At 38.6% G+C, this 72,089-nt stretch overlaps 1 protein-coding gene, 1 long non-coding RNA gene and 1 pseudogene across 2 annotated transcripts; 2 read left to right on the top strand and 1 right to left on the bottom strand.

Moving 5' to 3' along the window:
- The first annotated feature begins 26,777 nt into the window (after positions 1 to 26,777).
- LOC118014804 lies at positions 26,778 to 27,519 on the top strand (annotated as a pseudogene).
- Positions 27,520 to 60,753: 33,234 nt separating this feature from the next.
- LOC118014805 lies at positions 60,754 to 63,009 on the bottom strand. The gene is made up of 2 exons (XR_004680384.1): positions 62,899 to 63,009; positions 60,754 to 62,165 (listed from the first exon to the last, which is right to left on the bottom strand). It is a non-coding gene; the product is annotated as an uncharacterized LOC118014805 (long non-coding RNA).
- Positions 63,010 to 63,105: 96 nt separating this feature from the next.
- On the top strand, positions 63,106 to 66,936 carry SNAI2 (snail family transcriptional repressor 2). Its single transcript, XM_035011131.1, has 3 exons — positions 63,106 to 63,354; positions 64,188 to 64,733; positions 65,649 to 66,936. The coding sequence occupies exons 1-3, from the start codon at positions 63,276 to 63,278 to the stop codon at positions 65,828 to 65,830; spliced, it is 807 nt and encodes a 268-aa protein (XP_034867022.1). The 5' UTR covers positions 63,106 to 63,275; the 3' UTR covers positions 65,831 to 66,936.
- Positions 66,937 to 72,089: the final 5,153 nt, after the last annotated feature.

Below are 72,089 nucleotides of genomic sequence, written 5' to 3'. Positions count from 1 at the left end.
GCGGCACATAACTCAAACAAACCAACAAAATCCTGCAAAGGCTCTGAAAATTAAAGTACCAAATATAGGCTAAAAGCCATGTACTAAACCTAAACAATACAACTATCTGCTGAAATATAGATGCCTAATAGACAAAGTGTCCAGAATTCAATAAAAAGGCACAAGAGCCAAGAAAACCATAATTCAAAAGAGAAAATAATTAACTAACCCCAACACCAAGATGGATCAGATGTTGGACTTGTCTAACAAGGATTTTATAGCAGGTATCATAAAAATATCTCATTAATCAATTAAAATCTATTGAAACAAATAAAAATTTTAAAATCTCAGCAAAGAAATAGAAGCGAATGTAAAAACAAAAAACATGTACACCTGAGGGGCACCTGGGTGGCTCAGTTGGTTAAGTGTCTGACTATTGATTTCAGCTCAGATCATGATCTCAGGGTCGTGTGATCAAGCCCGATGTTGAACTCTGCACTCAGGGGGGAGTCTCCTTGAGATTCTCTCTCTCCCTCTCACTCTGCCCCTCCCCCTGCTCACATGCTTTCTCTCTCTAAAATAAATAAAACCTTAAAAAAATGTACACCTGAAACTAATATAACACTGGATTTTAACTATACTGGAATTAAAATTTTAAAAATTTTAATTAAAAAAATAGAAGCAATTAAAAAGTACCAAATGGAAATTATAGAATTGTAAAATAATAAAGAGAAATTTAAAAATCACAATTCTTCAGTGATAGAGTGGAGATGACAGAAGATACAATCAGTGACCTAAAGGACAAAATAATAGAAGTCACCTAATCTGAATAAGAGAAAAAAACAGACTGAAAAATAAAATGAAGAGAGCATAAGACACCTAGAGAAAAATCACAAAACATCCAACACTCATCATTAGAGTCCCCAAAGGACAGGAGAAAGATAATGAAGCTGAGAGAAAATATAAAGAAACAATGCCTAAACATGTACAAATTTGAGGAAAAAACTCAAACCTGATGATCCAAGAAGCTGAGCAAACCACAGATTGGATGAACCCCCTCCTCAAAACAAAAACAAAAACGAAAAACCAAACCACAACAAATAATAATTAAACTTCCAAAAACAGACGATAAGGAAAAAGTTACTGATAGCAGACAGAAAGAAATGACATATCATCTATAAGAAAATACCAATTTGAGTGAGGGTGAATATCTCATACAAAAGATGGGTGTAAGAAGTAAGTGCTGAAAGAAAATGGTCAACCTCAGAATCTACACCCAGTAAAACTATCCATCAGGAATGAAGTGGAATGAAAACAATCTCAGACAGAAAAAACTTAACTAGTTTGTCACTAATAGACTTAAAGATTGACCAAAGGAAGTTCAAGCCAATAGTAAATGATAAAATAAGTAATTTTATAGTAACAAGAGAATTAAGGACCAATAGAAAAAGCAGAAATACAGGCATATACAATAGACTATAATATTTCTCATGTGTTTCACAAAGATATTTTATGACTGCAACAAATTACAATACAACCTGATACTTGAGACACTCACATTTAAGTGAGTAAGTAAAAAGGACCTAAATGGAATGGAAGTGAGGTTTTCACAGTTCACATAAAATGATAAAATATTGGGGCGCCTGGGTGGCTCAGTTGGTTAAGCGACTGCTTTCGGCTCAGGTCGTGATCCTGGAGTCCCTGGATCGAGTCCCATGTCGGGCTCCCTGCTCAGCAGGGAGTCTGCTCCTCCCTCTGACCCTCCCCCCTCTCATGTGCTCTCTCTCATTCTCTCTCAAATAAATAAATAAAATCTTAAAAAAAAATGATAAAATATTGACTCCTGTAAGTCACACACACACACGTTTGTATAAAGAATATAATCCATAAAAGGAAACTTGATAAATGGACTTCACCAAAATGCAAAACTTTGTGTAAAAATCTGTCAAGAGGATGAAAAGTTTGAGTGAAAAAAGTCAAAGAGGTTATTTACTGTTTGATTCTGCTTACATACATGACAAAATTATAGAAATGGATGACAGATTAGTGGTTGTCGATGTTAGATGTAGTGGGAGGTAAAGAATCGGGTATGGTCATATAAGGGCAATATAAAGAATTCTGTGGTGTTGGAACCATCTAGTGCTTGACATTGGTGTTTGATATATGAACCCACAGGTTCATAATACTGTGTAAAACATAATACATACACATAAATAAATACAAGTAAAACTGGGGAAGTCTTAATAAGCTTAGTGTATTGTATCAATATTCCAAATGAGATGTTATATAACAGTTTTACAAAATGTTGCCATTGAGGAAACTGGACAAAGTGTATGAAAGATCACTCTATTATTTCATATAACTGCACATGAATCTACAATTGTTAAATTGAAATTGTCATTTAAATATACAATTTAAGGACTGTAATTGAGAAAGGAGTAAATGATTATAAGAGCAAAGAAGAGAGGTGCCTGGGTGGCTCAGTTGGTTAAGCGTCTGACTTTAGATTTCAGCTGAGGTCATGATCTCAGGGTGGTAAGATCAAGCCCTGAGTCAGGCTCTGAATTGAGTGTGGAGCCTGCTTAAGATTAGCTCTCTCTCTCTTCCTCTGCCCACCCCCACCCCCAAGCTTGCAGGTGAGTGCATGCTCTCTCTCTCTCTTTCTCAAAAAATAAAAAATAAAAAAGGAGCAAGGAAGAGAATATAAAATTGTGTCATCTTAATTTGTTTCATTAAATAGGGAAATGTACGACCTACAAATAAGGTAAAAATTCAGTAGAGAAAGTTGGAAAAAATCTGCACCACAAAAATCACATTCACCACCAAGAGTCTAGAAAGTGTTCACATGTTTTGCATTACTATTTCCCCTGTCAGAAGCTTGGCTGGGTCAATGAACTGTTCCATATTATACCTCAAAGGGGGGAATATATTATTTTAATTAATGTTTCTCAGTAGGATTTCTAGATAAAGACCTTCATTTCACTATTGGCCCCTTAGACCATGAAAGAACAGCTTCAAAAAAGAATACAAGTTTAAGTAGCTATGAAAGAGTGGCATGCTCCGTGATTTCTGTGTCTCCTATCCAGGCTTTAATGAGAACACACCAAACAACCTGGAATAAATTATACAGATTTGCAAGAGATTGAAGAGACCAAGTATTTCAATACTTGCATATTCTGATGAGGAATCTAATGCTGGAACAGTTAGGTGATTTGTCCAAAATGTTAGAAGGAAGAAATAAAGGGAAGCATATTTGATGATAAGTTCTATTCAAATTATATTCAAAAATTTTGTCATGAAAATGAACCACAGGTCCATGGGTAGCAGCACTACTGGGGACACAGATGTGAAAAGAGGTGTCATTCAGTGAATAAAAACAGATCAAGAGTTTTGCTGATTCTCATGCATATTATTTTTTCAATAGAAAGCTTTCTTTTCTTATTTGTACTTAACACAAGATTCTGCAAGTACATTTATATATTAATATTTGAAGATATTTTCTTGGTAAAGAGACACATATTTTTTCATTACACAAAGGACAATTATATTAAAATTCAGCTGGGAACTAGTAAATCCACATAGATTGTCTTTAGATGATGATATTAATTATTAGCATCCAGAATTTTTTTTAAAAAAGAGAAAAAGGATGGGGCATCTGGCTGGCTCAGTCAGAAGAGCATGCAACTCTTGACCTCGGGGGTGTGAATTCAAGCCCCATGTTGGGTGTAGAGATTACTAAAAAAAATAAAATAAAATAAGAGAAAAAAGAGAAGGAGGAGGGGCAGAAAGAAGAGAAAAAAGGCAATAAGATTGGAGGGAAGAAGGAGAAGAAATGCTCTTCACTTGAAGCAGTTTTAAATCATAAACTTTGTATGGTGTAGCATTAAATGTGGATAGAGATGATGCATTAACACTTACGTCCTTTCCAGTCTCCTTATGTGGGGAGTTCCGTAATCAAAAACTATTGTACTACTAATAGTTTTCCAACCATTCCTCTTGTTAGAAGATTGTTGGGTGTTTTTTTTTTTTTAATTAGCATTTTAAAATTGATTAGAAAACTATTAAAATCAATTCCACAAGATATATATTATTAGCTAGGCACTGTAGAAAAGCAGAAGTCTGTTAATAGACAGTTTAGAGATACATACTATTGGAAATTGAATACAAAGTTTGAGTTGGTTCCTGCCTGTTTTTTATACATGTGAGTACACTGAGGTTTAGTATAGTTACTAGAACATATGATAAGTAAACAAATATTGTGCAAAATAGAGTAAGATTATGACTTATAACACACACACACACACACACACTCCAGAGAAAGGAGCTAGCGGAGTTTGAATGACAGCTTAATCCATATGTTTAGGGAAAGAAGGGGAGGGCTATTCAGATGGGCAGTGAGGTATGATGGTAGTTAATAATAACTAACATTTATAGTCAGTGTATTTCCTACTAGGCACTGAGCTAATTGCCTTCTATAGATTATATCATAGAATATTAATAACCACCTAATCAATAAGTATTCTCATTATCCCCATTTTACAAATGAGAAACAGGTCTAGAAAAGTGAAGTAGCTCACCCAACATCACATAGCTAATATCAAGATTCAAACTCAGCCTAAATCTGAGTCTCTCTAAACCACTTTAATGTACTGGCTAAGAGTTCAGCAAAGTTTCACTTTAGGGAAAGGTATTCCAAGAATCAGCACTAACCTTAGAAAACATAAAAGTTTAAAAGCACTGGTCCCGTCAATGAAAGTAAATAGTTCAATTCTGATGAATTCTATGATATTCTTAAAGAGAGGGTGAAAGCATAGTTGTAAATTATGTAAGGAGCCTATGGTAAGGAATACACATGAGAAACTGTGTTTATGCTGGCAGGTGATAGGGAACAGAGAAAGGATTCTAATGTTACAGTACTATAACCTAAATAAAAAACAACTCATGTGACACCTGGATGGCTCAGTCAGTTAAGCTCTGACTTTGGCTCAGGTCATGATCTCAGGGTCCTGGGATCCAGCCCTGGGTGGGACTCCCTGCTCAGTGGGGAGTCTGCTTGTCCCTCCTCGTCTGCCCCTTCCCCCTTTTGAGCTCTCTCTCTCTCTCAAATAAATAAGCAAAATCTAAACAAACAAACAAACAAAAACCCTCACACGTAGGAGTGCAATCAAAATCTGGTTTTGTTTCTCACTGCTGCTGACTACTATTAACAAGATATAGTCCTTCCATATACATGCTTACTGCTACATTAAGGATGAAAAATTAATTCCTGAATGAATCAAGAGCAACAAGTAGATAACAGAGCTACATTTCCAGGTATTAGAACATCAAAAAGAGAAATTAAATCAATAATTCAAGATTCCTGGGTGAAATAAAAGCTGGGCTCCATAGAGAAACAGAAGTGAAGGGTGGAGGTAGCCGTGTTCCAAGGAAAGCAAAAATGAAACCGATACATGGAGAGTAAAACTAGGGATGGCAGATGGAGAGTATGTGGGGAGTGAAACCTATAGCCTATGAAGAGGAGTGGTGGGGGTGTATTTGTCTCCTAATTCATGCAACACCTCCTGGAAATGATAGTGAATAACAAAAATAGTCCCAAAATAACAAAGAGAAATGAACAGAAGAAGAAAAGTTTTAATCAGTAGATGGTAGTCTTGAACTAATTTAGGGACAAAGGAGAACATTGCCAGATGAACTGGAGCTTAGGGTGCCATAACACAGAAATGGCTGCCCTGGAGTGAAGGCGGAAGTTTGATTTGCCAGGAAGCCCTAGACAGATCAGAACACAGGCGTGAAAAGTAGATCTGAAAAAAAGAGGATTTATGTTTGTTTATGGAGTAGCCCAAACAGTCCCCACTAACAACCTTAGCCACTTCCCCCACCACTATGCAAAGAGCTCCTGGAAACTGCATTGCCACAAAATAAAGTGGACAACCGTTTCTTAAAGCATTAGCTAGGAATGGCTTTGTAGCCAAGTGAGGCTCTGGCATCTGAGAATAAAGCCCTCCCTCCACATAGTAGCAATTATGAGATCCCATCTAAATGGACAGCTTCTTACCTGTCTATCCCACCATGCCCAGGATGTCCATTCAGGAAACAGTTGTTTGGGACACTGGTGCATCTGTGCAGCACTGGAGGATACCTCTGCTCTTAGAACCAGCCAATGAGGCAGATACTGCCATTATCTTGACTTTGCAAATGTGCTATGTGTGTGCCCTCAGAGTCCACAGCTATTGAATGTAAATGTATCAGCAGCTGAGCTAAGCTACTCCATGGTATTACTGCCCCAGCATCCATTTAGTTTGGCCAAGTGGCCCTCAAGGACCTTAAATTGACATTAGCCCCCCTAGTGCAAGTGCAGCCCATAGAATCACAAACTTGTAAGTTCCTGATATGACTCCCCAAGTAGTCCCTGCCTCCCAATGCCTATATACCTCGTGTGTCCTTTAGATAAGACCCAAGTTGGTCTTACCTAAAACTCTATTATTTAGTTTGAATTGACCAATCCAGCTCTAGCCCAGAAGCTCCAAAGCACTCCACCCACAGACCCTAATAAAGACACACACGTCGGGTCCTATTTCTCTCTCTGTCTATGCTCTGCCTTGACCTCCCTGTGTAGCTCCCTTGACGCATGCAGTGTCCTTCCTCCAGGACCTGTGAGTAGCACACTCCTGTATTTTAATTTGTCTTGTGCTCTGTTGTTGAACTATGGCTTACCATCTGGCACCCTGTTCTCCACTTAACAAGTGTTAATTTAACAAAGTCATAAGTAGAAGGTCAAAGATCTCATTTGCAGACAATTGACAGCCTAAATATAATTGTTCTAGGTAAACAGAAGCAGAAATAACTGAGGATACAAAAGAAAGCATTGAGGGCGCCTGGGTGGCTCAGTTGGTTAAGCGACTGCCTTCGGCTCAGGTCATGATCCTGGAGTCAAGGGATCGAGTCCCGCATCGGGCTCCCTGCTCGGCGGGGAGTCTGCTTCTCCCTCTGACCCTCCTCCCTCTCATGCTCTCTGTCTCTCATTCTCTCTCTCAAATAAATAAATAAAATCTTAAAAAAAAAAAAAAGTTAAAAAAAAAAAACAAAAGAAAGCATTGAAAAAGTATAACTGCCGTCCTCAATAAGATTCAAAAAGTGCTTGCATTTATTAACTAAGAGAACAAGAAAGGGAATTTGTGTATAAAGGTAGGATTGCTAAAATAAAAGTGCCAATAAGAAGGGCAGATTATGAAATCAAGATTTAAAAAGCCCCTAAAAGTCAAAGACATTAAAAATATAAGAGAAAAAAATATATAAAAGATCTATATGGATGGGTCAAACTCTGACTAATAGGAGTTTCCAGCAGAGAAGATGGAAGAGAAGAAATAACAGCCACGAAAAGTTCAGTATTCAAAAAAAAAAAAAAAAGATAAACATTTAGATCGAAGGGGATGAATGATAAATAGGAAAGATGAAAAAAGTGGTACAAAACTAAAGACATCGTTATTAAATTTTAGAGAAGCCATAATCCTTAGATCCTGAGATCCAGAGATATAAAAGAACACAAAACAGCTCTCCTACAAAGGAATTCAAATCACACTGCTCTGAGACTTCTCATTTGTCAGAATGGATTCTGAAAGGCAATGAAACAGTGTCTGCAAGGTTATAAAGAAACTGATTTGAACTTAATGTTCTTTATCCACCACACTATTAATCTTGCATGAGGGCAAAAATAAAGACATTTCACCCATCAAGGACTCAGAAATTTACCTACCATCCCTCCTCCCTGCAGAAATAACTTGAATAAGTGTTCCAGAAAAATGAGCATGACAACAAAGAAAGAGGAAGGAATGAGTTTCAGAAGACAAAGTCTAACCTAGAAGTGCAGTTCAGGGATATCCCAGGAGGACAGATTTGCAATCAATTCCAACTGGGGCAAGAAGTGGGAGTTAGGCTTATGTGTCTCCAGGAAAGTGTGGATGCACACAGTTGAAAGAATTGAGATAATTTTTAGAATACAGCGACGGTATGTTATCCTTGGTGAATCAGAAAAAGAGATGAAAAACCAGGAAAAACAGCTGATCAAGAAACTGATAGTCCTGGGATGACTGGATGGCTCAGTCGGTTAAGCATCTGCCTTTAGCTCAGGTCATGATCTCAGGGTCCTGGGATCAAGCCCCACATCGGCTCCCGGCTCAGCAGCGAGCCTGCTTCCCCCTCTCTCTCTGCCTGCCTCTCTGCCTACTTGTGATCTCTCTCTCTGTCAAATAAATAAGTAAAATCTTAAAAAAAAAAGAAACTGATGGTCCGAATGTAAAGCAAGCTACTGAAAGGCATGATTTGGAGCAGCTGATGAGCATAAATATAAATGTAATCCCAGTGCACTGGCTATGCAGAGACTGAGCAGAATATGCATAATATGTTATATTGGAAGCCCCAATAAACGGTAGCTACTATTGCCATCATCATCATCATCATTATTATTATTACTACTATTATTATTACCTCCTAGACCTAGTTAGGTTTTAAAATAAGTTAAAGTCATATACATTGTGAGCACAATATTCTTTGGAGGATTCTTTCCTCAGTCTTTTTCACTTTCATCTATCTTGTACCTCTTTTTACTCTTCTTGGAAATCAAATAACCATTTTGAAAAAATGAAATAAAAATATATGACATTTGGGGGTGCCTGAATGGCTCAGTCGGTTAAGCGTGGGCAAGCTCCCTACTCAGGGGGGAGTCTACTTCTCCCTCTGCCCCTCCCCTCTGCTCATGCTCGTTCTCTTTCTCTCCCTTCCTCTCACACACACTCAGATAAATAAATAATAAATAAATAAATAAATAAATAAATAAATAAATAAATAAATAAATAAATAAAATATAACATTTGGAATACATTTAGGGAGTAATTTATAAGGAATTATAAAAGTGGTATTTTTAATATGCAAAAATTATAAATTACAGAAGTATCGTCTTTGTTCTTTTTGTGTTTTATTATTGTTTGAAATTGTGAAATACTTTAAGCATAGAGAAAATATCTAAAGACACTTATGTCCCATCTCCAAAATATGTCACAAGTTATTATTTTGACACAAACAACAATCCAACTCACACCCTTGCCCCTTTGTCCGTCTCAAGTATTTCTGACGTAATGTTTGTGTGATTTTCTCTTGGAAGTTTTTATAACTGCACTAAGTATGCATGTATCCTTAAAATTATACACCGGTATACCATTGCTATGTTTTTTAAAATTTACTTAAATGGCATAAAATTGTACATATCTTCAAGTGCTTTCTTTACTCAAGACTTAGATAATTCGATACATTTATATCATGTTCATTTGTTCAGAGCATGTTGTTTGGTTAAATGTCCATATCTTCTCATGCCTTTGAAGCACAACCCTTAGTCTGGTCCTAGGTCAGGATCTGGAAATGATGAAGATGCATCTTCCTTCCAAAGAATCCAAATTTTTAAAATTCCAGGGTTCGCTGACCAGGGCAGGCTGTGAAGAAGGCCTCAGAGCCTGCACTTTGCCGGCATGATTAATGTATTGCTGACGTCCAGACTAGATCCTGGCCCAACCTGGGAGTACTGGTGGCACCCAGAGAGGAGGGACTGCTTTTGGCCCTGGGCCCTCCTACGAGTCAGCAAAGGAACTGGTAGCCAACAAGGTCTGACCTAAAAGGCATTAGAAAAGTCCCTCCCCTCCTGTCAAGCAAATCTCTCGCCACCGGCTTTCTATCAATACCATAAATCTCACCATGAAGGACCCATTCTTAGAGAACTATTCTTTCTGGAAATAGCATAAGCACTGAGTTCAATCAACCAACAATACCTCTTTTAAAATAAATTAATATTAACTGTTTCTGGAGTAGCTCCATGCTGAATGAACAGGACATAGGTGAGTTTGGACAGAGGGAATGATAGAGAAATATGGAACAACCCGCTTGAGAAGTTAGGCCAAGTGGGGGTTCCTGACAGCCAAGGGACCCAAAGCGTGCCCCCTTTGAAAGATGATCTTTGTTTATTTAGTGTGGGTGGGAAAATCTGATTTCTATTGATATATTTTAGTATTTCCATCTTTTAGGATCTAGATAAGAGATTTATTGTGTGTATTTTGCATGTGATTTTTCTGAGCCAGTTCCATTCTCAAGGGGCAATATTTAAAAGTTTGGAAATTATATAATCATAATATATAAATATAATTTATATTGTTTTATAAACATATAACAATAGAAAATTATATAATATAATGAATCTTTTTTTCAGAAAACTCTATTATAGTGTGAATTATTCAACTTCAGAATTTCAACTGTTACTATTCAGATTAGGTAACAGGGAGCTACGGAATGTCCGGGTCATAAGGCCCGATTTGGAGCATTTCCCAGGCAGCTTTCATGTGTGGTTGTCAAAATACTCAAGGTCCAGGCAAGACTAGGAAAGCTTTATTGGGTTTTAAATTTTCCACTACATGAAGGAGCAGCCAGAAATTGTTTTCATGAACTGTACCATTTGTGTGTATGTGTGTGTGCAGACATGCCTATAAAAGGAGTGTATCAGAAATTCAGAGGAACATAATTACTTAAAAAGAGATCAGTTTTATTCTTATAGTCCATATATAATCTGTGAGATGAAAAAGAAAGATACTCAGTTGTGCTTCTTAGGTTTTTGCCAGGAAGGCTTTACGAACAAGCTGAAGTGTTCAGAAAAATAATTGACTCTGTCTGAAAGGTATAGGGTGATTTCTACAATACAAATTGATCACTGTAGCCTTGGCCTGGCTTCTTGGTGCTGCCAGAACAAAGCCTCCACCCCAGAATGGAATGTGGTCCTTGTGACTTGCTTGTCCTACCAGGTTGGTAGTTCATGTCTGTCCACACCATCTCATGGTCATCTGGAACAACTCACAGCTCTTCATCATGGGAGGCGCTCCTTGGCCTGGGTGACTACAATACCCCCTTCAAGATTCCACTGTGGCAATGCCATTTCCTCCAAGAAGCCTTCCCTGACTGCCTGCCCCCAAAGTTGGGCAGGCTCATCCATGCTCACTATACGCTAATAGCCCCTTACATCAACTGCAAATGTCAGGCTCTTGGGGACAGGAAACTTCATGCTTGCTAGTATGTCCTTAGGACTTTACCCATGTCTAGGCACAGTAGGCATGCCCTCCATGTGTTTTCACTTAGTGAATAAGTGAATGAATATCAGGAAAACATGGGCATGAAAGCCTGAGGAAATAGAGGCGAACCTTATGGAGGCAGGAAGAGAGAGGGGAGGGATGTTTGATGGTTGCTGCAGAGATGAGGCTGCCCAGAAAATGTACCAGCTGAGACAAAGCAAGATTTTAGGAAAGAGAACCACAGGGCAGAGGACACAGTCACTTCCCCTGGATCATAAAGGCACAGGCTGAGGGAGTTTCCAGAGCAGCAGATCCATTCCAGAAATGTTTTAAGGTAATTCTCCCATTGACGTAAACTGAGAATAAAGGAGAAATTGTAGACTTAAGGAAGAGCAGGCCAGAGGGCGCAGGGGGTAGCAGGTTGGGTATCAAATGTAGATGGTAGCACTGTCATCTTAAAGCCTGGGGAAGGATCTTGCTGGTTCTAAAGAAAGAGAGACCATATCAGGAGACTGAGGTTGCAGGAAATGCCAGACCCTCAACTTTGTACAGTTGTGTTTTATAAGCACAGGTTATCCTATCCTCAGAGAGTGTAAACTCTGTCCCACCCAGAATACAGCCTTGGTCCAGTATTCCAACACTAGGACCACTAGTGATAGGAACAAATGGGAAGGTGATTTGAGAGACATTAAATTCAGTATATACTCTACAGGGAAGAAAGGATCCTCAGAAAAGACCTGATGTCATAAACTTGTCATTTTAGCCAGCAAACAGGAGCTTTCCGGATACCACTCTCTGAGTAGAAAAAAAATATGCATTAGCATACGACTTGTTAGGATTTACTAATTTATGGAATTTGTGTTTTCAAAATCACTCAATTTCATAGAACCACTGGTGTAGATTTGTTGGTAACCTGGAAAAGGAAGGTCATCTGTTTCTTCTGTTTAAACTTTTCCCCAAACATGTGACCTAAGGCTGAAAACAGAGATGATATTGTTAATTATAATAGTTTAAATCCATTGAACACTTGCAAATACCAATCAAATGTAAAAAGTCCACAATGCTTTAGATAAATGTAATCCTCACAATAATCCTACAATGCAGATACTTTTATTATCCTCTTAGTACGCAGGATGGAAGTCAGAATAGAACTTTCTGATGAAAGAACTTTCCAAAGTCACACAACTGGTACGAGACAAAGCCAGGAACCAGAGCCATCTCACCATAGTCCAGAACTCATGTGCTAATGATTGCACTATGCTGCCTCCCAAATTTTAATTTATGTATAAGCCTGTGAGAACACTGTATTTTGACCTTTTGTTTGTTTGTTTTCCTGGAAATTACTATTTTGGAAGAATATTTAAATTGTAAGCTGCTGGCATGATTAGTGTTTTGGGTTGGGGATTTAGCTGTGTACCTATAGTTGCTAAATGGAGGGCCAGTGGTAGTTTCCTTATGAGCTGTATTAGCCTTGCATCTTTGGAAAAGTGATATTTGGAGAGACTTGAGGATGGAGTAATCCAGTGTTGGAATGTCTGTTTTTATTTATTGTTGAATTCCTGGCACTCTGCCTGTCACCTATCTGGAGTTCAATACATATTTACTGAATGATTGGACTGATTGAGTGAACTGCAGGCATTTCATGTGTGCTGATGAAAGGTGTCCCAGATCGTACTTGATCAAGTAGAACCTCCAGCCCCAGCCAGGTAATGATCTTTCCTCAGATCACCAAGCTGAAAAGGAACTGGGCAAACTGAGATAGTCCTGAGCATATTTTAGAACCAAATTGTTCTTTTCTCACCTGTGGGGACTCAGGTGCAAGAAATTTCCTACTTTTAAGACTTAATCTCTGTAAATAAAGATGTGCTCTTTCTAGTCTTTCATGGCATGTGCAATTTTGAAGAGAATACTTATGACAATAAAATGTTTGGTTATATTGTTGCATATGGTCTGGCAATAAAACTGTCCTCACTAGCTTGTCTAAGAAACTTGGTTGGACAAGCCTATGGGGATCTAACCTGACAAGGAAAGTGGAGGGGTGGGGATGACTTCTTGCAGAAACTCAATTGAATTAATGGCACAATTGATTTTATTCACTTCTGAATTGGTGTGTGTGTGCAGAGGAACTATTCAACTCATTGTTCCCAGATGGAGACACAGAGGCAATGATTGGAAAAGCAGCCTCTCCTGGAGCAAAATCTTTACTTATCCCTGCTTTTTACTTCTAGTATGCCTTCAAGGTTGGGAATTAAAGACACTTTCTTTATTCCTAGTGACCTTCTCTTTGGAGTATATTCAGCCACCGACGTTGCTATCCAGGTAAGATTGAGGATTTTTCCTAAAACAAACAGCATGGTGTTTAGTTCATCAGGATAAAAGACTAGGTATGTGGTTTGAGCCTGAGGCTTTAGCTTGTAATAAAACTGATCTCCTGTGCCTAGATTTATTTTATCCTAATTGCAACCACTGCAGTTAACTGATTAAGGATTAGGAGATTTAGGATTTAGTCCTAAACAGTAACCGTTCCCTTGGGAACTCACATCATGCACAAGCCATATGACCTCAAGCTTATTATTTAATCTAAGCTTGTTTATTTATCTGTAAAATGTGCTGTGTGAGCACTTAATGAGAGAATGTTTGCAAAAGTATAAACTGTAATGTGCTCTTGCTATTAGTAACTTTCATAAAGTGTTTGCCATTTGGTTTCATGTGAGTAGTTCCAAAATTTGATGATAGGAGTTTTACCAGCATCTAAGTGTAGAGAAGCTGCCTAGATATAGTTGATTTGTCTAGAAATTGTTATAAATAAATACCTACTCCCTACCCCACCCTTCAACAACTTTCAACTTGTTCACAATTAAGAGCCTTAAAAAGCAAATTATTTCATTCACTGGCCTCAGCAAAGATAAGCATTTGATGTTGGAATTATTGCCTAGTGAATATTTGCTGTTTTCTTCCTTCTTTTCTTCATTCTTCAAAAATAAAATGACTTTCTGACAGTTTTTTTCTATGATTCTTTACACACTTGCTTATTTTAAAATCATAAAATGCAGAAATTACTGCCACTTTGTTTTGTTCACAGAAGTATATGTTATTAGAAATACAGTCATGAATGAGTATAGCAATTCTAAAGCCCTGAAAGCCAGATAAGAGTGAATTTTGGCTTGCACAAATCAAGGACAGTGGTTGCTTCAAGCTCACTCATTTCTTTTTTTTTCCCTAAAAAGCAGATTATCCATGTTTAAAATATATATATATCTGACTGCCATACACTGTCATAATAGGTGGGTAATCAAATATCATGTGTTCCAATAGATATTATACAAACATTTTTAAAGGTTTTATCTACCACAGCATGGATTTTTGGATTAAGAATGTAAGAACAGTCTTTACTGATTTAGAATGATTATAAATCCATACTGCCCTCTGGTGGAAACTTTTTTCCCCAAGTTAATGTCAATCTTTCAGAATACTTGCTTCCAATAAACAAAGCTTTCAAATTTTAGCATCTCTTTTTATTTCTTTAATTTTTAAGTAGGGCTACTTACTTAAAGGTAATCTTTGGTATGTGTCTTAGGATATTTTTCTCAAAATATCACTGATATATAGTTGAGATAATAAAATGTGTGAAATGGAAGAACTGTTCTTAAATTATATATATGTAAAATAATTTATATGTTATATATAATTTAATACATATGTATTATATACATATGTAATTTAAAATATATATGATTTAAGACACTTTTTCCATTTCATATGTTGAGGAGGAAACATTTTTATTCTGCCTTTCTAGTTTCTTTGACAGATAAACAGGAGAAGAAATATCTAATTACATAGGTGCAGGAGCTCCATAAGAATATGAGACCCTCAGGCACTCAGACAACTGAGGCTTATATGTCATCCTGAGCTAAGGAGAAGGGGTAGAGGTCTTGGACTTCAAATGGGAGGAAAACAATTCATAAGGAGATAGGAAGAGCAAATGTTTGGTAACTAGATTTTTGCCATGTCATGCAGAGAGTGGGACACAGAGAGAGAGGAATTGATCCTCTAGACCTGCCCAGCCCCCCTCCCCCCAGCTTACCACACCTAGCTCAGACTCAATAGTTATCTCTAGTGAGAGCTCTCTTCCTGGACCAGACCCCTATTTAGGTTCTTTCAGGCAATTAAGGAGGAGGTAAAAGTGTTTTCTGAGTCTTTTAGGCCTTGATTGACATCAGCTCAAAGTAATCCACATGCCAAAGCGGCATATTGTTGAGAGGCTCATTCTGAACTCTTTCATTATACTTTTATTTTCCAGTTAATATTTTTCCATATATGAAATATTTTATATATTTTATGGAATTATAAAATAAGGCATCTCACCAAGATGTACAATATAGTCCACCAATCCTTATGATGCATTGCTTCCACCAAAATGATGGAGATTTAATCCACCTATTTAGAATTTGATAAAGACATTACAAAACAATTCAAAGAGAAAGTACTTTGAAGAATGGGCTGCCTAGATTTGAAAATCATGGATTAGCTTGCTTTCTAAAAACATGACCTTGGGGGGGTGCCTGGGTGGCCCAGTCATTAAGCATCTGCCTTCGGCTCAGGTCATGATCCCAGAGTCCTGGGACTGGGCCCCACATTGAGCTCCTTGCTCAATGGGAAGTCTGCTTCTCCCTCTCCCTCTCCCCCTGCTTCTCCCTCTCCCTCTCCCCCTGCTTCTCCCTCTCCCTCTCCCTCTCCCCCTGCTTGTGTTCCCTCTCTCGCTGTCTCTCTCTCTGTCAAATAAATAAATAAATAAAATCTTTTTTTTAAATTTTTTTAAAGATTTTATTTATTTATTTAACACAGAGAGAGAGACACAGAGAGAGAGGGAACACAAGCAGGGGGAGTGGCAGAGGGAGAAGCAGGCTTCCCGCGGAGCAGGGAGCCTGATGCGGGGCTCGATCCCAGGACACTGGGATCATGACCTGAGCCAAAGGCAGATGCTTAACGACGGAGACACCCAGGCACCCCTAAATAAATAAAATCTTAAAAACAAACAAACAAACAACATGACCTTGGGCAAACATTTACTATAAATCAGTTTCAATTTCCTCATCTTGAAAGTATGCATAATATTTACAGAACCATTACAAAATGTGTATAATAATGTATATTTTACAGAATGAGATGATGTACACATGGATCATCAAGACTTTTCTGGAATAAAGTAAATGCTCAACAACTGTCAGTTCCTTCATCCTCCTTCTCTTTGAGCAACAGTTCTCACAGAATATACCTTCAAAAATTGGCACATATTAGGAACACAGTAACATTGTTAAATGAATGAATAATTTTACAAATGATGGTTGCAAGTGGGAAAATTTCAGCATATTTCTGGATCTAGTTCTAGCCCAAATACTTTCACATTCAACATATTAAAGGAGTTCTAACTGAAAACAAAATTTTAAAACTATGGATTTATGTCATTGTTCCTGAAAGCAGTTGAATATATAACACATCTTTTCTTATTCTTTGTTTGGTTTCCATGGAAACTAGTTTGGAAAGTGATTTTTATGTGTTTATCCCAGTTACTTCTATTACTTCTATTTCCTTGACTCAGAAATATGGAGACTACTCAAGAAAAAGGGACAAGGAGGGGGGCCTGGGTGGCTCAGTTGGTTAAGTTTCCAACTCTTCTTTTTTTTTTTTTAAGATTTTATTTATTTATTTGAGAGAGAGAGAGAGAGAGTTTATGTGAGCAGGTGGGAGAGGGGGAGAGAATCTGAAGTAGACTCTGCACTGAGCTCAAAGCCTGACGTGGGGCTCAATTTCATGACCAGCGATCATGACCTGAGCCAAAACCAAGAGTCAGATGCTTAATGGACTAAGTCCCTAAGCTTCCAACTCTTGATTGTACACAAGACCTATGTACACAAGACCTTGTACATATATGGGTCAAACTTTAGATGTTCAGTGTGAATAATGTGCTCTATTGGGCACCATAGATAATCACTCCCCTTGCTTCTACAGTAAAAGAGATATGCAGCTTCTGTTTATCACATGAAACTGCTATTATTAGCATCTGTCATTTAATGTATTGATCAACATCGGTTTATAATGATACACTTGAAATGTAGGAAGAAGCAACTCACAAAGAAATCAGGAACACTCATTATTAAAGCCCTTGAGGTGCTATCCCAATTGGAAAGTTTTATTACACTTTGGCAATGAAATCATTCTTCCTTCATGGGGCACTTATTCAGACTATGCTATGTACCAGGCATTGAATAGGTGCTGGAGATACAAGGATGAACACAACATCATGGCTGACCCCAGGAGTTCTCTGATCTAGGTATGGGAGGAAATATAAAGCAGAGACAAGTACAACTATGGGCTAAGAAAGGACAGCTCACAGAAGGGATATGTGAGTTGAAACTTAGTCAGGTATATGATTTAGTCAGGTGAAAATAGGGTGGAGGGAATGGACAGGTGGAAGGATTGTTCCACATGGAAAACCATGGTTGATGTTCTCCAGGAGATAAGAGTACCAAAGAGGAGGCAGGTTTGGGGTAGACAACAATGTGGTGAGTTCAGTTTAGCGGGGGCAGGTTTGAGGTAAATGACAATGTGGTGAGTTCAGTTTAGGATATGGTGTGTTTGAGGAACATTAGCAGGTTGGAGGCATGGATTTGAAACTCAGTGGAAAGAACCATAATGAACATGCTGGTTTGTAGTCAATACCAGATGGGTAGTCCATGAAAGCCTAAAGGTGGGAATAACACTTGGAAGGAATGTGTGGGAGAGAAAAATAAATGGGCACTGACAACAGGGTTAGAAAAGGAGCATTCTCAAAACAGTGAGGGTCACCAGGGAAGCATCACTGTGTAGATATTCCATAAGTGTTTTCTAATTACATAGTTAATTTGAATTTAAAAAAAGATATGTAACAAAAGCCTTCCTAATCTTCTTTGGAAGCAATAAAGAATATGAAATAGACATAGATAGATAGATAGAAATAAGATAGATATGGATATATATTCGTAAGAGTGGACCACACACAAATGTAATAATCAATGTCACTGTTTGAGGAGTTACTATATGCTACACACTTCCTAAAAATCCATAAATATTACCTCATCATCTTATAATGTAGTTATGTCTTATTATTTCAATTTTTTCCATGATAGTATGTACAATCATAGAAGCAATATAGTATGGTTTTTAATAGCATAAGCCCAGAGATAAAAAAAAAAAAAAAATACCTGCTTTTGGGCATCTGAGTGGCTCAGTCGGTTAAGGGTCTGCCTTTGGCTTGGGTCATGATCCCGGAGTCCTGGGATTGAGCCCCGTGTCGGGCTCCCTACTCAGTGGAGAGCCTGTTTCTCTCTCTCCCTCTGTTGCTCCCCTTGCTTGTGCTCTCTCGCACACTCTCTATGTCAAATAAATTAAAGAAAGAAAGAAAGAAATACCTGGTTTCTATTCCTGACTATACCACTAGCTGTTGGCCATGGACAACTTAAATTCTTTGAGTTTCTCATCTCTCATAATTCATACACATAGTAAAATCACATATTTTTGTATATCATTTTTATCATTGGGTAATTTTCCTAAAGCCACAAAGTTTATCATAAATTGAACTAAGATTTGAATCTAAACATAAGAAGGTCCAAACATATATCTTTAATCATTAAACCCACCCCACTACTCATCTTCTATAGCTCAAAAAATATTTTATATATAAATGGGAAAACTTTTATGTGAAATGTATAAAAAGTATTAATATTTTTATATGGAGTTCATATAAGTTGATAAGAATTCACGATCTTAATAAATAGATGGCCAAAAAGACATAAACAAGCATTTCATTAGTGAGAAATAGTGCCTAGTAATTTAACATATGGGAAAAAAGGCTTCAACTTTTCTGGGAATCCAATAAATAAAAAATTAAAGCATGAAATATAAGTTTTTCATGTATCTAAAGAATCCCCAGTCAAACTACAAGCTTTAGGGGAAAACATAATTGGTGTATTTAAAAAATAGTATTTTTTTGGCCTTTAACAAAGCTTCCAATAAATGAACAACCATAAAAAAGTGGACACAGAAAACATATGACTGGGCTGCTTAATATGGCAATCAAATAATTTATAATTTTTTAATACATCAAAAGATTAAAACAAAGTGAAAGAATAAATAAACTAAAATGTAAAAACAAAAATTGTTATTTTAAAAATTTTACTGTTTTCCAGCTTTTTTTGAAGGATAAATTATTTCATATTAAACACTTGGGACAGACAGCCTTTAGTCACAGATGAAGTAACTTCCGGCTGAAATCCACTTGGTAGTTTACTTATTTGTTTAAAAGGCAAGTAGGGAAACTCAGTGCTAGTGATTTGTTAAACCCTACCATGCATTCAACTGATAAGTTGAAAATAATTTGGAAAAGAGTTTGGGGAGCCCATTCTTTCTTCATAAAACTTATATCCCTTCCAATGAGATATATACAAAGAATTAATCATTCTTTCAGTTCTCCTTGAAAAACCATCAAAGCCAACAATGTATTAGGATTAGGTCTAACAATAGGAAGGGTGAGGTTTTATGCATTTAAATTTAAACAGTTTTAACTCTCTTGACACCAATTCTGAAACACATATCAGGATATAATATTTGTGTTTGTAACATGGCCTTATTCTTTTTTTTTAAAGATTTTATTTATTTATTTGAGAGAGAGAGAATGAGAGACAGAGAGCACGAGAGGGAGGAGGGTCAGAGGGAGAAGCAGACCCCCCGCTGAGCAGGGAGCCCGATGTGGGACTCGATCCCGGGACTCCAGGATCATGGCCTGAGCCGAAGGCAGTCGCTTAACCAACTGAGCCACCCAGGCGCCCAACATGGCCTTATTCTTGTAGAAAGATTTTTTTTTTTTAATTCAAAATAAGCTCAAAATAAACCTTACTTTAACCATGGAAGAGAATATGATTGGAATTGATTCTTTTTGGTAAAGACCAGTAGTTTAAATATATGTCAGCCAGCCTTTCTGCAGAGGGAAGTTAGACAATATGAATGAGGGATTCAAGTTCAAGTTGCAAGGGACCCATTTAATATACTACAGAAACAAATGTATAAATGTCTTCATCTGAATATATCTGACTTTCTCTTAAGAAATCATTTAAATCCTGATGGGATTTAGAAGAATGTGAATAAATTACAATCAGAATCAATATGCGACTCATTAATGACATTCCCACTGACTAGCAACTGCTATATATTTGGGAAGTTATATGGGGAAAAGGGTAAAAATGAAACCAGATTTGAATGTCCAAATTTGGCTTTATGATCTTGGGGAAGTTACTTAACATCTTATATGATAAGCTCTCTCATCTGAGAATTATTAATAATTATACTACTTTGAAGAGTTTCCTAAAAATTAAATGATCTATGAAAAGTGATTTGTGCACATGCCTTCTCTTACCAATTTTATTTTATTTATTTTATTTTTTTATTATATTATGTTAATCACCATACATTACATCCTTAGTTTTTGATGTAGTGTTCCATGATTCATTGTTTGCGTATAACACCCAGTGTTCCATGCAGAACGTGCCCTCTTTAATACCCATCACCAGGCTAACCCATCCTCCCACCCCCTCCCCTCTAGAACCCTCAGTTTGTTTCTCAGAGTCCATAGTCTCTCATGGTTCGTCTCCCCCTCCGATTTCCCCCCCTTCATTCTTCCCCTCCTGCTATCTTCTTCTTTTTTTTTTTTAACATATAATGTATTATTTGCTTCATCTCTTACCAATTTGAATCCTCTGCCTCAAACTAATTCATAAATAAAAACACTTCTTCCCAAAGACTCATTTCTACCAAGTAACAATATACTAAGAAAGAGCAATTAAGTTTGGCTATGACTTAGTGGTACATGAACTTTACTTGATTTATAAAAATAGCAAGGCTAACAAGAAATTTCTCCCAAGAGAAAGTATAGTTTGGCTTTTCGTGGCAACAAAACACATATATGTATTCACATAAATGGACGTCTCCATCTCTCTGTGTGCAGTTAATTTTTCCCTATGTATATTTAACCTCTACATTTTTACCTAGAAAATTCCATCTTATAATTTTCAGTTTATTTTTCCAGTTTTTCAAAATTCATTTAATAATCTGATTCTATATCCATAATATTCACGCCAACACCTGCCTTTCTGTATCTACAAATGTAGTAAACATATACTGTCATCTACACAATGATGCAGCAATTCCATGACTAGCTATTTATGCAAAATAACTAAATATGTATATCCACAAATAGACTTGTACACAAATATTCATAGCAGCTTTATTTATAATAGCCCCAACCTAAAAATAATCCAAATGTCTATCAACAGGTGAACATTTTAGGGTATAGCCAACAACAAAATACTACTCACTGGTAAATAGACATGAACATACAACATGGATAAATCTCAAAAAATATACTGAGCAAAAGAAGTCATACACTTAAAAGAGTGGATACAGGTAAATGAAATGTGAGAAGAAGCAAAACAATTTTATAATTATGGAAATCAAAACAGTGATTACCCATTGAGGGGCTGGGACTGTGGACCAAAATAAAGGAACTTTTTCGGGTTCTGGAACTGGAACTGTTCTGTATGTAGATTGTACACACATACACACACATATGAACAGTCAAATTTATAGAATTACAGACTCATGCACTTAAAAGGGGGCATTTATTATTTAAAAACTATATCTCATTAAAGTTGATTTAAAAAATATTCATCAGTAGGTGAATGGAGGGAAGCAGATTATCATATATTCATACAGCACAAGAATATACAGCAGTAAAAAGGAATAGATTGTTGCTATATGCAACCATAAGAGAGATGACTTTCCACCAATTTGCTGAACAAAATAAACCAAGTGAACATCATATGTGCTTGCATGTGTAGAAAGCTTAAGAACAGGAAAAACTGATCTGTGTGATAGTGGTTTCTCTGTCAGGTAAATATATTTCTCCAAATGTATTCAACTGTGTACAGATCAGTGCTTTATATCTCAATAAAAATTATATTAAGCCAAGAAAAAGATAAAATTTCAAGTTCCGAGAGAAAAATGGAATGAATGAACAAATTTATTCATACTATACTACTTTTGGTATAAAAAGACACAAATTTGAAGTTTTACTTATATGGAGAAAAACAAAACAAACAAAAAAAATGAAATGCTTTTGAAGCATGGACTAGGAAATGTGAGAAAATCAGAAAAGCTGGGGATTAAGCTGAGAGGCCCAGGGACAGGGAAGGGAGAGAGCCCAGTCACTGTGCTTTTTGAATAATGTACATTATATATATTGTGCTTTCAAAAATATAAACATATATAGTAATTAAAAAATTGTATTGAATGTCCTAGAAAGACTCAGTGAAGGCAAATCACTAATATTAAATTGTGGTATAGACAAACATAAAGGATTGAAGAAAAATCATAAAAACCAAGGCACATTCTGATTTTCATTGCTCCATGAGTCATTTAAATTTTGATGCACTTTAAAATAAGTAAAAGTACCAATCATTATGGCTGTGTTTAATTCAATAACCACAGGTAAATGCAATTAGTCTTATAATACAAAAGGATAATATCTATTGAGAACTCAAATTGTGTCACAAATTGTTCCTTAGCTTCATAGGTAATAATTATTTATTCCTTATAATACAAGTGTTACTAGAATTATCCTAATGTTAATATAAGGAAACTAAAGCAAAGAGAAGTTAAGTTAGTTGCAAAGGACCCCCAAAAGAAATCACATTGAAGCCAAGCTGTATGGTTCTTATCCAATATTGAAAGATTGAGGAATGAATAAATGTTGGTATGACTTAAGATAAAATATTATGTTATGGAACAGGGTCAATATTTGTAGATTTCATTAGGGCTCCAATTCACATTTCTCTGCCCATTTCTGATCTCAGGCACAGGGGTGAAGTACAGACTCATGTAGGCCCTGGGTGAATAGGGTCCTCAACTTACCTAGCAAGGTATTCATTTTACTCTTTCTGTGTAGGTGCTTTGGTCTTCCTGTTCCTGCACTTCTGCTTCTTAGAAGCATGTCCGGTCCCTAAATAAACTACTTGCACCAAAAGCCTTGTTACTTTTGATGTATCCTGAGATAAGTCACATTTATGAAAGGGTTAAGGTCTCTGTATATCATTTAGTGATTGTCCTCTGGAGCCAAGGCTAATTCCTAGTTCTAACTGCATCAGAAAAGAAACCCTACTTTTTCTCATCTTACAGAGATTGCCAAATGCAGATCTATGGACCAGTTACATTAGAATCATTTTGGATGCTTACTAAGAATACAGATTTTTTGGGAGGAAAATGTTTTAGTCACTCACCATTAAGTATGCTAGCTGTGGGCTTTCCATAGATGTTCTTTATGAGGTTAGGAGGCTTGTAGTTTGTCCTGTGTTTCTATCATAATAAGGTGTTGAATTTTGTCAAAAGGTTTTGTTTGGCACCAATTGAGATGATCATGTGTTTTTTGTTCTTTATATTCTTTGATACAATATATTACCTAAATTGATTCTTTGATTTTAAACCACCTTGCATTCCTGGGATAAATCTCACTTAGTCAGAATGTATCATACTTTATATGTTGCTGGACTTGTCTTTCTAATATGTTGTTGAGGATTCTGTCTATATTCATAGACAGATACTGGTCTGTAGTTTTTCTTGTGTTGTTATGTGTGGGGATTTTTGTTGCTTTTCATCACTTGTTTATTTAGTTTATCTGCTTGTTATTTGGTTTGTTATTTGGTTAGTGCCTTAGCTGGACTGACCGTTCACTGGTTTCTATTTCCACATAGCATCTGATGTCACTCCCCAGAATGCCCAGCTCTGCACATGGGCACGGTCACCTTGGCATGATAGTGTTTTTGCTTTCTCTTTGACTCTCTTTTCCCTAATCTCTCTGTTAAATTGGTAGCCTCTGACGTAATCACACCAGTTGTTAGCTTCCACTAACTGCTGGCTAGTTGCCCTAATTGTTTTCAGCAATGCCCTGGAACATAAATCTCTCCACGGTCTGATCCAATTTAATTCAAGTTTCCTTGCAGTGGTAGATTTTAGGCCAGTTTTTGAAGTTTGTTCCTACCCCAGGATGGCTTTTCTTGCTTGTCTCCTTCCCTGGATTTCTCTGGTAACTACTAACTGACTATGGCTTGATTTGTTGCTTTTGCAGAGCTACCAGCATCCTCTTAATTGCTCTCTTCTCTACTGTTTTCAACATCATCCTTAGGTATGAGCTTCCCCATGTACTTTTCCAAATTAAGTTGGTTCCCCTGGGGAGAGCTTCAGAGCTCTCTGTTCTCAGAGCCTGCCTCCCACCCTGGGCAAAGTCTCTGAGTCATGGTTCTAGGGCATGGGGACAGTACCCCACTTCTAAGTGATGCCTGTCTCTATGAACAGAGCTCTGGGCAGGGTATTGGCCTCTGTTGGTCCTGGTTTGTCTGTACTGGTGTGGAACCTCTACCTTATGAGCAGAATGTGGAGAGGTGGATGGAGCCACTGTTCTCACCCTACTGTTCTCACCCTACTGTTCCTGGAATAGAGTTTCTGTTCTCTGTGGCAGCTATGTGAAGGAAGGATCTCTCAACCAGTCTTAGGAGAGGGAACCCTGTGTTCTAAGCTGACTGTCCAGGAGTAGAGCTTCTGTCATGCTGAGCTGATGGGCAGAGTTGGGTAGGTCAGGACTCAAATGCCACATCCTCTCACTGTTCTTACTGAGATTTAGTAGATTTGAATAAATGTTTCTCCACTTGCTGAATGCCCTTAAGACAATGTATAGAGATTTTAGTGTGTTTTTTTTTTCTATCATTTTCACTAATTATGGTTGTTTGAATAGAAAGATGGACTGTGGGAATCCTCAGTCATCTTTTGGAAGATGAAAGACTCATTTTCTTTTCATTTTATGTGAAGTTTTGTTTGTTTGTTTCTGGCTATCCTCTTGGATTATTTCTTGCACACTGTCCCCTCAAGGGCTCTGTTTTGCCTATAAAGTAGAGCATGGGAAATTTTATCAGAACCCACTCTATTTTTACCAAAAACAAAGATAAATATGGATTTGTGTTAAAAATTTTTTCAGTAGAACACTGGTTTTCACAGACTAACGATTTGCTGAGAAACACAAAGACTGAAGATACAGTCATTTGTAATTTTGCTGAACTTCAAATTTGAATCTCAAAGACTTGGAGGTTAATGCTCAGGAATGGGTAAGTTTCTGAGAAAGCAGTCAGCTAACATTTTCATCCAAGGGAGTTTTATTGTACTCTAGTTATCCATTTTCCTAAGGTGACAAATGAAATAAACAAAAACTTTGTTTCTTTGTAAAATGTGGCCCTCATATGAGAACTAAAACTTGGTTATTTAACATATTGTAATGTGCATAGGTAACACATCACTATCATAAATATTAAGAGAAAGTCTGTATCCTATAAAACATTTTCACATTCTAGAATTTGGCCTATCAAAGATACTGGGGTAAGTTAATTTTGACATAGCTGGCTATTTATTTACCCAGTGCTTTTTCTAAAGATAGGATCCTTTGTGAATCTATTTGAATCTCATATGCCAAACAGAGGTCTGACCTATTGCAAATTTTTATTAAGCATATGTGAGAGTGACTTTATATCAAGGTTTAGTTGGCACAGTACCAATTTTAGACAGTAAGACAAACATAGCATATAATCTTCCAGTACCAGATTTTTTTTCAAAGTTCAAACCCATGAATTTCACAGATGACTAAATGTGTTCATAGCTGGTTCTTCCTAGAAGACCTCTCTTCTAAGAGCAAAAATATGTAACTTAGGTTCTTTTCCCATTCTAAAAATTATTTCACAGAAACACATGCCCTATTATGGCCCAAAGGAAGTGAATGGTAATTGTTTAATCAGTAATCTTTCTTATTTTTTTTAAAAAAGATTGATTCATTTATTCCAGAGAGCCCTGTGAGGGGTGGGGGACAGAGGTAGAGGGAAAGAGAGAGAAGCAGACTCCCCACTGAGCACCACTCATGAGACTACCACCTGAGCAGAAACTAAGAGTCCCACACTTAACTAACTGAGCCACCCACCTACTCCATCTTTCTTACTTTCTTATGTCTGGAAAAACAAATGTTCTTGGTTAGAACTTTACTCAACTTTAATTTTTCACAAATAAGATGTTACCCTGAGTTTGAGCTTCATACTGCAAAGTCTTTTTCAAAAAAAAAAAAAAAAAAATGGAACTATATGTGTTATACACCCTGGATAATTTAATAAAATTTATATTTTAAATATCTATGAATTTAGGAATGAAAGTAGATAGATATATGGATATAGATAGATACAGATAGATACAGAGGTAGACAATCCTATATCTTGAGATTCTAGCTCTATAAATAACCCCAAAATGGAGTAAAAACATTTGACAAAACTACCCATATTTTTTCCTAAATGACTTTGGTCATTAATAAACCCTCATTTATTTGTGGCACAATGGGATTTTATCCTACAGTTAACATTTGCACCATCTCTAAGCTCCAATTTCCTCATCTACATAAAGGATAACCTCATAAAAACCATCTTGTGTTAAAATAAGAATTAAGTTAGGCGAGTGTGCAGGCGTGGCTGGGACTAGACAACCGCTCCAGAATCTCTGCTAGTTCCACTCTGTTTGCACCAAGCTGCCGCCATGGCCACCTACAAACTGGTGCTGATCCGGCAGGGCAAGAGCACTTGGGACCTGGAGCACTGCTTCAGTGGCTGGTACGATGTGACCTGAGCCCAGCTGGCACGAGGAGGCAAAGCACGATGGCCAGGTGCTGTGAGATGCTGGCTAGGAGTTTGACATCTGCTTTACCTCAGTGCAGAAGAGAGCAATTCAGACAGGGCTGGATGCCATTGATCAAATGTGGCTGCTGGTAGTGAGGGCTTGATGCCCCAGTGAGCAGCACTATGGGGCTCTGACTGGCCTCAGCTGAAACTGCTGCCAAGCATGGCAAAGCCCAGGTAAAGATCTGGAGGTGCTCTTATGATGTCCCACCACCTGGGATAGAGCCTGACCATCCCTGCTACAGCAACATGAGTAAGGATCACAGGTGTGCGGAGCTCACTGAATATCAGCTACCCTCTTGTGAGAGTCTAAAGTCCACCAGAACTCTGCCCTTTTGGAATGAAGAAATACCTCAGACCAAGGAGGGCAAACGGGTACAGATTGCAGCCCATGGCAACAGCCTTCTGGGCATTGTCAACTGTCTGGAGGATCTTTCCAAAGAGGCTATCATGGAGCAGCACCTGCCAACTGGTATTCCCATGCTCTATGAATTGGTCAAGAACTGGAAGCCCATCAAGCCCATGCAGTTCCTGGGGTTGAAGAGAAGGGGGGTAAAGCCATGGAAGCTTCGGGGGCTGCCCAGAGCAAGGCCAAAAGGTGAAGAACAGGCAGACTACTTGCCCAAGGGCACCCTCCCTGCCCATCCCATTCCACTGCACTTCTTCTCTGCACATGTCACACTAACCACATCTGTAGGCATCTTAAGTTTTAGCTGCAGATTGGGATTGGTGGCTCCTAATTTCGCTTAGCCATTTTGTCTCTTGCATCCACTCCCTTCATATAATCTAATCAGAATGGCACTTCTGGGGCATGGGCCTCAGTCCAAACTGAGCGAAGACTTTTATCCAAGAGTAGAGAGTTAGTAACACTGGGGTTTTTGCTATTGCTTTGTTAACTAAGGACCTGCTTGAGTTTGGATACGGAGGAACCAGTCTAGGTGTGACCAATGGGACACAGGAAAGCCTATTTGTGTTCCCAGGAGCCAGTCCTCTACTACTTTGTAGTTTCTGTAGTCAAGTGACTGTCTGGGGGGCTCTTTTTTTTTTTTTTTTTCCTTTTGTAGACCATGTCTTGCCTTTTCTTTTTGTGGGCAGGATTATCTCACCAGCAAGAATACAGCCCAGGGAAGGGACCCAAAGGACAAGGAAATCGCATTCTGTTTACAGCTAGAGAATCAGGGTTCTGCTTTCCTTCCTGCTCTGTGCAGGGCATCGTGCTAGGAGCTGCTGCTTTGCACTGTCTTTTCTTTCTCCCTGGGGTTGGGCTTGGTGTAAGTTCTGGTGCCAATGCTTCAGCCTGGAAGGCTGAGCTTGGCACCTCTACCCATTCAAGTACAGCAACAAAGAAGCCACCAGTGAGTATGGTCTCAGGGTAGGCCCAGAGGCAGTGTTCAGGCCCTGGAAAAGTGCCGATGACTCCATGCGGCCAAGACTGTAGGACAAGAGCTAGTTTGAAGATGAAAGTAACGTGCATGGTGACTAAAATGATTATTTCACCTCTAACCCCAGAAGAACTGGCTCTAGAATATTGGGATCAATCTGAATATTTTATGTGTTGCATTTACTTTTACAAAAAAAAAAAAAAAAAGGGTATACACACACACACACACGCGCGCAAAACAAAAACCTGTCTGGAGTTTCTAGTGGCTGTTGAAATATTCCCACATGTGATCATCCCAAAATAAGCTTTTTCTCACACCAATGTGGGATAAGCAATTTGACGTCTAGGCCTAGGAGTTCATCCTACTATGTTTTAGAATCCCTCTCCCCCGCCTTAATGTTTTTTTATTATTATGTTTTGTTAATCACCATACATTACATCATTAGTTTTTGATGTAGTGTTCCATGATTCATTGTTTTCTTATAGCACCCAGTGCTCCATGCAGAATGTGCTCTCTTTAATACCCATCACCAGGCTAACCCATCCCTCCACCCCCTCCCCTCGAGAACCCTCAGTTTGTTTCTCAGAGTCCATCGTCTCTCATGGTTCGTCTCCTATGGCAGTGAAATGCCTGTTGATCATGTCCAAGTATGTCTTTCACTGTTTCTGATCATGTTCCAATTTTTTGGTCCTGCCACTTGGGCCCAATACTCATTTTGAGTGTAACTGTACTAAATCTTTTTTCCAGATCAGTATAATAAAAGAGTGATGTGCAAAAAAAAAAAAAAATTTGTGTGTGTACATATACATATATATATATATATATATATATAAGAATTGTTAGATAATATATGTGGTGCTTGTATCTGAGTACCTATCATATAATACACTATCAATAAATATTACCTGATATTATTTATTTTGTCATAATGATAGATATCCTTGAAGGATCTGTTGAAATGTCACTTTCCCATTATTTTCATCATTTCCTGTAATGCCAACATAGCTGTAATTTGGAGTATTATCTCACTTTCAAATATCCCTTTCCATTTGTTTTTAAATTCATTTGTTAAGAAAAAATAATTCAAGGATGCCTGGGTGGCTCAGTCGGTTACGCGTCTGCCTTTGGCTCAGGTCGTGATCCCAGGGTCCTGGGACCGAGTCCCACATCAGCTCCTTGTTCAGCAGGGAGCCTGCTTCTCCCTCTGCTTGTGCTCACTTTCTCTCTCTGACAAATAAATAAATAAAATAAAATAAAAGAATAAGAAAAAATAATTCAAACATTGACTTTCTGAGACAGAATAACATTCCTAAGCTTGGAACCTAGTTTATTCTGGGAAGTGCAGAGAATAAGAGAAATAACAAGTAATATTTATCATCTTTATTTTAAATTTCCTATATTTTCCAAATTTTCAACAGGTTTAAATAAAATAAATATTTTCCCACCATGAGTTTTTTAACCCTATATATAAATAGTCAATGGTGCTTTTATCTATATATAAAATTCCCTTACTAAAATTTTTTAGTGATCAATTTTTATAATATAGAAGAAATATATAGTAGCTTTACAGAGATATAATTCATATATAATATAATTCATCCATTGACAGTATACCATATAATGGTTTTTAGTACATTGACAGTTGTGCAATCATCACTATAGCCAATTTTAGATCATCCAAAAAACAAACACTATTCTCATTAGCACTTACTCCCCATTTCCTCCTAAGTCCTCCAGTCCTAGGCAACCACCACATTACTCTCTGTTTCTAGATATTCACCTGGGCAAAACATACAAATAGATATTTCTTTAAATCGTTGTACATGAAATGCCTGTCCATTTATTGAGGGCTTTTATTTTTTACCTTCTTTTTTTTTTTTTTTTAAAGATTTTATTTATTTATTTGACAGAGAGAGACAGAGTGAAAGAGGGAACACAAGCAGGGGGAGGGGAGAGGGAGAAGCAGGCTTCCCGCGGAGCAGGGAGCCCGATGCGGGGCTCGATCCCAGGACACTGGGATCATGACCTGAGCCGAAGGCAGACGCCTAACGACTGAGCCACCCAGGCGCCCCGAGGGCTTTTATTTTTTTTCAACAATGTTTTATAGTTTTCAGAGTAAAGTTTTGTACATTTTTTGTTCAGTTTATTCCCAAGTATTTTACTCAAGCAGTAAGGACTTCCTGGAGGAAGAGCTCTCATGGCCCAGATCACCCAGACCAGTTTGAGCCAAATCCCTGACTCATGCTTTCTCAGATGGACCATGGAGTGACCAGTGGCATGACCAACAATTACCTTTACCTCATTATAATACTAAATTCTCTGCCCAAGGAGGAGCACAAGCCTCATTTATGTAACGCACAATGTATGTATAGGAGTGTTTCCTTAAGGTGCACGGGCGGCCTTAGGCATACAGTGACAAAGCTTCCCTATCTAAATATTCATCCAAACCCCAGATAAAAGGAACCCACTCACCCTTGCTCAGAGAGTCTCGGCTTTGGAAGATATTCCCCGTAATCTCCTTATTTGCTGCAAATAAAGTTTCCTTTGAAAGAAAACTAACCTGATGTAGTTTCTATCTCTGACTCACCAGGGAGCAAATTCATGTTGGTTCAGTTACAAAACCTTAACGAAAAATTTCTGGTTTACCACATATTTTCTGATCATATTCCCATAACTCACCTCCTCTCCTAACAGAAGTCCAAAATTCCTTTTTCTTTATCTGGCTGGCCTAAGACGGTTTATAAGCCCCTCTATATCTGACTGCCTTGTGAAGCCATGTTTTTTCTTTGACAATCCCTGCTTGTGCAAACATACCTAATTAAAACTGCATTTACCCTCTATTATTAACATGTCTTTTATCAGTTTGATTGGAAGGACTGAGCCATTGAACCTAGAAAGGTAAAGGGAAGAAGGGTCCACCCTGCTCCAAAACATAGTAGATAATTCCCCTGACACCAGATCTCTTGGGACATGGACCAGATCTCCCAGGATCTTGGGAGCCATTCCCACCTTTGCTGTGTGGGAAGCGAGACACCTGGGAATCATGATTGCTGGACAGGCCCATAGTCTCATAGGGAAAAGGGGGCTAAATGGGGTCTAATAGTAACAACAGTTCAAACTTCCTCATCAATGAAGCAATGCAGAGAAATGCTGCTTTAGGAAGATGGCTGTCTGAACTAGAGCAGGTCTTATCCAGCAGGCCAAGAGGACCTGATGCTTGCTGGCAAGTACAGGGGAGCAAATGCTTTTGGGTGAGCCGCTGTCACTCAGCAGCCAGGCACCCTAAGTTCTGTCCACAGGTCTGGGACTTGTAGAGATAAACCAACTTTCAGTGGGGACTTCCATGGGACGGACTCACAGCAATGCCAGCTTCTACCCTACACCATAACACACATCAATCTTCCCCTAGGGGCACCCCTAGCTCTAGGAAGATGGCCTGCTGGGCTCAAGCAATACCTGTTCACATAGGCCTAGAGGTCTTGGAAACCTGAGGGCAGGAGGTACCTAGGAACAAAGTGTGCATACTATGGCCACTCTCATCCAGCAGTCAGGTACCCTGCAATCGGTACCTGGGTCTGCAATGTACAGATAGTCAGGGCAACACATGAGTACTCATGGGGGGCAGCTAAGGACCACAGGGTCTATCTTGCTCTAACACAAAGAGCTAATCCCCCTGTTACCAGGTCTCATGGGATCTTGGAAGACATTCTGAGCTTGACCAGGGCTAGGTAGGACAGCGAACACCAGGGAATCACAGTCACCAGAGAGGAAAGCAAGGCCATCTGGGTCTGACAGTACCAAATATTTACACCTTGTCATCAAAGCAGCAGCATGAGAAACAGTGCTCCAGGAAGACAATAGGGTGGGCCAATGCAGGCCCTCTCCAAAGGCCAAGAGGGACTGGCTGGCAGGAGCTAACTGTATGTATGACAGCTACTATGACTCAACCCCCCAGTCCAGGAATTGTGGAGAGATTGAAGGACCCCAGTGGGGAATTCTGGGGTACTTCCAGCAATACACAGTTCCATCCCACTCCCACACCCAGCTATCTGCTTTCCTGAAACCTAGTCTCACAGAAACTCCTTGGCCTGGCCATCCTGGGCATGCCAAAAGTTCACTGATGAGAGGCACCTGGCAGAAATGACTCCCAGAAGGGCTTGAGACTCACCCATGCAGGGCCTCAAGGGTTTGCCCCAAATGACCTTTCCCTCTCCACATCACAGGTGCAGCACAAGGAGCCTCTAGCTCCAGCAGAGTGGACTCCCAGGCTGGGCACCCCCCGTACACACAGGCCTAGGTTCTATGGGGGGCCTGACAGCAAGGGGTGGCGGGAGCAAAGTGTGCAGGCCTGGGTGCTCCAAAGCCACAGTGGGATCCCTGGGCTTGGCTCCTGCCTCAGGGGCATGTTCAGTACATGTCTGGGAGGTAAGTGGGAACTTGTGGTGTACACATGGGACCAAAAGGGCCCTTTCTGTTCCCAAACACAGTGGCTCGCTCTTCTGACACCAGATCTCCTGGGATCATAGTAGCCATTCTGAGTCTAAGTAGGGCTGAGGTGTGAAAACCTGGGAATCGTGATCGCTTGATAGGCCTCTAGCCCAGCCAGGACAAGATGTCCATATGGGGTCTGACCATAACCATTATTCTAATCTCTTTTCTAGTGTATTAATGTAGGGAAAGGCTGCCTTGGGAAAGATGTGTGGTGAGCAAGAGTGCGCTCTATCTAACACCTGGTGTGCACCTGAAGCCTGGGGCAGGTGCACAGAGCGAACTGCAGTGCAAGAGCCACTGTGACTCAGCATCCAGGCATCCTGGGACCCACCAGTTCCTGGGTCCAGGGATTGTGAGGATAGACAGGTCCCCCCCCGGGGACTTGCATGGGACTCACAGGAACGCCCAGGTGCACTTTCTCCAAAAAAGAGTTACCAGTTCCCCCAAAGCCAGGTTTCATGGGGACTGCTTAGCCTTGCCATCCCTGGTTGGCAGAGAAGTTCACTGATGAGCGACCCCCAGGGGATCTGATTCCCAGAGGTGCCCTTTGCATCAATCCCCAGGAACAGGGCCATGAGGGATCTCACTCAAAAGCCCTGCCTTTCTTGTCTTTGGAAGTGGGGTGTGGGGCACCCCTGGCTATAACGGGATGGACTGATGGGCTGGGTGACCCCTATTCATACAGGCCTGGTGGTATGGGGAGCTTGAGGGCAGGAGAGTAAGTGAAAAGCAAGCGTGTATGAGTTAGCCTCTCCAAACCGGAAGGCAGGCTCCCCAGGATGGGTTGATCCCAGGGTCAGGGCTGTGTCAGGAGAGTTGGGGTGACAAGCAGGAACCTGTAGAGAAAACAAGGGGCTGCCAGGGTCTCTCTGGCTCCAAAACAGAGTGGTTAATTTCCCTGGAAGCAAATCTCTCAGGATATCTGAACAAAACTTACAGGATCATGGAAGCCATTGCAAGCCTGACCGTTGTTAGGTGGGATGGGAGATACCTGGGAATCGTCAATGCTGGACAGGCCCTTTCGGGGTGTGACAGTAACCACCATTCAAACCTGTGGTACCTGTGGAGCAAAGTGTGCATGTGCCAGCCACTCCAGTCTGTCTGCAAGGTAACTTGGGATCAGTCCCTGTCAGGCCATGCAACATGAGGAGTCATGGAGGACAAATGGGCTGCAGCGAACAGTCCATCCTGCTCCAAACAGTAGCTAATGCCTCTTGCCAGATCTTGTAAGTTTCAAGACCAGATCCTGTGGGATCTTGGAAGCCATTCCAGGCCTAACCATGGTCCCTAACCAATGTGGGATGGAAGACATCTGGGAGTTACGGCTGCCAGACAAGCCCTTAGTCCCATAAGGACCTCAGGGCCAAGTTACTAAGTAACTTGTTTTGGGCAGCAAATTTGTGCTCAGAGACTGAGTTTGTCTTTACAATTTATTTAACACAGGTTTGCTGCGGGTTTTCAGAAGTCAATAACATATAGGAGGATAATGTCGGTTAATAAGACAATAAATAAGGGACGCCTGGGTGGATCAGTCGGTTAAGCATCTGCCTTCAGCTCAGGTCATGATCCCAGGGATCTTGGGATCGAGCCCTGCTTCAGGATCCCTGCTCAGCGAGGAGTCTTCTTCTCCCTCTCCCTCTGTCTCTCTCCCCTGCTCATGCTGTCTCTCTCTCTCTCTTTCTTTCTCTGTGTGTGTCTCTCTCTGTCTCAAATGAATAAATAAAAAATCTTTTTAAAAAAATAAACCAATAAATAAATAACATTCCAGGTCAATGATAGATTAATCATACTGTTGTTCCAGGCAAGTATTGATGAAAAGAATAAAGTCCAAATTTAGCTGAGGTTTACCTTTATATGAGTTTGTCCTTGGGAGATATGGCTTAGCCACCCAAGGGCTGTGTCCAGCTGCCACTGCCAAAGTAAAAGTCCCCCGTAGCTAGAGCACATTGTTAGGGAACTAGGGTGCTGGTTCTGACCAGGAGAATGATCTTCCTCAAGGGGCCACACTGCACAGTTTCACCTCTGCCAGTAAGGGAGTCACCTTTAGCGCAGGGGTGCTAAACCCCCCAAGGTCTTCCAAGAGCTATTTGCCATCAGCAAAGAGTCACCCTGACCAGATCAAACACTCTTAGATGTTCTTCACAAACTCTCTGTATTTATAGTCTAAATGTCCCCTTGCCACGGTTGCTTCTTCATGTTTTTATTGATAAGTGCCAGCAGGGCCCCTCAGCAGCTGAGCTACTGAATTCTAAACTGAACAGATGAGATGATGACATCCTGACACAAAGCACTTCATTATTATATCAAAACAACCCTTTTCTTTTGTCTTTGTCATAACCAAGTGGATTAAAACAACTTCATCTAAATTATAAACAAGTGGATTTGAAATCCTATCAGACCAATACATGACAGTAACCGCCTCCACTCAAACCCCCCTGACAGAATGGCAGTGTGGAGAAAGGCCACTCCAGAAAGACTGCTGGGGAAGCTAGGGCAGTGCCAATACTTGCAGGCAGCTGCAGGGCAGCAAACCATGAGTTCTCCCGCCACTGTGATGGAGCATTCGGGCACCCTGGACCCATCCCAGGACCTGGGATTGGTGAGGATGGACAAGGCTTCTGGTGGGGACTCCTGGCTGTCTCACAGCAATGCTAAATTCTGCCCTGCTCCAAAACAGTGTTTGCCGTTTTCTTGAAGCTAGATCTCATGAAAATCCTGGAGTCTTGCCACCCTGGGCACAGTCAGGAAGTACACTGATGAGAGACACCTGGGGGACGCGATGCCCAGAAAGGCACTGAGAATCCCCGAGGCACAGGGCCACAAGGTGTCTGACTCAAATGATCTTCCCCTCTCCACATCAAGGGTGTAGTGTCGACACCCCTAGCTCCAGGAAAAGAGCCTGCTGGTGTGAAGAGGCTCCTGTTCACACAGCCTGGAGGGGCTAGAAACCTGAGGGCAGGAGGTACCCAGGAGCAAAGTGCACATGGGCTGGCTGCTCTGACCCTGAAGGCAGGCCTCCCTGGGAAAAACAGCCCATAGGTCAGCGCCCCGATGGAATGAGTTAGGGTAACAGCTTGGGACTTGTTGGGAATGGGCCTGCCCATTTCTTCTAGCTCCAAAACAGAATAGCCAATTTGCCTGACACCAGATTTTGTGGGAACTTGGAACATACCTCGCTGGATCTTGGAAGCCATTTGGAACCTGACCGTTGTTAAGTGGGATAGGAGATAACTGAGAATCATGATTTTCAGACAGGCTTCTAGTCTCATAAGGATAGTAACCATCATTCAAACCTGAGAAATAGAGTAAATTTAAGAAACCTGTCTAGAAAATAACTGTGGGTAGGGTTATTGATATGCAGAGTTGATTGGAATCAAATATATGGTGAACTACCCAAGTCTCTGAGTTTTCTTGCCTAAAGAATCCATCAATTGAGACTAAAAGAGAATGTGACTATGTAAGAAATGAAAGAACCATTGGTTCCCAGCCTTCTATGGGCAAAAATAAGGCCTGGGAAGCTGCTTAGTCCCCACGGAGAAAATATGTCCCAATGTCTATTTCAGATGCAGCCAAGGAGGATAAAGGAAAAGGAAGAGTTTCCCATGGTGAGGCTGGAACCATGGAGATCAAGGCCCTCCAGGAAGAAAAATTAAAGCCTAAACAAGGCACAATTCCACCTCCTGAGTAGGGGCATCCAAAATGTCTGCCCCTAGGAACATTAACCTTGGGCTGTCCCTTAGGAAGAGGTGAGAATATGTTGCCTTTGGGAGGGACAATGAGCTGAACATGTGGTGACAGTACAGATTCAGTTGTAATTAGTGTTGTCAAATAGTTCTTTTAGCCCTTGGAGAAAAATGATAGGATTCGATTTCCTTTTGATTGGGTAGGGTCATGTGACTCATTCTATGGCCAGATGGTTTGGAGGAGTATTGATACATGTCACTTCCTGACCAGGACATTTAATTACTCTTACAAGCTCCTTGGAACTTTTGTTTTTTCTTTTCTCTATGATGGGCAACTGGACCCTAGATGTCTATAAGGAGTAAAAACTCCTTCACCCCATCCATTGGCCTCCAGATGTCTCTCCTCAAAATGGGCATTTTACATAGCAAGAAATAAACCTCTGTGTTTGAGCTTCCAATATTTAGTATATTTTTCATTCTTTTTTTCTTACTGTGGTCCAATTTACTTTATCTTGAATGATACATGAGTCCTCTGTTTCCAAGGACCTTTTACCTGGGTAGCAAGATAGAAATGCCAATAAATAGATGTTGTATGAGTCAGGACCCCGGAAGAAAATAGATTTCATCCCAAATGTTTAAAAGTAGGGACTACTCACAGAGATATGCACAGAGTAAATGATCGAACAAGAGATGATGAGGTACACCAAGACTAGTGAGAGCAGGAAGCCATCACCACACTTGGGGTTGAAGGGACAAGGGGAGGAAATAGAGATATTGAAGCCATGTAGGAGCTGGTGCTCCAGAGGAAGGCTGCCTGGGGACTCTCTCTTACCAAAGGAGGCATGACTGAAGCAGGGGAGGAGATAAGAGACACCAGATTTCTTTCTCCTGTTACTGTACCTATTGCCTCATACCTAGCCAGCCAGGAGTCTGGGAAAGACATTCCACATGGGCTAGTCTTCTTGGGTGTGGAGAAGAGTAGAGAAGAAGTCTTGGGTACGAAATGGGGAGGGATTGGTCAGAATGACCTGTGGGTGCTCTGATTAAAGATTTAGAGTATCAGGTGGGGTGTTTTCATAAAAGCCATGAATTCTGTTGAAACAAGACTTAAAATAATTTTATAAATTTTTATGCTCAAGAGCACTTGTGTAGAGCAGTAGCATTATATTTGTGAAATGATTTCTAACAATATTCAACTCAGAAATATAATTGCTTAATTAGTAATTGTGCTACATGTCTATGTTAATTGGAAAAAAAAAAAAAGATTTAAGCATATTCTCAAAGTACTCACTCCTGAATATATTTTTTAAAAAGAAGCTCAAAAAACTGTATGAAAAAAAGTAAAAATCTAAGCATTTGCAGTCAATGCACTTAGAGATAAAAACCCTCCCTTAGCTTATTTCACATGCTCACTTGCCAGCTAACTCCACAACAGCCCTATGAGTTCCTATTGGGCAACAGAATTGTTGGTACTTACACTAAAGAATTTTCATTTTAATAACTAGCAAGAAAATTTCAGTCTTTCTACTTTGACCACATATGACAATGACCTTCCAGGAGTCAAAATATTAAAATGAAATGTATTGTCACACACATTAATGCAGACAAGTTACTATTACAAAGCAGTCATAACTGAAGTTCCCTAGTTATTGTAGAATTATAACATAGTTTCTAAGGATTGGTGTTTAGATGAGAAACAAAACAAGTTGTCATAATAAATTGTTGTAAATAAGTTGTTAATAATAAATTATTTGTAAACTGTCCCTACAGTTATAAAATAGATTAACCAAATATGACCCAGTGTTTGGAAGTTCACCTAAAGCTGTGTCCTGTGGAAATTACACAGTTGTGAATAAGGCATCACTCCCTTTTCCAAGTGAGGAGTAAATGAGCCAGAGTGAACGATTCCCTGTGTTCTTTGTTCTTCATATTGGCTCTTTCATGTTTCTACTGATAGGTATAAAAAGCACATGTCAACAATGGTGTTCTAATCAACAGTGGCATTCCTGTGGCTGTGGGCCATGGTCCCAGTTGCATGTGAACTAAGGTGCACTGCTTCTGCTGTGGGGAGTGGCCATACTGTTGTTCGGGAAGTTTGTTTTTCTGACTTCCCCAAGTGTAGTTAGAGTTACTATTCCATCCTTCTGAAATATCATTTAGCTTGGTGAGGCACAGACGTTTTGTGTAAACTCTTCCTTACTCTGGTTCCCAAAGACTTCCATGCTCACCCATGAACCTGTTAGGGCTGGGTTGAGAGCTTATTCCAGTGGAGCAGGCCTGCAACTGCACACTCCATCAGTCATACAGCAGGGTGGGGCGGGGGCCAAGTGTCCACTGAGGACACAATGAGGATACAAAAAAAAAAAAAGAGCAAGACTGTGCAACTATGGGGTCTTTGACCAGAGACCTGTGGAGGTGGAAGACACATCACTCATGAGCTTATCCCCCCACCTGCCACTCACTTCCCTCCACAATGGTGGGATATGACTGGTGAGACAGAGAAGAGGTACCTAAAGCCCTGCTTCTCAATTTCAAGCTATGTTAAGAAGTATTTAAGGTATCTGATCTCACAGAAATCCAAAATAATTGCATTGTTTGCAGATTTCATATTCTTTTAAAAATCTTTTTGGGATTTCAAATGTTGGGTGTCCAGTTGTTTACCCTCCTGGTCTCAGATGCAAGATTATGAAGAGAAATAAGAATAGATAGGGGTAAGAAGATGATTGAAATGAGTCGGGTAACAGATGAAGATGAGTTAGTCTGATCCCTGAGTTAATATTTTAGGGCTATGCAGAAGCATTTTCTTCCCTCATTTCTCCTTCTATTTAAATTCAGAATTTTTACCTCTCTAAAAAGATACTTAAAATCTATTTCTTTCCATATTCATGTTGTATTTCATGATCATTATTCTTTTCAATTTGAAATAATTCCACTTCAATTTTCCATCTTGTTTCCTGTCCATTGTTTCATTGAATGTATTTTGAGAACTATCGTATATTACTTTGAGAGGGTTCTTTTTATTTTCCATCAACTAATTTTTAATGATTTATTTTTTTGACAATCAGCCAATTTGCATTTGCATTGTTTGCCTTATAATTGCTCTTTTTTTTTTTCACTTCATGTTCATCTTATTTTCATTCTTCTTAGTCTCCCCTGAAGATGTTGCAAAGTATATTTGTCCAATATTAAAAGAAGGTATCTCCTAAGGGTAAGATTAATCATGTTTCCAGTCTTTGTGGCTTTAAAACTATTACCTTTATTTTTAAACATATGTGAATCCTAAATGTAATAGAAATTCTTAGCAGAAGCTTATGAATATTAAATACACTGGCAAGAAAATAAGTTTATATTGTATTTAAAAACTACATGTGGGCAGAATTTCTGGCATGGAGGAATCAAAACCTCAGTGCATATGCTTTCAAATAAAAGCAACAAAAATACTAAGTAAATTAAAAAATCATTTTTTACAAAACTCTGGAAATTAACCAAAGGTATACAACAATCTGAAGAGCATTTATTCAGGAAAAACTACCAAACCTCTCCCTGCTCCTTTAGCAGCCTTGATAACTAGCAGCCTGGGAGCACAGGATGGTACAAGCGAGGCTTGGAGCATTTTGAAAATCTCTATCCCTAGAGTATTGCCACTATTTGACCTGTTGAAGCTCTGTAGAAAAGCTACATTCACATAGTGTTTTCATTATTTGATCTGACTCAGAGCTTTGCCCTTTTGAAAAGCTTTGTCCCTGGGGCAAATTTTTTGAAAATAATCAGCTGCAATTGTTTAGCATTAGCAGCTGCCTAAGGCTGTGATACCAGTTTGTGCAAACAATGGCATAGCCAAAAATTTTAAATAATGATCTAGGGAAAGATGTTCAAAGAGGGCTTTTAAAAGTGCAAACATATTCCTGGGGTATAGAAGGCCATGTGCATATGCAAGAAAGTCCTAAATGGCCCCAGTCACCTCTAGGTGATCTTGAGGCTTGGTATAAGCAAACTTGAAAGTTAAGGAGTAATTGTTAAGTATACTTGAATGTCAGATCTCTCTCTCTCTCTCTCTCAAACACATACACACACACACACACACACACACCACCTTGGAAAGAAGTAGAAGACTCACTGGGCCAAGGCATCTAAGGAAATCATTGACCAATCATTAACTAAAAACTAAGCTGACTGAGCAGAGACCTGAGTGATCACATAAGATAAGGAATACAGACTTCACAGACTTAATCCAAGAAAGTCAGTAAGGAAAAATAATAAAATAGCAATAACCACAAATCCTGCAGGGGTATGTGTGTGTGTTTGGGGGGAAGGGGTGTATGGGAATCTAATTTCCAGAGTTACAACATTATGTTTTCTATATGTCCAATTTTCACCAAAATATTTTTTTTCTTTTATTCCTTTATTATTTTTTTATTATGTTATGTTAATCACCATACATTACATCATTAATTTTTGATGTAGTGTTCTATGTTTCATTGTTTGCGTGTAACACCCAGTGCTCCATTCAGTACGTGCCCTCTTTAATACCCATCACCAGGCTAACACATCCCCCCACCCCCTCCCCTCTGGAACCCTCAGTTTGTTTCTCAGAGTCCATAGTCTTTCATGGTTTGTCTTCCCCTCCAATTTTCCCCCCTTCACCAAAATATTTTAAGACACACAAGAAAATAGGACACTAGGCCTCCAGACAGCATTAAGTAGCAGTTGGCAAAGATGTAGAAGGAGAATATTATCAACCAGCTTGAACTCACAAACACCTTAGGGCACTCCAGCCAGTAGCAGGATATATAATGTTTTCCAGTACACATGGAATAGTTCCAGTATAGACTATTTGACTAGGCCATAAACCAAGTCCTAATAAAGGTAAAAGGATTGAAATTATACAAAGTATATTCTCTGACTACAATAGAATTAAGTTAGAAATCAATAGCAGAAGGTAATTTGGGGGAAGCATAAATATTTGGAAATTAAACAGTAGCTTTCTAAGCAACGCAAACTACACATGGGTAAAAGAAGAAATTGCCAGATAGATAAGAAACTTTTATTTGAATGAAAGCAAAATAAAACATATCAACATTTAGGGTATATGACTGAAGCAGGATTAGTTTTTCTAGTCTGCTTTAAATGTCTATATTAGAAATGAAGAATGATCTCAAATCAATAATCTAAGCTGTCCCCTTTAGAATATTGATGAATGGCGAAATAAATTGTGTTGTATCATTACAATGAAATATTATTTGGCAATAAAAAGAAATAAAGTACTGATACATACTATAAGATTGATGAAATTCAAAATCATTTAGGTAAAGTGACAGAAACCAGATACAAGAGACAACATGCAGTATGATACCATTTATATGAAATGTTCATAAATGAAGATTTACAGAGACCAAAAGTAGATTAGTGATTGCTTGGGGATAGGAGTACAAACAGATAGTATCTGTACATTAGCATGAGAGATCTTATTGGGGGGGAATGGAAATGTTCTAAAACTGATTTATGGTGATGGTTGTAGCACTCAGTAAAGTTTCTAAACATCATTGAATTGTACATTTTAAAGTAATTAATTTTATAAAATGTGAAATATACCTCAATAAAGCTGTTTTTAAAAAGCTACTTATATCTATGTAAAGATAGATAGTAACTACAGTATCACTTCTAGGTATCTCCCTCTAAAAATATATTTTTTTTTAAAAAATGAAAATGTAGCTCTGTCAGCAATAATTAGTTTATAGCCATTTCCTTGAGTACATTATGATGGGTAAGGGTAGATTTCTTTTAAATAGTCAATCAGTGAAGCAAACAATTTAACAAAAGAAAGAGAAAAATAAATAATGTATAAAACTCAAATATATCGAAATGTCTGCCTGGTAGATTATACTGTAATTCTTTATACAAAATAATAAACAGCAAGAGAATCAAAATTTTGAAATCTTCAAATTGTTTTTCATTCTTGTATTCATTATTTATTGCTGCATTTGAAACCTACCCACACACCAGCCTCTTATTTCTCTAAGGAATGTTCATGCACCACTCCCATGGAGTGGCCACTTTACTCAAAATTGCCCCATTTCCAAAATCACCAACTCCACCATTCCACTCTGATTACAAACCTCCATCCTTTCAACTTGTTTGCTTATTTGATTCCTTAGCTCTGTTCTTAAATCTTAAAAGATTTCAATTTATTGAGTCCTCTGAGTTCTCCTTTCTACCACCTTCTCATTTCTTTTCTCTTGAACTGTCATGAGTCATTATTTCAATAATATATCTGCTGTACTAGTTAAGATTAAGTTTAGATTGGTATATTAAAAATAAAAATAACAACAGGATAGATGTTTATTTTTCTCTAACTAGTTAAAAGACAAATTTAAGTAACTGAGAGAAAACCAATGTCAACATAGAATTCCATGCACAACACAAATGCCATTCAAAAAAAAAAAAAGTGTATTGCATCAAAAAGAATAAAACGTCTAGGGATAAATTTAATAAAAGAGGTGAGAGACCTGTACACTGAAAACTATAAGACAATGATGAAAGGAATTGAAGAAGACACAAATAAATGGAAAGATATTCCATGCTTGTAAATTAGAAGAATTAATATTGTAAAAATGTCCATACTATCCAAAGTAATCTACAGAGTCAGTGCAATTCCTATAAAAATCCCAATGGCAATTTCCATAGAAATAGAACAAAAATCATAAAATTTATATGGAACCACAAGAGATGACAAATAGCCAAAGCAATCCTGAGAAAGAACAAAACTAGAGGCATCACGCTATCTGATTTCAAACTACAAAATCATAGTAATCTCAATAGTACATTATTGGCATAAAAACAGACAAATCAGTGGAACAGAATAGAAATAAACCCAAATATATATGGTCAATTAATTTATGACAAAGGAGCCAAAAATATATAATGTGAAAGGACAGTCTTGTCAATAAGTGCTGTTGGTAAAACTGGTCAGCTACATGCAAAAGAATGAAACTAGACCACTATCTTACTATCTTACGCCATACACAAAAATCAACTCAAAATGGATGGAAGACATTAATGTAAGGCCTGAAACCAAAGATTTCCTGGAAGAAAACATAAGCAGTAAGCTCCTTGACATAAGTCTTGGAGATAATTTTTTTAGATCTGAATTCAAAAGCAAAAGCAACAAAAACAAAAGTAAACAAGTGAAAGTATATCAAACTGAAAAGCTTCTGTATGGCAAAGAAAACCATTAACAAAATCAAAAGTCAACAACACATGAAAATATTTGATGGGAGAATCAAATGGGAGAAAATATTTGCAAATCATATTTTTATAAGGGGCTAATATCCAAAATATGTAAAGAACTCATATAACTCAATAACAGAAAACAAACAATCTGATTGAAAAATAGGCAGAGAATCTGACTAGACTGTATTCCAAAGAAGACATCCAAATGGCCAACAGGCATGAAAAGATATTTGACATCACTATTTATCAGGGAAATGCAAATAAAAATCACAAGGAGATATCACCTCACACCTGTTAGAATGGCTATTATAAAAGAGACAAGAAATAACCCCTGCTGGTGAGAATGGAGAAAAGGGAGTCCCTGTGCCCTGTTGGTGGGAATATAAATTGATACAGCCATTATGGAAAACAGTATGGTGGTTCCTCAAAATATTTAAAATAGAACTATCATAGTTTCAGCAATTCCACTTCTAGGTATTTATCCAAAAATAAAAAATAAAAATAAAAATACTAATTTGAAAAGATATCCGTACCCTCATATTCATTGCAGTATAATTTACAATAGCCAAGAATGGAAACAACCTAAGTGTACATTGAATTGATAAATTTTGTATGCCATAAAAAAGAATGAAATCTTGCCATTTGCAACACATGAATGGATCTTGAAGTCATTAAGCTAAGTGAAATAAGTCAGACAGAGAAAAACAAATATTGTATGATCTCAGTTATATGTGGAATTTATAATCTCACTTATATGTGGAAACAAAAAATAACCAAGCCTATAGATATAGAGAACAGACTGGTGTCGCCAGAGGCTGGGGGTGGGGAGCCAAATGGGTGAAGGAAATCAAAGGGACAAACTTTCAGTTATAAATTAAATTAGTTGTGGGATGTAATCTACAGCATAGTGACTATAGTTAATAATACTGTTTTGCATATTTGAAATTTGCTGAGAGTAGATCTTAAAAGTACTCATGAGAAAAAAAATTGTAGCTATGTATGGTGACCAATGTTTACTAGACATTGTGGTGATCGTTTTGTAATATATATAAATGTCAAATCATTTAGTTGTACACCTGAAACTAATACAGTGTTATATGTCAATTATATGTAAGTTTTAAAAAACTGATAGACATAACATGGAAAACCCTTAGTAAAGTGTTTGCTACATAGTAGGCATTCGATAAACAATGGTGTAACCTAACAAAAGGTGAAATAATGTATTGTGAGGTTTGTATCATATCTAGAAATAAAATTATGATAATTCAACAAAGAACAAGAGTAGAAAGCAAATATCAATATGGCACATTAAAACTCAAGTGATAAACACAAATTGTGTTAAATGTGCAAGGCCTAAAAACCTAACTTAACAGGTAGATATTGTCAGATTGGATCTAAAAAAAGCAAGAACTTAATTGATACTTTAAATATTAAGTTACATATAAGTTAAAAGAAAAGGATGCAAAAAGATAAATTAGACAAATGCCAATCAAAAGAAAGGAATAAAAAGGGACTTTTTAATATGATAAAGGCATCAATTCAGAATAAGCACCTAACAGCCCTAAATGCTGCACATTATAACAGTGTTTCAAAATACATGAAGCAAAAAGTGTAGAAGTAAAAGGAAACAGACATATCTACAATCATCACTGAAAAGTTCAACACTCCTTTTTTAGTAATTGATAGAAAAAATAGCAGAGATTCAGTAAGGATGTATATAGGTTTGAACAATACAATCAGTTCACTTGACTTAAATTGATATTTATAGATGTTTATAGCCAATAGAATACAAATTCTTTTCAAGTGCATGTGGAGACTTCATAAAAAAAATTCAGATGATTTAAACTTGATCATGAAGGATTAAACTAAAAATTAAGCAGGGAAACATAATTGGAAAATAAGCAACATGAGAATAAACCAATGGGTTACAGAAGAAGTCACAAGAAAAATTAGAAAACATTTTGATTGGAATGATAATATGCATTATATCTAAATGTTTAAAATGCAGTATTAACAGTGCTAAGAGGTAAATTTAAGGCATTAAATGTTTATATTAGAAGAAAAGAAAGGTTTCAAACCAATCACATAAGTTTTTAATTTAAGAAACTAGAAGAAAAGAAGAGCAAATTTAACACAGAAGCAAAAAGGAGTAATGCATATTCTTTCATGAGCTAGGATAAAATAATGACATTTTTCAGACAAAAAATACTGTTTTATATCATATAGAGAGAGCTTTACAAAATAGACTATTAAAGAATGCTCTTAAGAAGAAGAAAAAAATGATTCTATAAGAAAGTTCGAAAATCCAAGAAAAAGTAGGGAACAAAATAACAGAGTAAATATATAAGCAGTCAATGCCTGGACCATGTATGCCTTTAGAGCTCGGACCCACAATCTCTGCAGCAACCAATTCTAGAAACAAAATAACCTCTGCAGAAATTGTCCCAGATCCAATTTACGGACCACGTACTCCCCATCCCTGCTTTCAACTCAGGACCAGACAGAGAAAGCCAAATTTGCTCCCCAAACCAATTACATAAGATATCCTGCTTCTACTTATCCCACCTCCAGCTTCCTTATGCCAACAACTTCCAATCAGAGAACAATCGAAGCCTTCACTTTTTTCACTATAACACTTCCTCACTTGCCTGCCTGCCTCTGAATATCTGCCAAATCTAAGTGATAGTGACAAACTCCCTTGCTACAGCAAACTCTGAGTAAACAGCTGTGGTTTGTTCTCATTTGGGTGATCATTATTACCACAAAAGAATGGTAAATATTTGGATAAATATAAATAACAATTAATTTCATAACACATTAATAATTATTTCTAATTTTCAGAGTCAAAACAAATAAGAGGAGACCTAAATAAATAGAGAGATGTACCATGGTCACAGATTGGAAGTCTCAATATAGTAAAGATGTCAATTTTTCCCAAATTAATTTATAGGTTTAATGCAATCCCTTTTAAAATCTCAGCAAGGGGGTACCTTGGTAGCTCAGTCATGATCCTGGAGTCCCAGGATTGAGCCCCATGTTGGACTCCCCGTTTAGTGGGGAGTCTGCTTCTCCCTCTCCCTTTGCCTCTCCCCTCTTGTGTTCTCTCTCGTGTGCTCACTCTCTCTCAAATAAATGCGTAAAATCTTTAAAAAAAAATCCCAGCAAGGTTTTTGTTTTGGTTTGGTTTTAGTTTGTTTATTTTCCTTACATAAAGAGTTACAAATCATTATGACAGAGGACATTCCAGAAAATTAGACTTTATCCTAAGTTTTTAGTATGTGCAAGACTGTATGACATTAATCTTATGGGGACTATGGAGATTGTTTTGTTTTTCTTATCTTTATGTTTGGAGTTTTCCTTTTAGGTTATTTTTTATTTATTATTTATTTATTTATTTTTTTAATTTTATTTTATTATGTTATGTTAATGAAGCAGATGCACAGTGTGTGCTCAGGGAAGAAATAGAGCTGATGCTTTGAGGTTTTGCCTTGTGATTTTAACCTTGGTAAATATTAAAGTATAGCTCACCTGGTAGCCCAGGAACAGGGCCCACAAACATTACATATTGAAAATTTCTTTTATCTTTTCCCCCTTTGATCAATAATCATTCCCGAAGTATTAATGATCAACTTTATGTTTTTATGTGCCTCTTACCAAGGTGACTGGTTGGTATGTTTCGGGTCCATTCCATTGAGTACTTCATTGTTAGGTGTGAACATTTATAATATATAAAATACATAAAATATATGTGTGTGTGTGTGTGTGTATATATATTTTTTAACCTAGGTTTCCTCGTTGTTGTGAAATTATTGTAATGTAAATGGTAATGTAATGTAAATGATATTGTATTGTAAATGGTAAGAAACTTAAAAGTGATATATGTTCTCTCTATAAAGAGCAAACATAGTACTTGTGCTTGGATTAGATTGACTAATTTTTCATTTGGTAAAGCATTTATTACAAACATACATGAACAATAAAAGAATTTCGATAAGTACAGTTTGAAGGAACCAATATGGCATTGGAATAGACTTAATAGACAGGAGAAAAATCCAAAGAATCTTCTACATACATCTCAATAAAAGGGTGGGAAAATTTGTGATTATTCATGAGGAAAGATGGAGCATGTGCCTTGAGTAAATGTATATGTAACATATATCGCATGTTTACTTCTTGGTGGAGACTTAACATCAGAATGACGCAAAATTCAGGCCCTGATGGCAGGAAGTTTTCTTAGGAAAGGAAGAAGACACTATGGACATGCACTGAGAGCTTGTATAAGTGCATGCCCATAGTCCCTTCTCCTTGTCCTAGTATAACCTCCTACAATCAGGGTCTTAGGCTCTTTGTCTCTGGTAAGGAATGCAGGGCCTTGCTTGTTCATAGGCTTGAACCATATCAGTTGACCTTGACTCCAAGCTTCTGAAGAGACAGCTAGTGGGTTTATTAGTGTGGTTTCTGAGGAGGATTTGAATACAGGTGCAGCAAGTGGTGTTAGCTGTCATATAGATTTTGTCCTCATTCAGCAAACAATCAGGTGATTAGTAAGAGGCTTCTTGGCTGGCAAAGCTAAGGACTTACCATGAGGGCAGGCTTCAGGGCAACCAGGACCTGGGATTGGATTGCTTTCTATGTGCATCCCCTGAACCTGGATATGGGCCCAGGTAGCCAGGATTTGGTCTCAGAGCCCAACAAGTTTTTCGATAGACACCAAAGAGCTCTTTTTAAAAAATTATATGAAAAGGCCTAGAATAGCTCAAACAACCTTGAAGAATAAAGTGGAGGCACTCTATTAAATTTTATTATGAACTCAAGACTGCGTTTAAGCTTTTTTTTTTTAGAGGTTTTTTTTATTTACTTGTGAGAGAGAGAGAGAGAGGATGCACCAGTAGGGGGGAGGGGCAGAGAGAGGGAGAAGCTCAGCAGGGAGCCCAATGTGGGACTCGGTCCCAAGACCCTGGGATCATGACCTGAGCCGAAGGCAGATGCTTAACCAACTGAGCCACCAGGTGCCCAAGAATGTGTTTAAGTTTTAACATAAATTTACAAAACAAACAAAAAAATTAAAATTTAAAATCCAACATCAAAAATTGAAGGGTGAAGAAGGAAGAAAAGTAACCCCCTGCCCTTTCAGTCCCAGCTTTCATGATGGGGCACCAATAGATACTGCTTAACATTAATAAAACAAGGAATATTATTTGAACTCATGGAGAGAACTTCGAACAACTTACAGAAATAATAAACACTGGAGTTTCTGAGGAATGGGACTGGAGAGGAGTAGTAAGGTTGAAGACATTTACTTTTTATATTTAATCAAACTGGACTGCTTGAAAGGTGGCTTATTCCTAAATATGAATATTTTATATTTATAATGAAATGTCAACATATATGTTTACACACAAAATGTCCTTCATGATCTTCCCATTTATCATCGAATAAAGATGGTGTCTTCAACATGGCCAACCATAGCCTGCTAGATTCAGCCTCTCCTCCTCAGCCTCATTTTGCAACACATTTCCTCTATCCCTTCTGTACTAACACAGGGGCCTCTTTTGGTTTCCAGGTATTCATCAGGTTCCTGTCCATTTATTATTCCTTCTACCTGGGATGTCTTCCCCCCAGCACCTTGCAGTTAGCTAATATCTACTCAACTTTCTGAACTCCGCTCAAATATCACTTAATCAGAGAAGTGTCCTGATTCCTAAGAAGAACTGATTTCTTGTTAAATGGATCATCTTTTACACATTACCGTTCCCCTAATCTGTAGTTCATATTTTTAGGAGTAATAAGTCTCCCTTTCCTCTCTAAACTGTAAGCTCCATGAGCTCATGGCTCTGTTTTGCTCAATATGGCTCCCCCAGTGTCTAGCACATGGTCTTGCACATACTGGGCATTTGATAAACATTTGTTGAATAAGTAGTGAAAATATATAAATCAAGCTTTCTAAAGCCCCGTACACATCCTTGCACAGAATGTATAATTTCCAGGTAACCATCCTTGAAGGTAACAGTAAAGGGGAAATTAAATCTATCTCTTCCCTCCCACACTCAGTCACATGCTTTTCAATATGTTTTAAGCCATTGCAGTGTAACATACTCTATTCCAACAATGCACTCAGAGTTATAACACCTTCATACTTTATAACTCTAGTCCCAAGAAATAGGACTAATACCTGTATTATAGGCTAACCATATTATTTGAGACTTTGGCAGGTGTCCTTGTTAATTTTGGAAGACTTAGGTTGACTGGCAATGTATCCAAATCAGCAGATGAGTCATGTCTTAACAAGGATCTACTGTACTGTTAAATTTTGGCTGAGGAGTGACAGAAGGTCCCAATAGCTTATCTTGGCTCAGATCCACTGCCCTCTTACACATTAACAAACAAGACCAACCTAAGAACTAAGAGAGTAGCAAGAGTAGAGGCAGGGCCTTACTTAAAAGACGTCTTAGAATTTCATGTTTCCTCTCCCCCTCTGATTTCCCCCCCTTCCTTTTTCCCTTCCTTCTCCTAATGTCCTCCACGCTATTCCTTATGTTCCACAGATAAGTGAAACCATATGATAATTGTCTTTCTCTGTTTGACTTATTTCACTTAGCAAATCCCCTCCAGTTCCATCCATGTTGATGCAAATGTTGGGTATTAAGGAGGGCACGTATTGCATGGAGCACAGGGTGTTAATGAAAACAATGAATCATGGAACACTATATCAAAAACTAATGATGTACTGTATGGTGACTAATATAACATAATAAAAAAATTATTAAAAAAAGAAGTCTTAGAATTGTTTATACGTCAACCTGTCTTAAGATGCTTCAAAGCAAAACAAAACAAGGTACTAAGGGTCACCCTAGAATCATAGCAACAAAGGTCAACAACAGTGTTTCTGAAATACAACTGCTCTTGGATTTTTAAATCACTAGTGTAGTTTCTTTTAAAAAATGCTTTTATAACAAAAAATGATGTCACTTAAGGGTGTCATATGATTGCTGACAACAAGAGCTATCATTAGGGGCGCTTGGGTGGCTCAGTCATTAAGCGTCTGCCTTAGGATTGGGTCATGGTCCCAGGGTCCTGGGATCGAACCCTGCATCGGGCTCCCTGCTCAGTGGGAAGCCTGCTTCTCCTTCTCCCACTCCCCCTGCTTGTGTTCCTTCTCTCACTGTCTCTCTCTGTCAAATAAATAAAATCTTGAAAAAAAAAAAAGAGCTATTACTAACTCAACTCCTCTGCTAGAGATTTTGTAGTAGGAAAAGCTCTAGAACAAAACAGATGAAAGCAAGGGTCCTGGAGCCAAGCTAACTGGATTTGACTCTTGTCTTTAGAATCTATGGGTGATTATGTGGGCAATCCATGTGCAAAATGCAATTTTATCAGGACTGAGTTAAAAAGGTTGTGAGAGAATTAAGTAAAATAAAACCTGTTAAATTGCTTAGCACAGGACCTAGCACATAGTAAGCAGTTAATAAAGGATAGTTCTTTTTATTACTGCTATATGCTGGGTACTATAGTTAGCACTTTACAGACATCATCTCAAGTCCACAGAACAATTCTGCAAGATAATCATCAATATTCCCATTTCACCAGTAAGTAAATGGGATTTAAATAATTAGCCTGAGGTCAGCCAGCTGGTAACACTAGTCACTATTCAAATCCAATCCTACTGAACTTCAAAGTCTGCAATCATTACAGACCTCTGAAACTGCATGATTTAATGGGTATTTAGACTACGTCGTGTTATTCTTTATTACATCCTAACCAAACACAATTACCCCAGTCCGCATAAAGGCTATAATTGTTTGATTTACAAATAGTTAGAGGTCAATAAATGGTTGTTCTACTAATATCATTTAAAAAATCTGTAGACTTAGAGTAGAATGACAGCCAATGTATGTGAATTCTAGGTCTCCATGGCATCAGTTGTAAAGTGATAAATTATACCTGTCTTAGAGAGTTGTTACGAGATTTAAGTAAGATTCATAAATATAATTAGTGCTAATCTTGGTTCAAGGTAGTAGGCACTCAACAAGTGTTTATTGAAAAAATATGTTATATATATTATATGTGACACTATGTATATCACATATATATGCATGTGCTTCTTTTTTTAAAAGATTTATTTATTTAAGAGAGAGAGAGGGAGATAGCGAGTGTGAGCAGAGAGAGGAGCAGAAGGAGAGGGAGAGAATCTCAAGCAGACTAACTGCTGAGCAAGGAGCCCCATGCAACACGGAACTCCATCTCATGACCCTGAGATCACAACCTGAGCCAAAATCAAGAGTCAGAGTCAGATACTTAAGCAACTGAGCCACACAAGAGCCCCATATATATGCATGTGCTTCTAAGAATACACACACACACACACACACACACAAAGAACTAAAGGAATGAAAGAAAGAGGGAAGGAAGAGTTAGAAGTCCTTACAATTTGAAAACTAATTAGTTCTACCTAAAACTGAGAGTAGAGTCTGCCTTCACCCCTATTTGCACCCCTTCATTCTCAGATGAAAATGGTTCAGATAAACTATAAGCAGTGCCCATATGGCTGAAAAGGTAACTATATTACCTTTCAGAATGTCTAGTGATGAAAAAGTAAAGGGGAAACAAGTATATAGTTTTTAAACTCCACTAATCCCAGAGCTGAAGGGCACAGAACATCACTGATGGTGGTTTGAATGTAACAAGGGGAAGGTCTACTGTTCTGGGTGCTCACCAACCAGCAATAGTTCTCAGTTTCTTAATCTGTATGTAACAGGATTTTCAACTGACTGACCTAGGTTAGGTTCATCCTGGCATTCAACCACCAGGGAATGTTTGCTGGATGGGGAGAGATCACCTATCAGGTATCTATTTGCATAAAAGACCAAGAAGCCTTCCAGAAAAAAACTGAATCAATGGGTGTCAATCTGAAGACAACTGGTTCAGTGTCAAAGAGGAAAGGTTAGTTTGCATGGAGCATAGTATTTGTCACTTCCGTTGTACTTTGAGTAAGCTTCCATGGCCTTACTTCTTGTTCCTAGTTTCCAGAAGGGGGAGCTAAAATAAAGTGTAAGTAAAAAGTGTGAGGCTATTGTAAGAAAGACCTTTAAGCCATGCAGGTGCTGTTTTCAATGATCTGTGTAGCTGAGAATAGGGCAAGTCTGGGTGAGAGTTTCTTTCCCTGCTGAGGGCTGGAACACATGCGAACACCAACACCGGAGTCTGAGCAAGATGCATCTGCATTTGGAAAGGAAGCCAGAGGGAACATTCTCCTCCAGGGACTCCATGGAAGCTTTGTGATAGCGTTGATAACTTGCACCAGATGTTCAGCAGTTCTGGTGGCTGCGGAAGGCCTGACTCAGGGCCAGGAAAGGAGACTGACATTAACATGACTACCAAGATGGGTGGAGTTGGGAGTTGGTCAAAACCTGAGAAGGGAGGTCTTTCTACAAAGCTGATGGGACAAAGCAGGAGAACTACTCTTCAAGTGATTTTATTTGCCCCCTCCTTTTTTTTTTTTAATCCCTAGGCTGCTATAGCTTAAGAAATATTAAGTCGCCTGTAAAAAGACAGGATTTATGATAAATCATTTTAAATTTTCCTTTCCAAATCAAAAATTGAGATTTTCTTCACATAAATGTACTAGCAATCATGTTGATGCTTCATTTGAGTGGTTCATCAACCTGAATTGACTAGAGGCTTATCTGGTGAAATATCTTGAAAATACACAAGTTAAATGTTCTTATGAGGAAATGATGATGATAATGATGATGATGATGAAGAGCATAACAGTTCCTAAAATTTCCAGATTATTAATTTAAAAAAAAATTACTTTGGAATTCATGGACTCACTGCTGGTGGAAATAGCCAACATTTCTAGTCCAAGTACAAAGAAAAAAGAAGCAACTCAATCCTATTTTCAAAAGAGAATTACACAATACATAGGACCACTTACTGAATAGTAAATTTAATTTGCCTAGGACAGTCTACAGCTGTTCAGTTTCCATTCCATTTGAGAGTGAGATCTGTAGGTGTTCTGGCTCAGTTATTTTTCCAGCAGGTGTCCTCAGAAGAGCTAATAACTGCAGAGTCAGGGAAGGTCTCCCTTTGTGTTCTGTGTTCTGGCAGCCTTCCTACAGGGCACACCCATCCTCCTCACACTGATACCTAACCCTATTGTCATTACCCAGGCATTTCATGATGAACAGTCTTGATTTTCAACATCATTGTCAAATCAGTGACTTCCCTGAGGCTTGTGGGTGATTATTCTCCAGTATAAAGTCTCTACTCTGACAGACACAAGTGTCACTTTGATTTATGTCATGGGAATGACATGGACAATTTGGCTCTGAGTCGTCCCTATACAAAGGTACTTTGCCATAGCCTACATATTTAAAGATAACTGGCTACCATGAATATCTTTCATTTTTATTCCTTATCATAACTTGATAAATGTTCACTATTATCTTTAGAAATGAGGGAAATGTTTGTTGTATGTGGAGGAGACAGGATTGTTGTTTTGTGCCCAACAGTGATATTCCTACAGTCTCTACAGGAGGGATATGGCGGGGAGGGGGCCCTTGTCGATTAGAGAACTTGCCCCACAGCTGCTTGGCAAGTTCACCGTTCCTTAATGGTCACAGGTTTATTTGTTGGCTTTATGATAAGTGTCAGAGACTAAAGAACTTGCAACTTATCTTTGGGAACACCACCATATTCATAAAATTTGGAGGTTAGAATTCAAGGTATCTATGCATTAGAGCAACTAAGCTGTTCCAAAATCATAGCTTATGGTCAAGGGGAATTCATTCTTTAGTTAATTATAAAGAGAAAACCCAAAACTGGGAGGCAGGACATCATGCTGAACACTTCATCCTTTCATGGTAAGTTCTTCTTTATGCAGAAGGATATTCCATTTAGGGTGATGTGGCTTAAAAGTCTTCCTTAGCACTTCAGTGTAAAATTATTGACACCAAGGCATCTTGAAACTTCAGTCATTTTCTTCCCATAAGTAAGCTGATATTTCCCAAGGTGAAAGTACAGTTGTCACTTTAAGCAGTATCTGCTGTTTTCAACAATCTTCAACATAGCACAACGGCATCTGTTCTGATGTGGTTCTGTTCCAGGTGTAGAAGTGTAAGAATGAGAACCAAATTTAAACATGGACCATTTCACAAGTGGAGGAGAACAGAGCAGGACAGGATACTAATTTCTTCAGAGTATGAAAATAGAGATCTATTCCTTCTTTCTATGTTGATTTCTTTAAAGGGCTTTAAGGAGACTTTGCAGAAGCTGATCAATTACATTTCAGAATAAAAGACATGCAGGGCATACCTCTGCTAGTGCTACTTTCCGCTAGTGCTTTATACTAGAAGTCAGCACATTTCAGATCTAATCCCCAGTGATGCTAAGGAGGTTCACATCCTTGAGCAAGCCTCTTCTAACTCTCCCTGGCCAAAAAAAAAAAAAAAAAAGAGAGAGAGAGAGAGAGAGAGAGAGAAAGTACTGCAATATATTGCTAAGGTCCCCAGCTCTAACAGTCTATGATTTTATTCTGTCTTCGTTTCTTCTTAAGACTCAAATCCCCTTACACTTCTCTGAAGGATAATTGCTGGTTCTGGATCATCTTTTGCTCATCAACAATATAATTCAAGATATTGAAGATTCAAGAGAACTTGAAAGTTTAGGATTATTCTCATGCCCTTTCATCCATAATCACTTTCAAATGATTCATGGTGTCCCCAGCTCTTTGAAAGTGAAATAATGAATTCCATCTGTCAATAGAGTTTGAGTTTGTGTGGCTGTGCTGGAGAGGGAAGGAAGGCATCTCTGTCTGTGGATACACAATGACAAAGGAACCCAGCTCCCAGCTCCTAGAAGGGCTTCCACAACTGCTGTCAGCCAGTTACCTCTAACTGCTGGCAAGAGTTACATTAACAATGACTTCAGTGTTAGATCTTAATTCTCTTCTGCTGCCAGCTATGCTGGATGGCCACTTCACCTGCCAATTGGTCAGTGGGGGCCAATTGTCCTTTAGTGCCAGCAAAAGGTTTATATTCAAGGACAGGGTATTAAGGTCCAAAGGGATGAGTAAGCACAGTATTTATTTCCCATTATCATACTAAGACTTTAATTTTTAAAGGTAAGCCAAACAGCACTTCTAGAAAAGATCACTCTACCTATGTGTGGGGAGATACGTTTCTTTTTAAACAGTCATGGTATAATTTAGGAAAATGTCTACTTTAAAAAAAATCACAGCATATGAAATGACATTTCTGTCCAGGAAAAATCCAGATATTTCTATCTATTCACCAGTGGTGATTCCAAATAGCCACAACAAGGGTCTGCCTGGCCAGGCTCTTGATCTTTTTTCTGGGGGCTTGCAAATGCTATAACTGGTTTAACTGGTGGTGAAAGCCATGTCTCTAGAGCAGAGAAAAGTAACAAAGTGCTTGCAGATGCCTGGAAAGCTCTCATAAACCATATATTCTCTGACAGAAGTACACTTTTGGAAAAAGACCCACCAAGTTTGTGACCCAAGACCTAAATTTGGGAGATAATCATAAACATGGCATAATTTAGAGTTTGCTTCTCTAAATTGTCTTAGAAAGTTTCAAAGTCTGCTGCTTTAAAAGATTTCAACTTTAATGTCCAGGTAGATGTGTTGATGACTCAGATCTGAGGCAAAGAAGAGGCAAGGCACTAAGTGAGGGCATTTCTGACTCTGAGTCCATGTGAGCAGTGATATGAGCACACGTGTGCCAACTGGCCTCTTGTCCTCACTATCCCCAGCTTGGTGTATAAGTGATACCTATGTTTCCTTCCCAGTGACTTAGGACCTCAGCACCCTAGAAAGTCATTTGGGAGTCCCACAAACCTGTCCCTCATGGTCTTCAGGGCAAGTGTTCAGTTTCCATGTAGAATACATAGCGTTCTTCCTCCTACTACTCTTGTCTCTCTCTGAAATATGCTGCCATATATTCCAGGCACCTTTTCTGCAAGGAAGAACTACTCCCTTCAAGCACTCCCTTTACTGCACTGAGAACCAGAGTATCTGGCAGGCCCTTGTTTCTCACAGGGCAGCACCTCCACTCCCACTGGCACCCACACGTGTCTCAGCCACTGCTAATACCTGTTGGCATGGCTGACGCTACAGCTAATGCCCTGGCCCCTGTGGTTATCAATACTTTGTAGTGTTCCACTGTCAGGTATGGCAAGTACTCTCATGAGCCACCCTCTGCAGGTTTTTTTTTTTCTTTCTTTTAATCACCTCTGCCTTAGAGATTCCAAAGCAGTATTGTCTACCCTGTAAAGATTAATAGCATTCTAGTGAATCCATATTTCAGGTTCACTTTCTAGGCCCTACCCCAGCTGAAGCATAGCATCCTGGGGTGCTCAGCAAAAAGAGATACTGGAGTGACAGGCACAGAGCTGTACTCAGAAGCACTCATCTCTTTGTGTCCTTACAGGATCAAGCTTGCCGAGCCTGGCTCCCTGTTCTTCTGGAGGAAGGGCTGCAATTCCTGCCTATAAACGACTGTGGACCAACCTACCCTACTAAACATGCCCACTCATACATGAACCAATGGATGCTCATGCTGGGAGCTAGGCAGTCATATGACACACGTATATGCACACACACATGCACATACATGCACAGACACACACACACACACATATGGAGAGAAAGAGACACTTCCTGATGGTAGAACTCCTCCATTATATTTGTACATATTGATTCTTTATCTATTGATTTATTTTCCCCATATAATCTCATTAAAGACTGAGGTAACAAAGGTCATCACCTCCAGCTTTGAAAAACCACGTGATGTTTATAAAATAAGAATGAATGATTAATGGTTGTCTCCTTTGGCAGACCAAAAGACCATGGCAGTTACTCACTTAACACTGAGGATTCTAGTCCACGTGTCTTCGCAGAAGTCACACCCAACACCTGGAGGTAAATGGTATCAAGTCTGAAATCAAGCAACCATGACCTGGTGTTTCTTAGGTAGAAAGGGAGACACAGCAGAGATGGTGGAGGATGGGATAGACATGGAAACAGAAGCTCCACACACCATAGATTCTAAACTCCATGTGTCAGTATTCTCTGAGTGGGGAAGAAAGTAGGAAGGCAAATTTTCAGAGTGGCCATGTTTTGCAGTTGGTCATGAATCTAATTCACACCTATGGTGGGAAATTATAGTCATAACAAAGTGGTGAAATAAGTAGAATTTGAAATAAAATCCCTACCTCCACCAATTTCTTGCCAGCAGTGTGATTTGATCAAGATATTTCATTTGTGTCTTCGTTTCCTCATCTCCAAACAGGGATGATAATATCTACTTTGCAGGATTAGCCACTTTGGGGGATTAATTAAAGCAATGTGTATGGAGTGCTTAGCATACTACCCAGTTCATATTAAACATTCACAAATGGTAGCTAGTATCATTATCCATATCTCCACAAACTGCCTGGTACTGGGTACCTTTAGCCTACTTTATAAACCACAGTGGTGTAGCAGAGCCCAGCAACAAGGCGCATAACCCTGCAGACAGGCCCACTGAGCAGACATCTCTGGCTCCATCGCCTTAATTTGGAATGTTCTTGGAACACCTTGTTCCTCACCTTCAAAACTCTACCTTGTAGAGATCATATGAGGATATACGAAAAAGTCACTGGAGGTGCTTACTAAGTTTTGAATATAACACTGTTAGTTTTGCCTACCTCTTTCTTGGTAACTGTACAGATTGAAGAACACCATAAATTTTCTTTACTTACCTATCTTGAAATGCCAGTGTAATTTGTTGTATGGTATCATTTGTGTTTCTACAAATGACATAAGTCATTTGTAATTAAAAATAAATTTAAAATTCAACATTTAAATGGCATTCACCTGAAATTGGACTAATTACAACATGGGAGCAACTTAATGCTCTCAGAGTCCAGTTAAATCACCCATTTTCCACAAGGTGGCAGACCTTGTTAAAAAGTTATGGAAAAGAATAACAGAAAAAGAAAGCAATATGTTTTCCAAAGTTAACCAATAGGTGTCTCTTTGCAACCACATATCCCTGAGTTGTTGCATAAAATATAGATAATGTTAACATTCTGAAGTCTTCTTTCTCATTTAACAGATAAGATCATCAACATTTTCCACAAGGTACAAACAGAACACTGAAGAGATTCGTATAGCAACTCAAAGGGAAATGGGATTATAAAACTATCACTAGAAATAAGATTCAGAATACAAGTGATTTGACACAAAATAAATCTCATCAAAATGCTGGTCCCATGTTAAACAGGGTTTTCTGTTAGAAATTATCTTAAATATTTACTGATTCTATATGATTACCACTTACTGAGCGAATAGCATTAAAACTAACTCCAGACAGACACACAATACTAATGTCTATCAACCTGGTGAATGTGGCCCCGGGAACACACAGGAAATAATGGAAATTCTCAAGCAGCAGAGGGACATCCTGATACCATTTTTGTTATTGTTTTTCACCCCAATTCTCATACACACACACACACACCTTCGCATTTGGTTCTGTTGACAACACGGAGTAGATACACTTATGTATGTCGAGTGTGTATGTGAGTTTCACTCACATCCCCAGAGAAAAGGGGTCTGTCTCCTTGTTATGAAGCTCAGAATATAGAAGCAGAATCCTATGCTCGCTCTGATTATTTTCCCTTTTATATTGGGAAATATTTGTTCCTAAATAATTCTAAAAGAGACAAGGGAAAAGTATTAAACATAATTTACAGATAGAAAAACCAAGGTACTAAAAGGAAACACTTCTCTTTTAGAGATTGGTTTATCTTATCTGAGGGTGAATTAAATTATGAATTAGGAATATAAATACAAATATATTAAGAAATAAATACAAATACAGATATATACAAAATCATAAGATAATATCATATCTTTGTCATTCACACTTCAAAGTAACATATAATAAACATTTTGCTATTATGTAAATAGTTTTAAAAAGTAGTAATATATTATAATATTCTCCAGATATCACAGTCAAACTAATGGTATTCCATAACTGCATATCATTCAAGGGAGTTAATTCCTGCCCTGTCCACTCCAGGGCGATCCTGCCACAACGAAAACTAGAAAGAGAGGCCATTCATTTTGGGAGACAGGGCCCAGCACAAGATGGGCGTTTCTGCCTCTGCCAAGCCACGGTTTCTTCTGGTGTTAGATTTACTCCATTTCCTAAACTAAGTAGTCAGTCCGCACCGCTTTTTACATACCTAAATTCCTAAATGTACACAAATCTCTGTGCAAAGTAAATAAATCTGAGGTGTATTCCCAAACCTCATAATTCTAATTTATTTCCCTATCTGGCAAGGCAAGAATATGTCTTTCATGAAAAAGCCCGTCTCCAGGAGAAATCCCATCAGTACAGGAAAGCCTGTGGAGAAGGGGCCGGCCCTCCCACAAGGGCCCAGAACTTTAATTTACAAAGTTTTCCACCAATTATCTTTGTTGACTTCTTCAGAAAAAAAGAGGAAATAAGGGACTGTCAGATAAGTCACATCAAGTCACACCCTAATAAAATTCATGACAATCCAGAAATTAGACTGCATGGGCTTCTAACATCCCACATACCCCACAGAAGATCCATGAAGGAAGGGACCCTCTAGTGCGCCCCACCACAGGGTTATTTTCAAGCCCTAACCTTCCCCATGATAAGTGAATTACACTGAACATCGGTGGAATCAAGGCCATTGAGCCTGGAAATTGCCCACGGGCAGTAGTTTACCTCCATTCCTCATTTCTCTCTACCCCACATTCAGCTGTCAGGAGCCTAGGGCTGAGCCTGTGCCTTCCTTATGTTGTATGTGACCTGTGTCCACCAGCGTCACCCTAGCTGGGCTGTGTACACCCTAACATCTCAGATAAGCATCTTTTCTCACTATTCCAATGAGCCTAATTATGTCAACCTAAGACTAATTTCTTGCATTAGCAAAACCCACTGGGATTTGTTTTGCCCAAATGAAACATTTTAAACCTGGTGTCATTGCCTCAGCAAAGATTTTTGTCCCTTGGCAAGACAGTCTTTTAGCCAGTGACCAAAGCTAACTTCTCTATATCATCCCTCTGGCTTGCAGGATGGGAACCTTCCGTCTTGTTCTAGCAGAGTCCTAGCAGCTGGCCTTGGGGCGGGGATTTTACTTCCCTTGCCCTGTTTTTACCACACCGTCCTGGCGCCAAATGCCCTCTGCAGTGTCTGAGCAGGGCACCTGTGCAGACTGACTCATGCTATCAGTGCGCAGGCTCTCCTTCTCCTGACAGCAGACCAGACCTCACACAGGTTTACGTGTGACTAGTTACCACGCAGACCTGTGTAATGACATGCCTCATACACGATCCTGAACACTATCTGCTCATCCCAGTAGGTGCGGTAACATGTCCTGACTCTGATCTGTGTCATGCGTGATGAGCCCCCCTGGACATGTGGTGGGGAACTCGGCTCAGTTATGCATCTGTAATCCAAATTCAAGTTTTGTTTTGTTTTTTTCTTTTCAAGCATAGTGAATTACTGTTAAACTTTTTAAGTGAATTTTTAAAATATACACGTCAGCAGGTTATCTTGTGTAATAACTACCAAGAAATCAATACCAAAATGTTCTGACACTCTTTGCTACTATCAATAGGCAGTACAGAGTGAAAGGAAGAAATACAAACAATTTACCTTTGCTCAACTATACTATATTTCTAACAAAATGTGCCTTTTGCAGGAAATGGGGCAGAAAGAGCAAGGAGGACTCCTGTTCCAATAAACCAGGTGCAAGTAGCAAGCTCAGAAAACTTGCCCTGAATTACACTCTAGTTTATAGTTTGCAGAGCAATCTAATGCATATTCACATTTTCCTGTCTGCTACAAATACTATTCCTATTAACATAAAGACTCTTCTAAATTCATTTCTTTGGCATTTAAATTATGACTGTTGGAAGAAAAAAATAGAATCATTGAAATTGGCTCAGAAACTCGTGAGTGCCCCTACTTTTGTCCTCCCCCCTCCCACCAGCACACAGGTTTGTTTTCTCCTCCTAAGATTAAGAAGTTATGCAGCCTGACAATACATTTTCCTCTTACAAGTCTTGACTTCACCACTATTATTTTCTTTTTCACTTTTTTCTTCCAGCACCTGTTAGAAACAAGGGTAGGGTGCTTGTTGCAAATCTGTTCTTTCCTCAGTCTTTAAGCAAAAGGTAGGGAGAAAAGTCTGGAATGGTCTGAGATGCTTGAAAATACGGTAGAAATTTTACTTTTAAAATTAGCCACCTTGGAGGATTTTTAGATTTAATACCATATACAAAAAAATCAAAGTATTTTCGCTGGTTACTAGATCAGCTCCTTAGAACTTTAACCAAGCAGCAGACATAATGGCATCCTTTCTTTAAAAATACAATCCAGGAAACTGGCAGATACGGAGATGAATTTTGATGATTTTATACTGAAAAAAATAGTACCATATAAAAGCAGATAAATATTTGAAATGAAATAATTGTCTCTAAAGGCCCATTCATTATATATATGTATATGAGATGTCATATATATACATATATAAATACATAGAGATACATTTTGGTTCCTAATGACAGGTTACATACTGCCCCTCTCTCTGTGCAGCGTTCCTTCTTATCTTTGTTGTGTCCCAGTTCTTCCGATAAGCAGGTCTTTCATGGGCTACAAAGCATTTCTTTCAAGCCACCATAGCTAATATGGTGACATGATTACTTAATTTCCACGAGGAAGTGCGCCTCTGGCTTTGCTGAGCCTTTAAAGACATGAAGTGCATTCCCAGCATTCAGAACACTCACGCATGTGGCTCGGCCCCTTTTGCAGACCAGGGAAGCCCCCCACTGTGGGGGCGCCCTCCTCACTCACGGGGGCTTTTGTCTTGACGGAGCTACCTTGCCTTTTCAAAAGCCAAAAGTTAATTGTTCAGTCCCTGCACAAGTAAAACCTCTCCGAATGCCACTTCCAAATATAGGCTCTCATTAATACCAGAGGCTGACCTGGGATCTTGTAGGACACCCTTTCCTTCCTCTAGCGAACATTTTGTCCCATTGCATTTGCTTTACCCGACATCTGGAAGCCAGGCCCGCTTTAGAAATCACACTTCCTAGGACTTATCTAGCTCTCTGAGAGCACGAATAACTGGCAAGCTAAAGAAGTAAAATTACCTCTCTTGAAAATACTTAGGCACTTTTTTTCGTCTCCACTGAAATCCCGAAGAACAGCCCATTTTGAACCAGAATAATTTAGTCTGACAACAGATTCTTCCTCTGTTCACAGCTGTCCCAGAGGGAGGAGCTGAAATCTGAACCTCTCCGCTGTGATTGGATCCTTCTTGCAAAAGAGAGGAAAAAAAAACCCTCCCAGCCAAAACGGGCTCAGTTCGTAAAGGAGCCAGGCGACTTCAGAGGCGCCGGCCCGTCCGCCTGCCGCACCTGAGCGCGGCCCCAGCCTGAGCCCAGCCGGCCGCGATGCTCTAGGGACCGGCCGCGTCCTCCCGCCGGACCGTTATCCGCGCTGGGCGCCCGCCGGACCCGCCGGCAAGATGCCGCGCTCTTTCCTGGTCAAGAAGCATTTCAACGCCTCCAAAAAGCCCAACTACAGCGAACTGGACACACACACAGGTAAAAAATAAATAAATAAATAAATAAAATTTAAAAAGGAAATGATATCTATCATCTCTCTCTCTCTCTCTCTAGATTATATATATATATATATGCGTGTGTGTATATATATGTATATATATATACATATATATTGATACATGTTACAACTCAAATATTATTACAAAAGAACCAAAGGCAAAGTTGTTTTCCTTTCAAACAGTGTCCTAAAAGAGAGTTCAGATTCTTTTGATCATTTAGGGTAAGTTTTAATTCAAAACTTTTAGAACTCTTAACTGACAAGGAAAACTTCATTCAACTCTTGCAACTTCATTTTCTAAAGCTTGTATATACATGCATAATGAGTATATGGAGGATGAGTAACACAATACGTAAATGTTGAATTATTGCTTTTTTCATGTAATAAGGCTCCTTTCCTTCAGGGAGCAGCTTGATCTACACGTATCTTTGTACTCACAGTCATAGAACCTGCAAATAACCCATGCATAAAACAGAAAATAACTTTTTTGTATCTTTAAAATAATATATAAGTTTTTCCTCCTCAGTGCAGACTGTGAAGGCACTCACTTGGCTGCACTCCCTCACTGCACAGCATGTTATAGCTCCTGTCACACTATATATGCAGGAGGCGTAGATGTGCATTAAAGCACAGTAACTCTGTAGCAGCAAGGGTGGAAATGAAATGTTTTATCAATGCCTATGTCTTCCTAAATGAGTCTATTTACTTCATTATAAAGTCCTCTGTGTGTGTTGTGTTGCAAAGTAGCTCCTTAGTGTGTTTTCAAGTTATTTTTTTACCTTAATCTTCTTTCCTTTCCTTTTCTTTCCCCTAGTGATTATTTCCCCATATCTCTATGAGAGTTACCCCGTGCCTGTCATACCACAACCAGAGATCCTCAGCTCGGGAGCATACAGCCCCATTACCGTGTGGACTACGGCAGCTCCATTCCACTCCCCATTATCCAATGGCCTCTCTCCTCTTTCTGGATACCCCTCAACCTTGGGGCGAGTGAGCCCCCCTCCTCCATCTGACACCTCATCCAAGGACCACAGTGGCTCAGAAAGCCCCATTAGTGATGAAGAGGAAAGACTACAATCCAAGCTTTCAGACCCCCATGCCATTGAAGCTGAAAAGTTTCAGTGCAATTTATGCAATAAAACCTATTCAACTTTTTCTGGGCTGGCCAAACATAAGCAGTTGCACTGTGACGCCCAGTCTAGGAAATCTTTCAGCTGTAAATACTGTGACAAGGAATATGTGAGCCTGGGCGCCCTTAAGATGCACATTCGGACCCACACTTTACCTTGTGTCTGCAAGATCTGTGGCAAGGCGTTTTCCAGACCCTGGTTACTTCAAGGACACATTAGAACTCACACTGGTAAGAGAAAAACGTAGCCAGGAATGTTACTGTCTGATAGAATGAAGCTCTGGGCTGGCTGTTGAATTTGCATTAAGTAGTGACACAGTGTTTTTAATGATGGATGATCATTTATAGCTACTTCCTGATGACTCAAAAAGTTGTTAGAGCAGAGCACTCCATTTCTTGTTAACAACCTCTGCTCCAGAGACTGCAAACAGCATTTAGACTTTGGAAAGTAGATTCAGAAGGTTTGGTATCAAAGATCAGTTAAAAAATCAGGAAAGATGTACTTGAATGTGTGTTCTGTGAAACTGCTCCCAGTATTCAGCAAACACAGATGTTGCTATCTTAATCAATTGCTCTGGTAGATATGTGAACGGCTTGCCTATAGTCTTCTGTTGGAAACATTCTTGCTGTGATATCTATCACCCCTTAGCAAGTTGGATAGTTAGAACTGAATTTACTCTCCATTGTTTTATTATGTTTTGTTTTTTGCTGCTGAATATTTTATTCCTAACACAAAATCATCCTAGGGAGCCAAGGCATTTATCCAACCTTAGTCATAATACAGAAGGAGGGAAAAGGGGAAATATTAGGAAATATTGGGAGGAGCTCAACATTAGCTGCACCTGCTGAAGCAGAAAGCTTTAATATGTGAAAGTCCTAGAACTACATGAAATATTTCTGCATGACTGGCAGCACTAACAATATTCTTGGTGTGATTTTTTTTAATGCGATATTCAAATTTATCTTAAAGGGCCAGATATGAAAAAAAGTATCTGTTATGGGGAATTTTAATCAAGTTTTTTTTTTTTTTTGACAAAATGTGATTGTTATTCGCAAATGTTATCTGAATGTTATCTGACTTCATGTTTCCTCTAAAAACACTGACTGTCTTTCTTTCTCAACCCCCACCCCCACCCCCACCCCCAGGGGAGAAGCCTTTTTCTTGCCCTCACTGCAACAGAGCATTTGCAGACAGGTCAAATCTGAGGGCTCATCTGCAGACCCACTCGGATGTAAAGAAATACCAGTGCAAAAACTGCTCCAAAACCTTCTCCAGAATGTCTCTTCTGCACAAACATGAGGAATCTGGCTGCTGTGTAGCACACTGAGTTACGCAATCAATGTTTACTCGAACAGAATGCATTTCTTCACTCCGACTCCAAATGACAAATAAAAGTCCAAAGGCATTTTCTCTTGTGCTTACCGACCAAATAATGTGTATAGACACACAGACACACGGACACACACACACACAAACACACACACAGGCACACACAGGCACACACAGGCACACACACTAAAAGCTGCAAGAGCACGAAATCCATGTGTTCATATTTAATCCTTTCCATGTGAAGTTTAAAATTACTATATATTTACTGACAGCTAGATTGAGAGGATAAAAGACAAGAATCTTTCTCTTCAAAAGATGAAGCAAAAAGCACATAGCATCTTTTCTCACTAAGAAAGAATGCAAAGATTTACATTGCTGCCAAATCATTTCAACTGAAAAGAACAGTATTGTTTTGTAATAGAGTTTGTAATAGAATTTCCTATAGGAAGAGAATTTGCCAGACACTATCTCAGGTGCCTTATAAAGTATTCCAAGTTTACTTCATTACATGTCTGATGTCTGGTTATCATTGTTGAACTAAAGCCTTTTTTGATTACCTGTAATGCTTTAAACTGTATTTTTAAGAGAGAGACCAAGAAAGAGAAAAAAAAAAAAAAGAAGAAGAACAAGAACAAAACACAGGAGAATGTATTGAGTGTTTTGTTTTCATTTTTGTTTTCGCCAATAAAGAGTATGCTCCTTGGGGGAGGAGGGAAAGAATAGCTTTGAACATTCCTGGTGCATGCTCCATGTCTTACCTTTTAAAAGAATTTTTAATGATTTTCTAAAATTAATTAAAGATGGGAATAAGTGCAAGAAAGGATTCTTAGAAACTCAGTAATGTACTTAAACTATTTTAAATGCATACAACAAATGCAATCCATACAGCACCCTTCCAAGTGCCTTTTTAAAGTAATTGTATAGATGATGAGTCAATGTAAATTTGTGTTTATTTTTATATGATTGAATGAGTTTTGTATGAAAGTGAGATGTTGTCTATAGCTGATGTCTATAAACAACCTGAAGACTTGTGAAATCAATGTTTCTTTTTTAAAAAACAATTTTTAAAGGTCCTTTTTTACAATAAACATTTTTGATTTAAAATCTATTGTTTGTATACTATTTTCAGAGACCTTACTTACTTCATGATTTGTATCAAACTGCTATACAAAGAATTGTTTTTTCTTAATAAGAGAAAAAGTGAATAACATTTTTATGAATATCAAGTGTTATTTTATGTATTAGATTATAATAAAGTATACTGCTAGTATTTTTTCTTTACTCTTAAGATAATACTGTCACATTCAAAAAGATAATATCACGGGCTCCTGGGTGGCTCAGATGGTTAAGCGTCTGCCTTCGGCTCAGGTCATGATCCCAGCGTCCTGGGATCGAGTCCCGCATCGGGCTCCCTGCTCCTTGGGAGCCTGCTTCTCCATCTGCCTCTCTCTGTCTCTCATGAATAAATAAATAAAATCTTTAAAAAAAAAAGATAATATCACAATAGTAATAGTTTGTTAGTATATACCTTTAACAAAAAATCGCACTTCGGAGTGCTAAAAATATTCATATTATTAATAGTCAAGAATACTTTTCAAAACTTTTTATTTATGATGACTTTGTTAGGTTGCTCTTTGCAATCAAATTACAATCACTCATTGTAATGAGTGATTATCACATAGACCCTGGAATAGTTTAAGATTTTTTTTGAATAGTTTAAGATTTTTAAAAGAAATATCATTTAATGAGATGTAAGAGAAAAAATAGAAAATCTACATGAAAAGATCAGGATAAAATGGATTTATCATATATTACACAAGTTGGAAAATTAAACCATGCAAAGAAAATTCCACATTTAGTGACATAAAAGAAGGGATAGTTTTGATGGGAGCAGGGATAAATTACACAAAGTTAAGTTTTCCATTTATAGTTTTTTGAACAAGCCCTGACCCAAACTCAAGATATATTTAATAAAATATAGCTCGAGCAGCCATTCCATATACAAGCACATGCTTACAAAATTCTTGGATACTAACTCATATGTAAAAATGTTAACCATTATAGGCATTGTGACAATTACCAAAGTGTATTTGAATCCAAACTCCAAACCCATTATGAGGATAGTTCCTGCTACCATTAAGCACTTCATGTATACTCAGAACTTGCAGAATTATTATTTTTCCTTCTAATGTCCTTGTGATACAAATAAAAGCCAGAACTAGTATCTCAAAGATATTAGTTATAGACCATTAATAAGTGACCTAAACCAATACTATTCCCTTAATGTTCACACACACTCCACTGTATGTTATATTTAAATTTTTAGCAACTCCAACTTACTGGCTTTATGTCCTTGTGCAACTTACATATAAAAGGTGTGCATTTGACTAAAAAAAGAAAAACTTTTAACTTAACATTCCAAATATACACACACACACACACACAAACACATCTCATAGGCAAAATTATTCAGAGCAGCAATTTATAAATGTAAGAGAAATGGCTAGTAGCTTGACTCAGGTATTCTGAGGTTGTAAAAAAGACCACTTCAGTTAGTGTATATGGTACAAAAATGATTGCCTGAAAGTTTCCAGGCCAACTAATATGTAGAAGTATCTTGCAAGGGCAAATGGAAGTGAGTCAAGCATTCTCAAAGTGATCTGTTTGGCTACCCCAGGAACTGCATCTACCTACATTTCCCTCTCTCATGTGTAGATTTACAGGCAAGTCATTTCTTGGTGTCTAAAAATTAAAACAGATAATTTTCTAAAAGGAAGACTGTTCCTTGGTTTACTTTCTTATTGAAGAATTAGTGATGATAATGTTATAATATAGCTCCACTGTATCCTTACCATTCTAACTTCATTCATGCTTAAAACATTTTACTTTCATCAAGGTAACATGAGTTTGAATTGCAGCACATAAGATGTGAAGATTTTCTGTAAATATGGCTCAATAATTGTTTAGAATTTTTAATGTTTTTACCAAGGTCTTTGACTAGATATCTGCTCTTCTGCAACACATAAGACCTGGCTCAAATGTTATTGACTCTGAAATACTTTTCCAAATTTGCTCTTTCTGGGAGCTTTGTGTCATTTATAATGGAGTACTTATCTCACCACATTGCAATTGTTTGTTGATCCCTTTCTTTTTCACCAGACAGAGCATCCTTCAAGTGTAAATTCCCAGTACCCAAAACATCATCTGGAACACAGACATCAACATATGTTTGTTGAATGAATAAATGGATAAAATAAGAGAAATTGGTGAAAAATAGCTTGCAGATCTAAAATAAATCCAACATATCTCCCTTTAATGCAGAGTGTTGATAGTTTTTGAGAGATCCTCCAAGCAAATTTACTAATATGTCTCCTAACATAATGATGACAGCTTACCCCCAACAGATTGGATGCTCAAAAAAAAAAAAAAAAAAAAAAAGGTGAAGAGGGGCAAGTTCAGTGCAGGTGGGCCAGGTTTGTTAGGCCTTCTGAGAGCCTGAACTTTGAAAACTGTGGATTTTAATAATAGGCACATATGCTGATAAGCATATCCTTAATTTGTTTCCTATAATATGAGACAGTGTGGCCTAGTAAAAAGAACACCAGCTTTTAAATGCAACATATGTGTTCATTGAATCACTGCCTCCAACTTACTGGCTTTATGTCCTTGTGCAACTTACTTAACCCCTCGGTGTCTACATTTCCTAAGTATAACATAGGAGTAGATTTTCTGTAGTATCACAATGAAGTACTACACAGTCCTTGTAGATAATATCAGGTACCCAGTGTTATCATTAAATGCTTAGTGTGTACCTGCTCTTGTATTAGGAAACCTATATGTCATCTTCAATGGGAAAAATTTCTCTATGATGTTGGTATGGATAAAGATACTAAACTCAGACAGTTTGGATAATGGAGCCATGATAAAAGAGGCGGTAAATTGCAAAATTGAAATCAAACCTAGATTCTTCTGGCTCCAAAGACCTTACTTCTTTCACTGCACCAAGGGAGTGGAGAGGCCGTTGAACTACACTCAGCATGGTGATTTATAAGTTGTAGGCATGTTGGGAGAGTTGTTGAAAAGGACGATGATAATGTGCCCTGAAATTAAGTATTTTAAGGGTAAATTTAGGAACTATCATTATTCAGGAATTATGCAATTACATACAACAATATTCAGGTCATGTCCCAATTTCCTTCTAGAAATCCTGTTGGCTTCCCTTCCTCTAATATGGACCCTCCCTGTCATGACATGTTCACTTACAGCCCCCCTAAGTTCTCCTGGTGCCTGGGAGCCCATTTCCTCTGGTCTGCTCTCTGTGGAGATGAAAAGCAGCTGGTCTCCATCCTCTGTACATTAACACTTCATCTTCTGAAGGCCACTGTTACTCCCTCGCACACACACACTCCTCACCCGGGCTTTTATCTTCCTGGCCTAAAAAGTCTTCCAAGCTAAACAGTCATTTCTTTCACCACTAAAATGTGGACACTCTGGTGTAATGAGGCAATTATAATTTTGAAAAGTCTAAGGCTTCCCTGGCTAAGATCCACATCCAAGAAATTGTTCCTACTTTAGATATGAGAAACATTTTGAGCAAAACTAATTTGAGAATGAGTGTTCTGTCATTTAGGGAAGTAACAATTCTCAAATAAGATGACTTTTCTCTCATTCTTGTCGAGAATCTCATTAGAAGCAGATGAAGTACTAAAGTATTCCCTATACCTGAGATGAACACATAAGGAGGGAAAAAAACCTTTCATTTAACTTTTAGTAGTAATTGTAGAGAATCTACGACAATACGAGTAAATCTCTGGCTAAAGTTAGATTTAGCCCCTCAGCCCTCCAGGAAGTAATAATTACTTTGTGGAAAGCATGCATGTAAAAAAGCAACAAGCATGGCAACTTTTCCGTTGTGGCACTTAGCCAGACCCTCAAACAATGAGAGATTAGCAGAGGAAACGGCAGCATATCCATGTCCACTAACTCCAAAGGGACTGGTAAGGTATTTATAGCAGTGAGTGGGAGAGCTGCTGTGAATATAGGATGGGGCATTCATATATTTTGTGTACTAGCTCATTTAATTAAGTTCCTCTGGTTAGGACAGTCAGTTTAAGCCATTCAGCCAGCTCTTTTGGACATTTGTAGAGAAAATTGTGGGCCCTCTGAATTATCACTAAGCAATTTTGTAGACAATGGCCAGAGACACGAACCAATCATTCACCCATTTTAGCAGTTGGGATGGGGGACTCTCTCCATAAGTTCACTCTGTGGCTGGAATTTACTCCCTCCCAGGTAAGGAGTACCACTTATTCTACTTCTTCTATTACATAGTTAGGAGGTAGCAATAATTAAATTCTAAGGAGTGGAAAGGACATAATTGGATTGAATAAAATTGTGACATTCCCTTACAAAGAAAATGTGTGGCAATTATATTTCCTATGAGTTCCAACCTGTCTGCCTACTTATCCGTCACATGTATAGAGGTTTAAAATTTTCCTGTATTGTGTTAAGACTTTGCTTTAGATTTGTCAGAAAGAACAGTAAAAGTGGCTATCACTTTTAGCCATACACAGTGTCGCTGACCTGCAGGCTCGGAGATCCTGTCATGGCCCCAGGCTCTCTGAGTCTCAATGTGCACAGGATCACCTGTGGGTCTTGTTGACATCTTGGTTTGGTGGGTCTGGGGAGAGCTGTGAGAGTCTAGCTAGCTCCTGGGTGATGTCCATGCTGATTATGCTTGTATCTCACTTCAACCAACCAAGCTCCACTCCTAGGCCCATGCTTTCCCCACCCAACCTAAGTTCCTCATCTGAAGCAAGCCAAAATGTCCAGAGGGCAGTAGTATAGCAGCAGACAGATTAATCAGCAGGTGGGGTCTGGAATATGCCTGCACTCCAAGTCTGCCTTGGGGAGGGAAGGCAGGGCCAGGGGGAGACAGGACAAGACAGATTTCCACCAAAGCCCGCTTTCTTCTCTCCTCACCTCTCTGATCACAAGTCACCTGTTGCCCTGATCCCTGATCGACCTAAAAAGGTGACCTGGTCATGCTTTGGGTTTCGTATTTCTGCTCCAATTTTCTAAGTATGTCTCCAATCTTGGTCAGTCCTCACCCACCTTTGGAGGGCCCAGAAATGCATACTGGCTCTTTCTAGTCCACTCACACCAAGGAGTCTTTTCCCTCCTCTCTGCAGAGAAGCTTCAAAATGCAACTGACAAGACTACCCACATTGATAAGACTGACCATGATGGTGGTGGCC

This window comes from Mirounga leonina, unplaced genomic scaffold (genome assembly GCF_011800145.1).
Source record: "Mirounga leonina isolate KUSES-001 unplaced genomic scaffold, KU_Mleo_1.0 Mir_165, whole genome shotgun sequence".
NCBI lineage: Eukaryota > Metazoa > Chordata > Mammalia > Carnivora > Phocidae > Mirounga > Mirounga leonina.
Note: the sequence above shows the minus strand (reverse complement) of the source record. Positions and strands in the feature narration are given on the sequence as shown.

Coding starts and splice junctions, on each gene's coding strand:
- SNAI2 (XM_035011131.1), top strand. CDS start 63,276: ATGCCGCGCTCTTTCCTGGTCAAGAAGCATTTCAACGCCTCCAAAAAG. Junction 63,355..64,187: donor CGAACTGGACACACACACAG/GTAAAAAATAAA, acceptor TCTTTCCCCTAG/TGATTATTTCCCCATATCTC. Junction 64,734..65,648: donor ACACATTAGAACTCACACTG/GTAAGAGAAAAA, acceptor CCCCACCCCCAG/GGGAGAAGCCTTTTTCTTGC.